This window comes from Halichoeres trimaculatus, unplaced genomic scaffold (assembly GCF_033239565.1).
Source record: "Halichoeres trimaculatus isolate MK-OKI-2021-1 unplaced genomic scaffold, fHalTri1.1 fHalTri1_scaffold_18, whole genome shotgun sequence".
Lineage (NCBI taxonomy): Eukaryota > Metazoa > Chordata > Actinopteri > Labriformes > Labridae > Halichoeres > Halichoeres trimaculatus.
Genome location: NW_027437196.1, coordinates 7,083,975 through 7,147,500, shown reverse-complemented (window position 1 = coordinate 7,147,500; position 63,526 = coordinate 7,083,975). Strand labels below are relative to the sequence as shown.

Here is a 63,526-nt window from a genome sequence, read left to right as displayed (position 1 = left end):
GTGTTTAATGGCTGAGAGTCACCAGTTAACAGGGTCACACTTTACACTGGTACACCAGTGACGTCTGGGTGTGTAATTAAATGTGCCGTCTTTATCCAACCTCAGTTGACCAGGTTTGACTGCAAACAAGCAGCACTCTTGTGGGGCTGAGGTTCTGACCAAACATGGACTCAATATGGACAGTAAATAATGAGTGAGCCCATGAGCATCGAGTGAGAGTTGTGTTTCCTCTCTGGGTATACGCTAGGTTTCTCTGCAAAAAACATCTGCCCACCTAATATCTGTCCACTTGCTGATCTCTTCTGTCCACTCACTGCCATTTCACAAACCTGGGAGCATTTTGCCGTCTGTCAAAGTGACGACACTAAGTTAAAAAATGTGTTTTTTGGTGGTTAACTCCTCCACATCAGTTGACAAACCATTATACTCCGCAGCGCTCCTGCACCTAAGTTGCGTGCGCATCCGCCGTTGTTGATAAACAAATAATCCCTCTATAGAATCAGAGCTTGTTACAGCCCCCTGTTGGACATCAGAGGTATTACAGATGAAAGACAATCCTTGTTTTAATTGTTTAATGAAAGAATGGAAGAGGCTGGATCCACTTCTTACACAGACAGTGGGAGACGGATATTAAAGTGTGTGGGAACATTTCTCTGTGTGCTATAACATCGATCAATGATGTCACTGGAGAGTCGAAACATGGAGCGTCTTCCAGCCCAACACATATGGTGGAACATTGTGTGTGTGTTTGTGTGTGTGTGTGTGTGTGTGTGTGTGTGTGCTTCCCACTCCTGTCTCTGTGTTTCTGGATGTGTATGTTTGATCCAGAGCCAAGAATAACACAGCTGTCTGGTTCATGTCTGCGTTTTGTCTGAACTTATGTAACATCAGCTGAAAGCTCCACACAGAGCGGGGAACATGTAGACCAACAGACTGCGTTCCTTCAATGCACAAACTCAAGACTCCTGTGATTCATCCGTTGGTTTCCTCAAACTCAAAAACCTCGATTTCAGATGTCTGGCTGCAGTCATGTTGGTTTTTCTGGAGCTGGAAGTGACCATGTTTGGAGGAGAAGGTGGAGTCAGCAAACACTTAGTGACAAAAACCAAACAGTAGGATCAAAAAACACAACAAAGAGAGGTTTTATCATCTGATTCTCAAAATTTGGGGTTTTTTAAATGATGTAGTTTAATATCAGACAAACTACATCAGGTGGTTTAATCAGGCCTTTATTTTTTAATTCAGCTTCTTTGTTGTGTTTTATTAATATTTCTCTCACCAGCCCCTACACAAAGATCAATGTGTTGATTACCCATAATGCCTCAGTGTGAGCCAAGTCGTACCGGTGGAGGCTATAATATCCATATTATTCAATTTACACAGTAATTATGATGCTGGAGGTCTCTCTCTCTCCTCCTCTCTCTCTAGGAGCCATTTTGGACTCGGTTCAGCTCGGGTGCATCAAACATAGTCAAATAGGTGAAAGTTAGAGGCACTACTTCCGGTCAAGACTTTCAAAATAAAAGCAGTTCGCCTAGATTTGTATGCCACTGTAAACTGAGAATTAGGGGAGAAATTTGTGATGAAGACTAAGATATTAAACATGAGGAGGAAGGAAAAAAGCTGCAGAAATGTCACATATGGCCAACTTTATACTCCAAATATTACCTTACCACATTAGAAAAAAATATTTGGTAGATTTTTTTTTGTTATATCAATAGCCAATGAATCTTTTATGGTTCAAAAGTGAGTTTGTTTTCCTTTAAACCCACCTCTCTTATCTATCTGTCTATCTATCTATCTATCTATCTATCTATCTATCTATCTATCTATCTATCTATCTATCTATCTATCTATCTATCTATCTATCAACATGGGTGCAACCTCCATACTCAGCTATGTTCCTCATGAATCTAGTTCAAAGAATAAATAAACAAACTTTCCAACAGAATAGGATTTATTTCCAAGAAGCATTAACACACTAAGAATAAAATCTACCAAACACAAATTGGCTTACTTTCTTTGTTGAGTTTAAATTCAAAGTGCAAAGTACAACCAGAGTGTAGTCACACTATCTACTTTTTATTTTATTCATTCAAGAATGTTTAATAAACGTCTGCCGCCAGATATGGAAAGTCTTAGCTCTAGTTTTTACAGTCTGTCAATTTCCAATATGTTTGTGTTCATAAATAGAATCGTATGGGTGCTGCATGGGGTCAAAAAGGGTCAACTTGCATCTAAATATGTGACTGTCCAAGTTATTTGCAAATTGACAGATTAAGCACTAAAAGTATGGGGCGCCGTTTGCAAAGCAGCACATGTTAAAAAAAAACAGCAACATTTAGCATTCGTATTTATATATAGCATTTACGTGTGACATTTAATATTTACATTTAACTATTTAAGATATTTCTAAGATGACAAATATTGCTCTTAATGTCATTAAAGGTCAATGGAAAAAATCAAACCAGTTTTTTTGCACATGGTTTGAAGCTAAATGTGACAAAATGTTGCTGTTTTTTTAGCATGCTGCTTTACACAGAGCCCCATATTAAAGGCTCGTGTCTTAACAGACAACCCTTAACAGTCTGTTTCTCTTGCACAGTCATGTTTATTTATTTATTTATTTATTTTTTTGCAAATTGCACAGTTCTTTGACATTCTTTTCAGTGCACTATTTAAATTTTTTAAATTATATTTTAACTTATGTGTATATTTTTTTTCTCTGTACAAAGCTCTTATGATAACAATAATAATAATAATAATAATAATAATAATAATAATAATAATAATAATAATAATTAGTATTATCATTATTAAATAATAATAATCTTATCATTACTATCATTATCATTATTGTTATCATCATCATTATTATTATTATTATTATTATTATTAATAAATATTATTAACATTATTGTTATATTATTATTAGTTTTATTAGTGTGTTTTTCTTACAACTCAAGCTCTATCTTTCTATTTTTGTAATATTTAATGTGCATTTATAATAATTGTGCAGAGAGAGTATGGCTAACGGTGGTCACATTCCTTGTTGTCTTGAAATACTTGGCGATTAAAGGTGATTATGATTATGAAAATATATTAGTATTAAAAAGTTAAGGAATAGAGATTAATGCTAGAAAATATTTTGTTACTGACAGAATTTCCCAGTGAATTTCCTAAATTTGAACCTTTTTAAATATTATCGTCAGTTATCTTAAACGCTGCAAAAAGTGGAATAATAAATTAAAACAGAAAAAAATCAGAATGCACAAATCCCCTCTGCGTTTTATTTTGAAGGGTCAAACAGGTGCCACCGAGCCGATCCACGCAGCTCGACGCCTCCTCCTGTCTGCTTGTCCCCAGCAGCCCCGACCAGAGAGAGAGAGGAGAGAGGGAGAGCTAGGGAGGTCTGCATTGAGAGAGGGGGAGACAGAGAGAGGGGGAGAGACGGTTGGAGGAGAGCTGCTCTGCGGGCTGTTTTCACGCCTCCTGCTGCCTTTTTGTGAGAGTTTAGCGGGCTGCTCTGGGGCCCTCAGCCGGCTGAGAGTGTGAGTGACCCCGGGCTGAGACGCCGCTGCTGTCCGCCCTGCATGGCTCCGGATCGGCTGGGAACTTCTCCGTAGAGCCGTGCGGGTCTGGTGCGTTTTGGAGGAGCAGGAGGAGAAGGAGGAGGAGGAGGGGGCTGCTGCCTGGATTATTACACACTACACACACACACACAGCACACACACACACAAAAGCCCAGTGGACTAACCCCGGGCCTGGCTGCGGGTCGCGCTTGTACGCAGCGTCTTTTTCTGCGCTTCTTGAACTCGTCTTTTAAATGCTGGAGGAGGATCCGGGGGACAGCAGGAGGACACCCGGCGGCGCGGCAGCGACCGTCTCCGACTGAAAAGGGAATATGTGGCTCTCCTGGCTGACTTGTGCACTTCTGCTGGGAACTTTGTGTGCAGGTAAGAAGAGGGAGCGAAGGGAGCGCTGGCCTGGTGGTGTGTGCTGTGTGTGCTGTTTGTTTTGTGGGTGAAAGAACTGAGGGTTGCAACACTGCAGCTTGCAAATATGAGGGAAACAGCCGGGGACACGAGCCCCCCTGTGCAGCATGCTACAAACATTTCTGCTGGTTTGCATTGAATCTATTTTTGTTGCGTTTCTTTGTGCGTGCAGAGGAGCACGGAGAACACAGCTGATGAGTGTTTGAACTGTTATCTCTGACTCATTTGCTAGATATTCCTTAACGCCTGAGGTCTGCCGTGCTGTAGTGGTTCTCCTGCAGCAGCACATGGCGATAAAAGAGAGCAGCTTGTGCAGGCTGATGGAGGAATCTGATGCAGCTTTCAAAGAGAATCCAATGTGATTTATCATCTTCACACATCCTCTTAATGATAGCTGATGTGTGCATGTTATGCATGTGTGTGTGTGTTACCCCGAGCTGCAGATTAAAGGTGGACTGAGGATAGAGAACGTGTCAGTGTCCTCATTTTGCTCCTTATGCAGGGAAAGGTGTGTGCAGGTCAGACTCAGGGTGTGCAGAGGAGCTCTCCGGCTCTGTGTTGTGATCGGGAGTCACGTCAGTGCAGCCTGCATTTGTGCCCACTGTCAGTGTGTTTGGCTGCATGTCGGGGGGCTTGGCTGCATCCGTGTGTGTGTACCTCTGCGCGTGTGTATCTGTGTGTGTAGTTGCAGGCTGCTGCTCCATTGTCTGCTCAGGCATGCAGGCGGATCGATACTCGATCAGCAGAGCGGTGGCGGAGGGCTCGAGCCTCAGAAATCACCGATAACCGGACGGATTTACGTCAATTTGTCCCCGTTTCCTCCGGTCCACGCGCGGTTTTTTTTTTACTACAACCACACGGCGGCGGGTGGATGAATGGAGGGGGCTCGCGGAGCTCGGATCATGTGGCCTCGTAGTAGTGGAGAGGAGGCGTGTGCGCGTGTGGGCTGGAAAAATACTACAGACAGACACATGTGCAACAGGAAACATCCCATAATAGTCAGATAGATCAGAGAAGGTTTATCGGACTGCACAGGTGTCACTATCAGGACGCCATATTTAAATATTGAACCATAAACAAACACGTCATCACCTCCAGGTTCATTTAAAAATAGTCCATTTTAAACATTTCTCTGAAATTTTCTGTAATTTTAGTGTAGCCTCAACAGCAAACTGTTTGTATCTGCATGTGTGAACCAAAAGGTCTTGTTTGTGCTCCTCACGGGCTCAGATTACTCCTCTTACTGTGACACCACCGCTGAAAAGATCCCTACAGAGATAAGGCTTTTCTTACACAGGAAGAGGAATTTTAACCACAAACAAACATCACTTGCTAAACACACACAGCCCCCAGGACACTGACACTGACGGGAGGTTAAACCCACAGAGCACAGGGAGTTGTTGGTCTACCTTTTGCAGAATTTAGTGACTTTGTTTGTGTTTTCATGTGACTTTGAGGTCTCAAACATCTGTATTTTGTATCAAACATGGATGTAGTCTGTTGGTTTTCATATGGATGCTATGAAACACCGAAACTGGTATCCTGGATCAGTGGTTCCCAACGTGGGGGTTGCAAAACTCTGATATGGCTTCGTAAATAGCCTTTCATAGTCAAAAACTGTTTGCAATCGCATATTTCATCCATCATCATGAAACAGAAATGGGGTATTACTGACCCCCTAAAATAACAGCTCCAACACATCCACCTGTCAGTCAACTCAGCTGTGCTTTCAGTTAAACAAACCCAAGTAAAACTCTACCATCTTTATCAAGGATGCACTGATACTGATCCTGGTATTGGTGTTTCGTTGCCCCTTAAAGTCGGACGGTATTGTGGGAAAGGGACCAATCCAGGCAACCAGCTCTATGCCTTTATGTTTTAACGGCGCTCTTGGCTACTTGATTTGAAATGTTATCTCAATGCACTTTCTTTGTTTTTGCCGCATTACCAGTCTACAGCGTATAAAAGTTTACAATTAAACAACATTTCAGTACATTGTGAAGCTTTGTTTTTACCGAACTGCTGCTAAACATTTAAACATTTCATAGTTTGAATAAATGTTAACTTTAATACTGGTATCAGATCAGTATTGATTGATACCCAAAGCTTAGATATTGATACCAGAACCAGAAAATCTTTATGTAAAGCATAATTCAACCTCCATTCAACCCCATGTGTAAAAATAAATACCAAAGCCTCACAAATGTGAACCTGCCGGAGAATGTCGCTAACATTTGTACCACAGTGTCAACAGGCAGAGGGGACTACTTTCTGTGGATTGATTTGACACAATGTGTTCCTTTTGCAATCTAGAACCAAGAGCCGATTGTGATGAGGTTTCAACCAAATAGAAGCATTCCAGGATGGGTTCCGTTCTTTTCAGTTCTAGAATTTTTTTTTTTTACCATAGTGTCAACAAGCACAGAGGAAATGTGGGAAACCCCCACTAATGGACTATTGTGACATGACTTGTGTTACCAGGTTATTGCTTCTGTTGTTATCAGTATGTTTTTTAACTTATCGCTTGATTTTTGTAACACCTGATGAAAACTCAGGACAAATTTTTCTCTTGATTTGATTGGTCTTAGAGTTTAAAGAGGGGGTAGTCTGCTTTCCTTTACTTGAAACATTAATAGACCGTAAAAATGCAGGATGTTTATTTGATGTGATGCTATTACAAATTTTGGGGTGCTGATTCAATTTGATTGTGATTCTTCAATATTTACAATTTTTTGCCATTTTTAGTTTGCTTTTCTAACGTGCAAAAGTAAATGATAATGTCTATATTAGACTATATCAGGAGCCATATTTTCCCGTAAAATGCACATCACAGGAGTCAGAGAGAAACATTTCACCCTCTGCTGGAGAAAAGTGGTAACTTTTTTTCAATCCAGTTTATAAACAAAGACTGAAATGACGAATTTGAATTTGGAAAAAAGAGGATTTTTTGACAAAGAATCCCAATTTCGATATTGTCAAACAAAAATACCTATAACGATATTTTCTCCCCCCCCCACTGCTTTAATATGATGTAGTAATCCCTGTCCATTAATTGCTCCAAATGGTTTGTTCTAAAAGAATAACGCGAGATCTTCATGAGACTGGTTGAATTGATGACATCATTGCATCAGGATTTCCTAACTAGTTCATGTCACGTTGGACGTTTTTTTTTTTTTTTTTGTTACTATAAATCATGTAGCGCTACTATGCGGGGACCAGGAAGACAGAATGAGGCTTAAAGGTTGGCACAATACCCCTCTTTACAGCCTTGAGTCACATTTTAGGTTACCAGAAGAAACTCTTAGATATAACATCAATAATGATTATATAAGTATATTCATATGTGACAGTCTGACATCCTCAACCGTGCTAACTGCAGCTCATACTTGAACATTATTCTCATGGTTTAACTTTAGGAACTGAGACTACGATGTTATTTTGACCCGTCAGACTCTCCTGAGTTTAAATCGTATGTTTTTCAATGGTTGAGTTTATTTATCGTTTTAAAGATTTGTAGTTTGTTTGTGGTGCCCACTGTTAGGAGGAAGTGTTTTATGAGAACACTACACACACAGGTTGTGTGTTTGTGTGTGTGTGTGTGTGTGTGTGTGTGTGTGTGTGTGTGTGTGTTTGTGTTTTACAGTAGGAGCCCTGAAGAGCTGCAGCAGCAGGTTTGAACAAAGGGAATGTTTATCGCCTGCTGTGGATAAAAAAAAAAAAAAAAGCTCCTCTTCTCCTGCTCACAGCTTTACCTCTCGATCGATACACACACACACACACACACACACACACACACACACACACACACACTCACACACACACACACACACACATACATACAGCAGCACGGCCGTCTGATGATGAATTGAACACGGATGCTGAACTAGTCTGGCATTTGTGATCAATATCAACATTTCAGAATTTAAATCCCTGATCATCTGCACGTCGCCCTCTCTGGCGGCCTCACCAGGTGGCGCTTTCACCCGAGTTTCTCCATTCCAACAACATAGAAGAAATAGTGGTCGCTGTATTGGATTGGGTTATTGTATCAGCTGATTAATAAAAGTGACGTAAACGTTTGGCTGAGATAAAAACTCTTCAAGTATTTTCATGTAAGAGTAATAAGAATGTGTACAGTTATTTCCCATGATGGCAGTGTGTGTGTGTGTGTGTGTGTGTGTGTGTGTGTGTGTGTGTGTGTGTATGTGTGTGCGTGTATTGACCACAAAGCATTAACTGGTGTCATTGGACCTCGTATTGCCTGTGACAGCACATGGTCAGCTCTGAGGAGCGCTGTGTTAGCTAAAACCAGCCTTGTGTGTGTGTGTGTGTTTTGCGCTCACTTTTTAACCCTGTACTTGTCCGGAAACAATTTGGAACAAGTTTTTCTCTTAAGTTTGACTCCTCTGTAGTGTCAAGAGGGGGTATTTTGTTTCTCATATTTAAAAAATGGAGACAAAATAAGAATGTTGACAGTCCATACCTAACTTACCTAACTTGGGCAGATTTTGAATTGATTAAAAGGGCCTGTTCTAAAAATAGCAAGATGTCTTTTCAAGATCTTGACGAGACTTGCTGAAATTATGACATCATCACATACGGTCCTCCAAACTGGTTCATGAAACGTTGGGGAGCAGACCTCAAACACCAAATCTGGCCATAGCTCAGCTCTCGACAGGCCTCCCAGGGGTTGGCCAATCAGAGGGAAGGGGGTTTGTGGAGAAAAAAGCCTTAAAGAGACAGTAGCTGAAGGGAAGTGTTTCAGGGGCTGAAATTGGGTTTCTTTAAAACACCTGTGTGAGGAAAAATAGAGATTCATTTGAGCTGTAAATCATGTAAAGCTCCTATGGGGGCACCAGAGGGACAGAATAAAACCTGAAAAAAGCACAATACCCCCTCTTTAATGTTTCAACCTGTGAGAGGCTTAGAAGTCACTGACTGAAACAGTGTAAAATGCGATTTTGCATATTTATTATTTTGGCATGTCATTCTATGTCAATGTGACAATTAATGAACTGAAGTTGTTGTGGTAACTCTTGGTAGTAAGTTGGCATCGTCTCATCTACAAAATATTTTTAACTTGAAAATCTATGTCCATATAAATCAGAAATGCATGTCGACTGGACAATGAAGGAATTCAGGTGGATGTTGGATTAAAAATGATTACGTCATCACGTTTCTACGACTGTTACCAAGGTGCATTGTATTAATGAGTGACTTCAAGAAAACTTGCAATGTTTGCTCTTGAAGCAGAGTTTCATTGGTAGTTAACTCTTTTTTTTTTAAAATAAAGTTGTCCTATTAACACTTGGTCATAATGGTAAAACACTACAGCAGAGAATCACCTCCAGAGGTCTGCTGCGGCACTTTGTTTCCAAATTTTCCAAACATTTTAGTCCCTCCAAGCTGTTAAGTAAAGCTACAGCTTTCAGGTTATTACCCAGAATGCACCTGTGAGTCATAATTTTTGCCACCACATGTAAGTAGGGTATGCCACAGATATGACACCCTACTACACAATGGAAAGTTGAGTGGGTGATTTCAGACTGTCTGAGCCACATGGCGTAGGTGTGCTGTCTAACTCCCACGATATGGACCACGGGTCTGTACCTCATGGCTTTAACCTAACTTTGAAGTTCCATGACACAAACTGTTTGTCTCTGGAGCAGATTTAAAAAGGTCAAACTAGAAAATCCCTCAGAGAGAGCAGACCTCCACAAAGCATATTGTGATTGTCACCAACACTTTAGTCCTACTTTAATGTTATACTCCCTTTCAGCAGACTGTCTGCTACAATTTGGTGTTAGTTGCAGGTTTGTACAATAATTTGTTACCTGGCAGTGTTAAAAATTTTGATGACCCAGTACATATTTCATGTTCTGGATCTTGGTATCCAGAATATTGCCAGGATCTGGATCGTACTTTTACGTCTGTCAGAAATTATGGTGACCTTGTCTTGTATTGTTTTGCAAAGCAATCCGACCATTTATGGTGGAGTTATATACACATATGGTGAAAACGGCCCTATCTCACAATGATAATGAATCCTTTGAAAAAGTCCAGGATCCAGACGGTGATCCAGATCGCCTCCAAAATTTAATCACTTCTTCCTTATCCCATTTTGAACATTTCCTGAAAATTTCATCAAGATCTGTTTGTTACTTTTTGACAGACAGCCAAACTCTCAGGGACCCCCTCGTTATCATAATATTGATTAGCATAGTATTAAAACCATTTGACAATGTATTTCAGCTTTCAAGATATTGGAATTAAGCTACATTTATTCCTTCCAAGTAATTATTTTGTAAACTTTGAGGAAATGTTGACTCAGAGGCAGTGGTGTGCACAGAGAGGGGGCCCAGTTGTTTGAAAACATGAGCTGAAGTCCCCTGAAGGTGCCAAAACGTGTCCCCCTGTTTGGCAAAACCTACTTAACTTCCATCTTTGGTGGTTAAAATATGGTAAACTGCTCTCTTGGATGACAAAAAAACATGTTTGTTTTCATTTTTTCCCCATCTTTTCACCCCTTCCCTTTAAAAAGTCTGTGCACGCCACTGCACCAAGATGGTTTTTTTTTTCTAGTGTTGCGAACAATAAACGGATCAACCTGTCAGGATAACATAAGAATTGAACTCATGGCACAAAACTAAATTGGGCGAGAGTAATGGAAAGAAATAGCCGGTTTAGCAAATGTCTGAAAATTATTCTGCGGACCCCCAAGCTATGGTGTGTGGACCCCTGGGGGTCCTGTGACCCCACTTTAAAAAACACTGATCTAAATCACCCAAACTAAGACAAGGGTTGATTCAAGACAACTTGTTTAATAAAGATAACTTCTGATGGTGTTGGAACAAAAAATGTTTTTTTTTGACCAAACATAACATTTTGAGGCAGCCCTTTATGTCATATTTTTTTACGCTAAAACAACAAGCTACATGTAACAGGGAATGTGTGTGAATACAAATCTAATTGGTCCAATTAGCTGTCGATGTGATGGAAGAGGAGAATCTTAAATTCCTGTGAATCTATAATCCTAGACACCTTTACTACCTGGATAAGAGAAAGCCCCGCCCCTCGTGGTCAGAGTGTTAGATAAACAGAAGGATCATCTCTCAGTGGTTGTGTTTGATGTAAATCTAAAATTAGACGTCTATCTGGACTCGTCCTGTTGTTGTTGAGGCCTGATCGCTGCCCACTCTCCACTACGACTCCCTGCAGGACTGAACACCAGCAGCGGAGGAGGGTCGGGGGGGCACAATGGGGGAGGGGCTGCTTCATAGCCACAGGCAAGATTTAAAGGGCCAGTGCCTGTTTTTCCCCCCCTTAAGATTGATGGCATGGAGGTCAAGAGGGGGAGGAGGAGGGGGAGAGGGAGGAGGAGGGGGAGGTGCAGGGTCAAGATCAGACCCAGAGGGAGAAACTAGATCCAGGTTCAGCGAGGAGAGCTGGAGGAGCGTTAGATTTCCAGTCCTGGAACGACAGGTTTCAGAGAACAGAGCACAGACAACAGGAGGAGCTTTACAACAAAAAACAACAAAATGAAGAGTTTATGTTTTAAGGTTTTTCTTCCTTCTAGTCATTCGTCCTGTGCTGATTTTAGCCTTGTTTATTTTGGGCGTTCAATGATCTTTTTGTTTGATTAGAATAGACACCTTTCAGGCTCATTCTGCTGTAATGTTTTTACCTGAGTCAACAGGAAGAATGAAGAGTATTTGATTCAGAGAGCATTGAGTCCTTGATTTTACACCCCCCTGTGCACTGATACCGCCACAGAAACTGAATGCAGTAAACTTTAACCTCTAATCCTGTCTCCCTGCAGCGGTGTTGCTCCTATATTTGAGTATTGGTCTGTGTTTAAATGGATGTTTCCCTCCGCTGCAGCTCAGCCGTCGGGTGCTGTGTTTACAGTAGCTGAGCTGCAGAGTGGACGTTTCATTACACTCATTGCTCTCTGTAATATACGGCCGTAGCTCCCCTGACCTGCTTTCTCAGCGATCAATACTGTTAGTGGAGGAGGAGACCCTGTTTTTATTTCACACACACACACACACACACACACACACACACACACACACACACACACACACACGCACACACACACACACACACACACACACACACACGCGCATACATCATTAGCTCTGGGAGAGGCCTGCAGAGGTTTTTATAGAAGCTCTTTTATCAAACACGCTCGGTACAGTGCTCCTGAAACCTTTACCAAGGACCTAAACCGAACCTGAACGCACCACAGGTTACAAAACACCAGCTGTTTGTTGATAACTGAACATGACGGACTGGATTTAAAATCCATGCTCTGAATGTTCAGAGTCAGTGCTGAGGGGAAACATTCACCCCTCACAGAAATAACCCACCCAAAGGTTCGGACCTCCTCGGGACTCAAGTCAGAACGGACTTTCTGATTCCTGAAGTTTGTATAAGTTAACATCACTTCTTTGAAGGAGTTCCTCAGGGAATACTGCCGGGTCCTCTGTGGTGAGGACTCAGATCCTGTTAGATTTTGTGAATTTAAGACCGAAATTTGGTTGGGGCTGGAGTGTTCAGATGAATTTTGTAGAAAGAGAACTCGGTTGGATCTTTGGGGTTTAGTACTTGGGCTGCGTTAGACCTGGTTTTAGATGTCAGAGTTCTTGGTTTTCAGGTGTAAGTTCTTGTTAGAGTTTGTGGTTTCTGGATTTGGGTCTTGATATTTCTTATTTCAGAACTTCGATTGTGCGAGATGTTGTGATTTTAGGACGAGTAGATCTTGTGATGTCAGGACTAGGGTTCAGTTGGGTCTTTTGTAAACTGACTATGGGTCGGTATTTGATCTGATTATCCAATTCAGACACAGCGTTGTAATTTGTGGTCTGTAATTAGTGGATCTTGTTCTGTCAGGACTTAAGTCCACTTGGATTGTGAAAGAAGGGGACTTTGTCAGTTGGATCTTGTGATTTGGGTTGTGTCAGATCTAAGGAGATGGACTTTTTTGGTTCCATGAATGGGTTTCTGAATTTCGGCCCTGGAGGCTCTCGTTTGAGGGCTTGGATCTTGTTATGTGTTGGGATCCAATTGTGCCAGGACTAGGGTCAAAGTTGGATCTTTTTCTTGTTTTTTTTTAAACAGGACTCAGGTCTGTATTGGATCTTATGCTGTCAGGCCTCAGTGTTGGATTTTGTGGTCTTGGACTTAGGTGCACCTGGATCCTATCACTAACAGACCCTGTTGGATGGATCTTATGGTTTTTGAAGGCTGAAAAGGAGATGTTTTTTTGTTTCCAAGTATCAGTTCCTGTTGGATCCTGTGATTTCTGGATTCAGATCCTGATAGTTCTTGTGTCAGGACTAGGATCTGGTTGGATGTTGTGATTTTGGGACAAGGGTTGTGCCAGATCTTGCAAACCCGGGTGTAGGTTTCATTGGATCTGTTTGTCTCAGTTAGTTTTTGTGGTCTTGGACTTGAGTCTTGTTGGATCCTGTGGTTTGAGGACTTGAATTGTCTTAGATCTTATGGTTTTAGGACTAAAATCAAGTTGTTTGTTAGTTAATTGTTCGTATTTGATCTGGTGGTTTGTGAATTTGGGTTGAGGTTGATGTGCTGGTCTACACAGGAGACTGTACTTTCAGGACTCAGATGGAGTTGGGTTTCGTGGTCGAAGACTTGGTCCTTTTGAATTTGACTTGGTGTCCTTGGACCTCTAGCGCTGTCAGAACCTGGTCGTAGATCTTTTAGTGACCTGCTTAAACCAGAATCCGTTGCCTGAGCTGGTTTATCTTTCACACTGCAGCTTCACATACCTGCAGTGGGACGAGGCAAGCCGTCTCCGCAGCTTTAACATCAGAGCGGGGGATGGAGGGGTCGTAAAGACAGGGAGGGAGAAGGAGGGAACAGTTTGTTCTTCATCAGTTTCAGATCTCAGTTTGAGGTTCATACCTTTGATTCCAGTGATTCTGTGAAAATACACCAATTATTTCTCTACTCATCAGGTGAATCAGATGATGGATGGTTACATGTGGCCGCTGTATGAATATTGTACCCTCTGATTTGCTGTCATGTCTGCAGTTTGACGGACAGAGGGACTTTTCATAAACCAGCCTACTGAGCTGTGAGCGGTCTACCAATGAGTATAAAACTAATTTAATGGCTGGGACTGTGATCATAACTCTCTGTAAGACACACACATACACACGCAGTGACACACACAGTTTGGCAAACATGCAAAACACACACAGAGAAACACATCGAGCCATTAGCAGAGAGCTGTAGCTGGTGTTTATTCTGGCTGGCTGCAGAAGACTGAGAGCCGCACGAAGCTGCTCCCTGAATCAGACACTCACTTTATCAGCTGTTTAATCATTTTATTACCTCCAGATTAACACGACAAACTGGTAAGCACTGTAAAAATATCTCCTTTGGCTTTTTCAAGAGGCCAAACACTTATTTTAAAGTGATTTAACTGTCCTGAGCTCCAAAGCGAGGATGAAATCAGTCCAAAAGAAGAGAGGCTGGGCCGGATTTAAGAAGGAGGGATGAAAAACCAAACTCTGAGTCGACACAATTTAAAGTCTTTAAAAAAGAAAAAGAAATCTTTTAGATTTAGAAATGAAAATTACCTGAGACAACATGATCAATCACTTCCTATCAGATCAATCAACAGGAAGTAGGCCCTCACACAGCCTCCTGAGACTGTTGACACTGTGATAAATATGCAGCAATAGAACAGATAGTGAAATAGAATGCAACATAACTTCAAAGAATAGAATGTAACATATCATCAAAGGATAGAATGTAACAGAATGTTACAGAATGTAACAGAACATCAAAGAATAGAATGTAACATATCATCAAAGGATAGAATGTAACAGAATGTTACAGAATGTAACAGAACATCAAAGAATAGAATGTAACATATCATCAAAGGATAGAATGTAACAGAATGTTACAGAATGTAACAGAACATCAAAGAATAGAATGTAACATATCATCAAAGGATAGAATGTAACAGAATGTTACAGAATGTAACAGAACATCAAAGAATAGAATGTAACATATCATCAAAGGATAGGATGTAACAGAACATCAAAGGGAAGAATGTAACAGAAAGTTAAAGGGAAGAATGTAACAGAACATCAAAGGGAAGAATGTAACAGAACATCAAAGAATATAATAAAATGGAATATCAAAGAATAAAATGTAACAGAACATCATAGGATAGAATGTAACAGAAGATCAAAGAATAGAACGTAGCATCACATCTAAGGATATAATGTAACATATCATCTAAGAATAGAATGTAACAGAACATCAAAAAATAGAATGTAACAGAACATCAAAGAATGGAATGTAACAGAACATCAAAGAATAGAATTTAGAAGAACATCTAAGAATAGAATGTAACGGAACATAAAAGAATAGAATGTAACGGAACATAAAAGAATAGAATGTAACGGAACATAAAAGAATAGAATGTAACGGAACATAAAAAAATAGAATTTAGAAGAACATCTAAGAATAGAATGTAACAGAACATCAAAGAATAGAATGTAACGGAACATAAAAGGATAGAATGCTTTTGTCATATCAGGATCAAGGGGTCAGACATGTTGTCCATCAGAGATGACAGCTTTGCTATCATTCTGGTGTTAGCTCAGTTAGCTCTGCCCTCTGGTTTTCCCTCTGGTGCTGGGTTAGCATGGCTAGCTCGTCTTTTCTATCGGAGATAGATGTTCCACATGATGTTGCTGTCTCTTCTTAGCCCACACACCATCACCAGCATGTTGTCCTCACCTTTTTCTCTTTAGCTAGTGGGAACATCCGGCTTAGCGCAGGTTGGCAGCTGATCTTGTGTGTAAACAATGCAACCATGGTAACACAGGGACAAAAATGGTTCAAACAATGATTCAGATTCTGACATCTTTATTAATTAGGCAACGAAGATGAGTTGACATAAATGCAACAGTATAAAAAGCTACACAAGGAGTTAAAAGTTAAGAACAGAAATAATACTAAAGGAGATGATGACACTGGGTAAGGTTAAAAGTCAGTCTGACTAAATAAATACAAAGTTTTAATCAATGAATAAGGTAAAAAGGTAGATAAAAGATAAGGAGCTCCAGGATGAAAGATCACATCTCTGCAAATGTGACCAGTTTGGTGTCCATACCCGACAAATGAGCCGTAAAATTAACTACAGGCTCTAAATTAAAAGATAACTACAACTCTTTTGATAAAGTCGAAAATGTTAAATTAGACAATTATCTTTGAAATATTGGTGATGGTTGGATCAGTTATGTGATGCTAGTTAAGCTAGATTGTAAGGCACCTGTTGCTAGGTGACAGAAATAGGCTACATTGATGCTCGAATGAGCAGTTACGCTAACCTTGTTAGCGCTACATGTTTCTCAGCTGTTGTCCTTATCCAGCTTTTATAAATCGAGGAATTTAAAGTGACATATTGAGGCAACTGTTTGTCGTCGTTTTCAGTTATTTGACCAAAACAGAGATCCTGCAGGTTGTCGTTGAGTTGCAGTAATGCGTTTATCATCTTCTGCTTTCTGTTTTTAAACCCTCTGACGTTAAAGACGGAGCAGTGAGGAGTGAAGCACGTCTTTTTGAAGTCTCTATCTGCCACAGATGCTCTCAGCGTCACACGGTCAGAGATCAGCCTGAAACGTGCTGAAGGAGTCAGGAACCAGTCGGTCTGTGTTCAGTCAGTCATGTGGAGCAGTCCTCTGTTGGTTTTTACCTGATAAGCTGTGCAGGCATGTGTGTGTGTGTGTATGTTTCAGTGTGTGTGTGTGTGTGTGTGTACCTGGACAGATAAAGTGTTATCTTGCTATTCAGGCCCAAACACAAAGATAACAATGGAGTACAGGACACTTTATCAAAACACACAAACACACTCTGCAGGGATGTGTCCTGCTCAGCTGAGACCGTCCAATCAGAGCGCAGGATCTGAGCAGTAAAAGGCCGAGTGTTGGTCTGCATTGTGTTTGCTCGGCTGTAAAGTTTGGTGCCTGGCTGTGACAGATGGGGGGCTCTTTTTCATTGACAAACTGACGGCTCCCAGGGGCCCAGACTGCCCTCTCCCTCCTCCTGCTCCTCTTATTTGTTCCTTTCTCACCCCCCTCTTTCCCTCGAGGTCTACAGGAATGACTCGGCCTCTCTCTGTGCTGCCATTTGTGCAGGGACGGGGGGCCCAGTCTGGGAGTGAGTGTGTCCTGTCTGGTCTTTGGGGGGGCAGATGTTGTCTGGACAACAACAAGCAAACACACACTCTTACGCCGGCTCTCTTATCTGGTGGTTCCTCTCATGCAGCTGTGATTTTGTTTGGATTGCATCAGAGTGAAAATCTCAGTTATCAGCTGTTAAAACCAGAACAGTCACATGTGCTCTTTGCTCTGTGGACTTTCATGTGGCGGTTAAGGTCAGCTTCTGTCTAATGCAGCAACACAGGAGTTGTGGTACAATGTAGGGTACACCAAAAGGTGCGAGGATTCCAGGAATTCACTTTTAGCCCCGTTTACACCAAGTGGTTTAGTTCGGTTCCTCTCGGTACTCCTCTTTTGAGACCATTCTGTTGGGATGCCAGACATACAGATACAACCCCAAAAGGTGGAGCTACAACACTGCAGTCCATTGATTGGTCAAAAGAATTGTCAAAGCTTGATTGGGCTTTGTAACAAAGAGACACATGCCAATCACAAAGAAGACAAATCACTGGATGTCTTCTACTGTTGCTCTTTGTTTACTGTGTCGCCTTTTTCCTTTTTAGTTGGTACTGATCCGTATCGGACTGCTTTTGGGTTGAGGGTGCCTTTAAGGGCTCTTGAATTAGACCCAGGTCCCTCAGGTAGACACTCAAAGAGTTCAGGTGGGTGATGAGTCCATGAGGGAACCTCCACATCTCTTAGGATGTTCAGGGATCTCTAAAAGTGCTCTACCACAATCTATCATCACTCCTCCCAATGCCATGGTCCTAAAGAGCAGCTCGCTGTCTTTACGGTTTAACTTTGATCTGGAGTTTCCCAGAGGTACCCCTTGACATCGTTGGGTAATTCAGTAGAGCCTGTTTTTGAAAAGGACTTGTGTTTGGAATTTAACCATGGAATTCTTGAGCCTCTTAGCCCCTGAGTTTTGGGAAAATCTTGAAAACAGTTAAGAAAAAAATTGGCACTTATTGATAGAATTAAGTTAAAATGCTTCTTGAGATACTAGAACATGTAAAAGTGAAATTTTAGTTGAGTAAGGGACACTTGTCAATGAAAATTAATGATTAACAGGCAGTAAGTTAGATTTGGTTAGGTTTGGGAACTCCCCACCCTCCAGGTGTTTACCTGGAATGCCAAAGCCTGGGGCAGGGAGAGCACACCCCCTTTCTTTTCCATGCACACCCATTAGAAACAAAGGCATATAAGCACACTTCTGCTCTCTTTCACACATCAATCAATCAATCAAACTTTATTTATAAAGCACTTTTCATACAAAGAATGCAACTCAGCCAAGCCAAGGCAGGGTGAGCACACCTCCTCTGTCTTTGATGTGCATACAATGAAAGAATGTGCATGCACATTTCCCTCTCTTCCATCAGCACACATCAGAAGCCAAAGCACAAAGAGAATTCTTACCGTTTCTTTTGTAACCTGAAAAGCCAATGTAGGGAGAGCACACTTCTGCTGTCTTTCATGTATGTAAATTAAAAGCCAATGCAGGATGAGCACATGTCCCCTCTCCATAAGGTACATACTTTAAAAGCTGAGACAAGGAGAACACACTCCTTCTCTTATTTTGTGCATGCATTAAAAGCCAATGCAGTGAGAGCACACCTTCTCTCTTTGACCCTAAATTATCACACTTATCATATTTTATACATGAGTTTCAAGTACCTCATTCTCATCAACATGTTGCGATAAAAATGACATCTAATTTGTTAATCATATCATAATCATGTATCATAAACAAAATTATATGGCAATTTTTTTTCTGGATTTTGTTTAAAGGGTTGATAAACATCTAGGTTCCAAAAATTGAAAATTTCTTGCTGTTTTTTGATGAGTCAGTCTTTAAGGGCTAATGTACATCCAAAGCTAAGGCAGGAAGTACGCACTTACCCTCTGCTTTACGTGCATGCAATTGAAGCTAATGCAAGAAGAGCACACCTCCTTCTCTTTCATGTTCATACATGAAAATCTAAGGAAGGTAGAGCACACATCCCCTCTCCTTAATATACAAACATAAAAAGGAAAGGCAGGGAGAACACACTTCCCTTCATGTTTATGTGCATGCATTCACACCTTATGTAGGGTGAGCACATTTCCCCTATTCTTCTATGTACACGCATGAAAAGCTAAGGCAGGTAGAGCAGCAAGACAGACCTTGGGGTGTAGAACAGAGCAAGTATCAGTGATAAAATGTGACTCTGGAAACATCAGCATAAATAGAGGAGCTAAGGTTGGGCTGTAAAGTAGTTTATGTTTTTGTTAGCTGATGCTCTGTACGCCAAGCCTGTCTGAACTTATGCTGCACTTCATTTTTTGCCAGAAGATTCTTTGTGAATCTGCAGGAAGGACTTATTAATCTGAGTCATAAATCTTTGCCGTCTCGTCATTCGTCACTTTCTGCTTTGGTGGAGGGCTGCAGCTGTTTGCGGCTCTCGGGTTTACAAACATACAGATGTCGGCCATGTTTCAGATTCTTGCACCGTGAGCATATGTGCTGACTGTTCCCGAGAGACCGGGCGAACAGATGGCAGGTGGTTTGAGGAAGAATCTACAGAAAGAGCTGGACGGAGATAGAAACACTAAGTTTGTGAGGAGCGACTGTTACCCTCCAGTCTTCTGTAGTCCGTTTTCAGGAGGGAGTCAGGGCCCTGGGTTTGAAGTGATCAGAGTAACTCTGTAAGGTCAGGTTTTCTGAAACTTTAAGATCTGAATCTTTTAGAGTGTAAAAAGCTGGCTGGTCAGAAAAAAAGCTGTGTGTTGAGTTTCTCTCTTTGCAGCGGGGAGGCCCACGGTCTCCGAGGTCAGCTCTATTGTCTGCAGCTCTGCGTGCTGTCAGGGCCGACCAGACTGTGATTGATGGCACTTAAAGCTGGTGTGTGTGCGTGCGTGTATGTGTGTGCATTAAATTGTTTGAATGACAAAGATCTGGTTAATGAGGAAGTCTAGTACTCTCCTCCTCCTCCTGCTGCTGCTGCAGCTCTTATCATAGAGAAAGGTTCAGCAGTGCTCAGGCTGACTTGTGAGTGGCTATAAATAGAGAGAAAGAGTGTGTGTGTGCGTGTGTGTGTTGGTGTGTGAGTTTTGGGAGGGGAAGCCCATTCTGGGATCCAGCTGGATGAGAGCCAGGACTTGGCTGAGAGGAGGAAGAGAGTAAAAGTGAAAGAGGAGGGAGGAGAGTGTGTGAACTCGGTCAGATTTAGGAAGTTAAAAATGTAAACTCGGTGAAATGATGTGATGCTGTGATCAGGGAAATCAGACACAACGCCCTCATACAAGGGAGGCTAGAGCTATGACATCACTTCCTGTGATGGCATCACCTTTGGTTTCGCAGCCTAGTCTTTCGAAACATCAAACTGTGATCACACCTTTTTCTTTGGTTCAAGTTTTGTCGTCTTCTTCTGATCTGGCTCTGGGGACTACACGAGAACCCTTTACAGCTGATTTGTGATGTTGGGATCAGTACAAACACTTTTTAGAGCTTTACTGACATTATTGTGGACCAGAAAGACTCAGGATACTGTTCCAAAAACATTGCCGTAATCCTCTGTCAGCTACCTGGAAAATGTGGATCATCGAGACGGTGGACAGTCTGCTTTAGCTTTGGATCGTCTATGATGAACTTTGTGCAGCTCTAAAACACCTGCAGAATCAGCACTCACTGCTATTTTGGTGCTAATGCTAGCTGCGGCTTCTGCTGTGTCTTATTTTTACAAAACATTCTCAAAGTGATGACAACTTTTCAAGTGACTTCTAGGGGTGTGCAATAAGGGCAAATAAATATATCTCTATTATTTTTTCAAAATTTTCAATAAAAATATCTGACAAAATTGAACTAAAAAATACTGTAAAACTACTTTCCTACCAAGAGGACAACTATAGATAGACAAAGCATTTCAGAAGAAAAGTTCTTATTTAATTTTAAAGGGCTTCACACATCTGTAAAACATTTCCCAAAAATATTCTATGGCAACTTAAACAATGTTTTTCCTACCATTGTACAGGGGGTCAATTTAATTTTATTTTCCATACAGCACCAGATCACATCAGAGGTGATTTAGAGTTACTGCTTTCATAAATCAGGTCTTTTTTTTTTTCTTTTTTTTTTTTAAAATTCAACAGACTAAATAGTCTTATGTTAATAAGCTAATTTATAAATAGGGGTGTCATTTGTACATCGCTGTGTTCCCATTTCTCCTCATGCAGTTTCACCCATGGTGGAGTTCTACAAACACGTGCCCGCATTAACAAAGACAAGCTATTTCTGTATAGCGGACAGAGAGCTGGAAAAACACCACAAGAAACATCTCCCAACGCCTTGTCCGGGAAGATGCAACACTTACTCCAAACCATTTCCAGGCGAGGGACCCACGTCTCGCTATTAAATCATCAGCTGAACTGGGAGACTCCTGCATGTTTCCTCTGTGTGCGAAATTTCACTTCGCGCTCGACTCTGAAGTTTTTACGTTGACAGGGATCATCAGAAACATTCAGATTACATTGTTCAGATCGCAGCCAGCTACCCTGCAGAGTCCTGTCTCTGTGTGTGTGATTATCTGTGTGTGTGTGTGTGTGTGTGTGTGTGTGTGTGTGCATTTATATGTGTGAAAGAGACCATGACATTTTGTATGTGCATCTTATCATAAGGACAATTAATGATTCAGATCTGTGTGTGTCTCTGTGAGGAGTTCCCATGGCTTTGCATCTTATATGTTGCCCTATGAGCTTAGCCAGATGCTTATTAATATAAATGTGTGTGTGTGTTTGGTGTGTGTGTGTGTGTGACCCCTGACCCTCTTGTCTTGGGCGCACAAAGGCCCTTAATAATTGGTATGTGGTCATTTTGCATGATAAAGTCGCTCACACACACACTTGGAGCCATTTGCATTTCACACACGTCTATATCCATATCATCAAGGAAACCCGAGAGGTCAGAGGTCTCTCCTTCACACACACACACAGGCACACTGACACACACACGCACACATGGGTGTATGTAGTTTAGACATGTAAATGTGTGTGATGTGATTATGTGTCTGGGTAGTTGCAGCTGGAGGATGTGAGCGAGCGTCTGTCAGTCTGAACCTTCAGCTCCGCTCTCACACTCACACACACTCACACACACTCACACCGCTCTTCATAACAAAACTGCAGCTGTCTCCGTCCATAACCTGCGAGGGGAGAATCCCAGCTTTGCATGAAAACATTTGTATCGGTGTCAGGGGTCATGAGAAATTTCTGATAGAAGAGATCTCTGTATCTTTCATCAGATTTATAAGATACGGAGAACTTTATCAAACCTGAAAGAAGCTGCCGACTGAAATCGTTCCAAAATCACAACAAAGCTTTCGATACAGGTCAAATGTAAAGACCAAAAAAGACAAATATGAGAAATGATAATTATCATTCCGAAGAAAGACGAAATCCAAAAATGAAACACTTCTTAACAGCAGAGGTTGCTACCCCCTTTGTTGTTTTTCATTACAAGTTTCTACAGGGGGCGCTGATACATCAAATGTTTGCTGTTGGTCTGTCTTTTAGCATTTTTGTGCGTATGTTGTGTTTTTGGGCTTTTCACACCTTTGCTTTGGCATTCTTTCTTTATTAAATCAAAGTAACACTACAGCGACTGTAACCAAAATACAAGTTTATTGTTGGTCTAAAAAAAGGAGTAAAAATACAAAATTTAAAATAACATATTAAGGGGCTTTTTATGAACTAATCCCTTTTCCACACAGCAAAAAGTTGGATCTAAGCAAGTTTATGTCCTATTTTTAGTAAAAATCTCTTTATTTAGACTAAATTTAAGCCACATTCCCCTGAACAGTCCAGAAAAAAATGTCTGTTTTACGTGATAAAAAGACAAAAAAGAGGTCCAAATTGTAACAATTTAAAAAAAATCTGCCACTATCAAGAAACTTGACCACAATTATTCTTTTCGCTTTTTCTTTACAATTGTTTTCCTTCAATATCCAGAAATGAGATATGTTTGTGGATTTTTTTATTTCAATTGGGCTTATACCAGGTATATTACGACATTTTTTTTTCTAAAAGTAAGACATAAACACATATAACAGCTTTTGCCATGGGAAGCTTAGACAGATCAGATAATAGGGGTGTGCATATTCAGTCAACTTGATGTTTAATTGTTGCCACTCTTTCTATTTGGCATCAAAATGACTCACAGATGAAACTTTTTATTAATATTTCTGTACAACTTTTGGCCTGAGTTATCATCATATGTTATGTCTTATCTGTAGTGCAGCCTCCCTCCACTAGCTGGGGCTGTAGCTTAACTAAATACCTATAAAGCTCTACTACCTGGATGTACGCCAAGTAGAAGTGAAGCCGATGTGAAAGTCTTGAAAACTGCAGTTCCTCATGTGTCAGCTTGAGGCCTGGAAGGTTAAACTAACGTATAACTACTCAACTAGACCAATAAGGAGCTGTTTACACGACAACAGTTTTAGGGTGAAAGGCTTAAGTTTTGCTTGGTTTCGGCCTTGACTTTACATAGAGACGGTATTTTAGTCAACAGTTTTGTTTAGTCAACAAAATGTGCATCTGTTGCTCTACTTCTGCACTTAGCATTCACCAATACACCAGATGATCGCCCCAGCTCTGCTTCAGTGGAGAGCTCCCAAAAGCTGCTTCTGGACAAACGCAGATTTTTTTCACTGTGTTTTAGCGTTTTCAGATGAAATGTTATGGTGTAAAAGGGGCCTAAGTAACCAGCACAGACATGAGGATGTTAATCTGCAAGGAAGACTGGAGGCTGGTGGTGGTACAAAACCTCTCTGAGCATGTGCAGTACATGTCCTGGCCCTGCAGCAGGTTAATTGTCTGTAAAGTCTGCGAGCTGATCCTTAATGGATTAAAGTTTGCCCACTTGAAGTTCCTGCTTCAGTACCTGTGTTTAGTGAGGTTAACGTCCTGTTATCTGTGTGTGAGTGACTGCGCGTTTAGAGTGAACTATCCCTTTAACCTTCTTTGACTGGAGAGCAGAAGCCAAGCTCAGGCTGACAGATGTGTGTGTGTCTGTCTGTATCTGCTCGAATGTGTATCCATCCATGCGTTGGTTTACAAACACAAAGAAGAGTGTGTGTGTGTGTGTGTGTGTGTGTGTGTGTGTGTGTGTGTGTAGGTTTCGGTTCATTCGTCTCTTGTTGAACTTTGTGCAACTCGCTGCTCAACTTTTTAATTGAAAAAGAAGTCGTACTAAATGTCAACTGACACTCACACACACACATACACTCTCCTTCTCTCTCTCTCTTACACACACACACACACACACCCACACACACACACACACACACTGACAGCTGCCTGGCCCATTAGCTCACACATCTCCATGGTGACCAGAGTCGACCTCCAGCATACTGATGAGGGTTCAGACGAGGTTCTGCTGAACTCCACTTTATGCTACAGCAAACACACGGAGCACACATTTCTACGACGGGACGGAGGAATCCTCGCTTTGATCCCAGAGTTCATAAAAAAAAGAGGAAATTCTGAAGTGAGACCAAATCTTCGTCAGTTCACCAGAAAAGTTATCATCCAGGGTGTATTTCAGTAATTTCACACTCATACAGAACAGTGAGTGTTGTTTTCCCAGCATGCATCAGACGCTGATTCACCATAAATGTTGAGCACACACCCTAAACTTCTTGTTTTACCTCCTCAGCCTGACCCTCCTCTGACTCTGAGTGTTGTCACAAACAGGAAGTAGTATTATCACTGTGACATCACCCAGCGTGTCGTCCTACTGCAGCTGTGCTCTCACTGTCAGCTCACAGCTGCACACACAGTGTCCGTGTGTGTGTGTGTGTGTTTGTGTGTGAGTGTGTTCAAGAGGGTGGGTAGTGTTGAAGCGTGGTGGTGGTGGTGGTGGGAGGGGGCTGAGGGAGGGTTGTTGAATACTCCCACATTTCCGGTTGCCTAGCAACAATTAATGCACAGATTGGCGGTAACATCTGTCACAGTGAACGCTGCCAAAACCTGCTCGCTCTGTTTCTCCTCCCCGCCGCTCTCTGCTCGCCTGCAGCCAACTTTATCAAACTTTATCCCCCTCCTCTTCCTCCTCCTCTCTGTGCTCTGCTGCTGGGACTCAGTGACTTCATGAACGTATATAAACTCTCTTCAACACTGCACAGGAAGGCTTTTCTGTCTGATGGATTTCTACCCCTCAATAACTCAGAGAAAACGCTGTTTCACTTTCACCTGGTGGCTGAAAACTTTCCTAAAGTTAAGACTGAAAGGTTTGGGGATTTATATTTTAAATTCAATTTCACACAGTGTGGATAACTTACTCCTGAAATAATACTGTACGACAGAGGATCAAAGCTACAAAAAGAACAAAAAAATAAACCATTTTGAAGTTACAGTTGAAATTCAGTTGTAATGTTTAGTGCGTAAAGTCAAAAGAAAGTTCACATATTACAAGATTAATCTTGAAACTCAACATTACAAAACTACTGTTGGATTAGAATGAAGATGATCCAAAATTAATGTTGACTGAAACTTGTAATGTTACTAGACAATACTTGCGAGGTGATCATTGTCACATTAAAGTCGGATTGTTAAAATAAAGTCACAATGTTACCGGATTAATGTTGAAGTACTGTTAAGATTTTGGAATCAAAAATGGAATGATTTCTTAATGTCACAAGAAAAATATTAGATTTAAAGTTGTAACGGTAAAAGATTAAAGTTTGAACAAAATTTAATGTTTCTATACCAAAGTCAATAAACCATAACAAAATACGAGTAAAAAGAAAATCGTAATATTACGAGAGAAGATTTGCAAGGTGACTGGATTAATGTTAAAATAGGTTTACGACGGAAGGAGATCAAAGTCAAAATAAAGTTATGATGTTACTGGATAAATCTGGAAATAATGTCTCAAAAGTCTTGAGATAAAAGGTAAGAGAAAGCCATTATGTTACAGGATTTGAGAGATAAAATTTACAAGATTATGGGATTTATATTGAGATTAAGTACCAAGGTTATCAGATTAAAGTTGAAGCAATGTTGTGTTGTTTTGAAATCAAAGACCAAATAAAGGTTTAATGTCCTGGGGTACAAATCAAAATAAAGTTGTTGTGTTGAGAGATGAACAAAAGTTGTAATCTTGGGATGTCAAAGTCGAAACAAAACGGTAATTTTACAGGATTAATGTCCAAATAATGAACTTTAAATGGTATGATGTTCTTAAAACAGAAATACTTAATTACAAGTTCTGGCTTATCGTTATGAACGAGGATAATGACTTCACTTTTCGAACATTACGACTAAATTTCGACTATCATCTCATAACAATTCAGTTTAATTCTGGAAATCTTGATTTCATTTCTTTCTTTTTTTTATATCCTCTGTTGTATACTTGTCCACTTAGATTTAAAAGTACTTCATAAAGAAATCAATTTTGAAAATAATTAATCCTTCAAAAATTCAAACATTGGAGTTATGCTCTTAAACATGAGGCTATGAGGGGGTTTACTAGGGGTGGGTACTGGATTAGGTACTTTTATAGGTACCGACCGAATTCTGTCAGCAGTACTAGGTACCGATTCACATAAAACCAAAAGGTACCATGTTTAGGTACCTAAATGCATCCTTGTGACTGTGAGGGAGAGGAAGAGAAGGTGATTTTCCATGCTGGACATGGACACAGCATTACAGGGTTATATACTGAAGAATAAATATGTTAAATTGAAAAATGTAATATTTTATTATTAAACAAATTGATATTTTTTACCACATAGACACAAAAAAGTGCCAAAAATTGGTACCATTGAGTCCTGGTACCGATTACCTGGTACGGGGCATCAGCACCGTATCATTTTAAATGTGAAAGGTACCCATCCCTAGAGTTCACTCACTCTGTGAGACAGCCTCTAGAGGACACTTGAGGAACTGCAGCGTTTCAACAGAAATACCTCTCTCTGTGTGAAAGCAGGAATGGCATTTAACCAGTCTAGTATGTGTGTGTGTGTGTGTGTGTGTGTGTGTGTGTGTGTGTGTGTGTGTGTGTGTGTGTGTGTGTGTGTGTGTGTGTGTCCCTGCCTTGCTTCTTTAATGATGACCTCATTTTCGTATGACCTCAGAAGTCAGAGGTCACATATGGTGCCTATAACTTCCCGAATCTGAAGCTCTTTGATGACGGATGATCTGTGGCTGCTGTGTAAGTGTGTGTGTGAGTGTGTGTGTGTGTGTCTAAAGTCTCCGGTTACCTGAGAGGACCTCCACCTCTCCCCCTCTGAAGCTCGCCCTCCTCGGGTGTGTGAGTGGAGTGATATCACAGAGGTCAAAACGACCTGTTTGGCGTTAACAGTGCTTTCTGTCTGTCTGTCTGCAGGGCTGAGCGATGGAGAGGCCGACACTGCCGAATGTTTGTACTACAACGTCAACTATGAGATTGAGAAGACGAATCAGAGCGGGGTGGAGCGCTGCGAGGGTGAGAAGGACAAACGCTCGCACTGCTACGCCTCCTGGAGGAACAACTCAGGCTCCATCGAGCTTGTGAAGAAAGGATGCTGGCTGGACGACTTCAACTGCTACGACAGGTATAAACACACAAGCACACGCATTTGGATGGAAGTCAACATCTTTGTAGCTCCCCCTGCTGGCTGGTAGCAATATGGACCATTTCTCAGTAACAGGCTGACTTCTAATGCAGCACAACTGGCAGAAATTATCCCTCGTAAGTGCACTGAACTCCTCATGAGCCTTTAACCACACATTTCCCATCATCCTCAGCACCCCCTGCTCCCTTCCTCTTCCCAGTTTGACTGACAGGTGCTGTGACTGGGAGCTGTGTAAACGCTCGGGGCTGTTTTGGCAGCAGCAGTGTTCGCTGTGACGCAACCGTGTAGAGACAGCAGGAGGACACACACTGTGTCCATGTGTTACAACAGAGTTTAAACAGTTTACACTCAAACAACAGGTAACTGTGTCCAACAGGGCTTTACCAGATGAAAGTGAAGCTTGAGGTGTTCAGAAAAGTTTCATAAATCATCCCTGATTATGTTGAACCTCTGCCCAAATAGGAAGCTCTATTTTCTGGTCTGGTTGTCTGTTTTTTAATTCTCATATTCAGAATAAGTTTCAGTAATCATGACGCCAGAACCAGCTCCTCTCCATAAACCAACAGCCTTCAAAGCGACCTGCAGCGTCGAGGAGAGCAGCTCTTTAAGTGATGCAACAGCTTCTGTTCTCCACCATAATCATGTGTGAAAGATCAGACGGAGGCAAAGCAGAAAAAAAGAGCAGCAGAAAATAGTAAAACGTCTCTTTTATAACACATTTATGCTCGCAGCTTTTCCCCCGACACGTCTGATCTGCTGCAAATTTCACATTTTCCCCGAGGCGTTAAAATGAAAAAAAAAGGAAAAAAACACTGCTATTTGGGTCAAGTACAACTGCTGCCAGACTACTGCAGTAATACTCAGCATTCCCCAGACGCTGGTTGATTGACAGGTCTGCTGTTTGGCTCCCTCGGCTATTTAGACTACACAGATGACTGACAGAGTGGAGCATCGCTCAACATAACGGATCTCTGCAGCCGAGCAGGGACGCCTACAGAGAGACTTGATTTTGTCAGAGTACAGGAGAACAAAGTAGGACATGTCAGAGTTACTTTAGCAGCAGTGTGTAACAGTAAAGGTGGTTGGAGTAACAGTGGAGGCTGGAAGAGTGTGGTTGAGCTGCTGGGGGTGGAGGTGATGCTTAGAGCTCAAGTAAACAGCTACCATATGTAGCTGTAGTTTGACTCATTATTGTTGTAGTTCAGCCAACAAGTCTCTAGCCCAAGTTAGGTCAAGTCCCTAATTTTTAGGCCCTGCCAAGTCAAGTAGAGAAACTGTTATGCAAGTCCAAGATGGGTCATTATCTTTGTCCAAGTCAGACCCCCAATTATTTTAGTCCAAGTGTGAGTTCCAAATTGCTATAGTTAAAATGTCCCCAAAAGTCCCCAATTACCATTGTCCAAGCTGAGTTCCTCATTATCTCGGTCCAAGTCAGGTCCCCAAATATTTCCGTCCCAAGTCGAGTCTCTCCAATTCAGGTCATTATTATTAACATTTTTATCAAAACATTTTTTCAGGAATCCCAAAAAGTCAACATGAGCTGATGGGAGCAGGAACCATTTAGGAAGATTAATATGATATGTGACATGTGCCGCCACTTTGGAGTTTATTTCCAATAAGCCTCCACTTTAACGCAAATGAAAAGAACTACATTTCCCAGAAGCCAACAATAATCTTAAGAAAGAATGGAGAGAATCAAATTCAATGTATTGCCAAAAAACTAAAAGAAGGGGAACATGGGAGCGGTACAGGAGTGGGAGTCATTTTACCAGGAATAGGATGGGACAGGGTTTTTTTCTGTGGGAGTGGGATAGGACGGGAGTGAAAATCCACTTCTGTGTCGCTCTCTGATCCCTGGTTATCTTAGTCCAAGACTGAGTCCCCATCATCAAAGTTCAAGTTGAGTCCTTTACTGTCTTAGTCTGACTCCAAGGCAAGTTCCCATTGCTTACCTGAATTCAAGTCCCCATTGTCTGAGTTTGAGTTGAAACCCTGTTACAGTCCAAGTCAATTCTCCATCATCTGAATAAGAGCACAAGTCAAGTCCCCATTACTTTAGCTGAAGTCCAGTCCACTTGTCTGAGTGCAAGTCCCCATTGTCTAGGTTGAAATTCGAGTCAAGACCCCATTATCTATGTCAAAGTCCAGACTCTATTGTCTAAGTTCAAGGTGAGTCCCAAATTATTTTAGTTGAAGTATGAGTCTCCATTGTCATAGATCAATTGAGTCTTTTCTGACTTCAAGGCAAGTCCCCAATACTTCAGCTTAATTTAAGGCCCCATAGTCTGTGTTCGAGTTGAACTCCTGTTACTAATGTTGGAGTCCAAGTCAAGTTCCTATTTCTCAAGTAGCTTCGTGCGGGCCACCAAGTTATCCTCGGTGGTGATTGAAGTCAGTGTATTGCATTGTGTTTTGGTCACTTTTGTTGACATTTTCAGGGTATTTTCAGCAGGGAACAGTGAAGGATCAATAAGTTGTCCGGTTGGGACCCAGAAGTCCTTGCCAAGTTTCTATTTTCTGAGTCCAAGTTAAGCCCCTATTGTCTGAATAAGAGCACAAGTCAAGTCCCCATTACTTTAGCTAAAGTCAAGTCCCCATTGTCTGAAGCCAAGTCTCCATTATCTATGTCAAAGTCCAGACCCCTTTGTCTTAGTTCAAGTTGAGTCTCCTTTATTTGAGTTACAGGTTGGACCCCCTTTGTCAGAGACATGGAATAAGTTGAGTCCCCGTTATCTGAGTCCCCCAATGTGGACTTGGCAGCAGTTGTAGAATTATTGTTAGTTGAGTGGACACTCCTCAGACCACGTCATTCTTATCGATACATTACAGAACACTGTGGGTTCATATGAGGGTATGACAGCTGTGGTTTCCCATAAGGCTTTGCTCTATAGTCTCTAGGATTAGTGTGAACCCTTTGTTCTGTTCCTGGAAGAAGTGACAGGAGGAGAGGATGATGAGAAGGAGGAGGATGAGGGTGTGAGCCAGATGAAGACGGATGAACAGGAAGATGAGTTATCAGCTGAACAACCACAGACAACCCCCAGTAACACAACACATGGACGCTGCTGTAGCTCAGTGGTTCGACTCTTTGATGCACGTCTGTCTTGCTCTTTCTTCCAATAAAGACAAAGTGACCTCTGAGGCTAAATCTGAGGCTTTCGGTGTGATCTCTGGTCTGATGAAGCAGTCAGATGATTTCAGACTGAGCCTCGAGGTGTGGACTCTGGAGGAGTTTGTTTCATGTGTTGTCTTGATGAATGAGAGTGTGTGCTGCTGTGAAGCCTCTGGTCTGATATGATGAACAGTCTGACAGAATCCAATTAGAAAGTCCTGTCGATCTAACTCTCACCATTTCTCGTTCAAGCATCTTGAGCTGATGTTTTGTTTTGTGTCTGTGTCTTTCAGGCAGGAGTGTGTCGCCACAGAGGAGAGTCCTCAGGTCTTCTTCTGCTGCTGTGAAGGAAACTTCTGCAACGAGAGGTTCACACACCTGCCGGATGTCACCGGACCTTGTGAGTCTGCTTTTTGATTTCAGTGATTTGAGCGTGTGTCTATATAGTGTATTCTTATCACTTCTTTTCTTTTGGGTGTTTCAGTGATCAAAGCCCCGCCCTCCAGCGTTGGCGTGTTGAATGTGACGGTTTACTGTCTGCTGCCTGTCACCATGCTGTTAGTGGCTTTACTCACTGCAGTGTGGATGTACCGGCACCGGAAACCTCCGTACGGACATGTGGACATCGCCGAGGTACACACACACATTCATACACACATATTGGAGTTGTAAAGACTAACTTCATGTCTCATCCAAGCCTAAGACTGTTGTTGGACAAAAGAGTAAGGAGACAAGGCTGAAAAAGGAAGGATGAGAGGATGTGAATGAAAGTAGGAGGGAAGCACTGTCCTCACGTTGAATATAAAAAAACAATTTCAACAGAAAAGATGATTTATCAAAAGAAATATACCCACAAACAAATCCTCTCCTTACCTCTAAAAAGCTGTGATGTTATAGCTCCCTCTAGTGGCAATCTGGTGGTACTGCAGCCGTATGGACTAAAAGCAATATCAGCCCCATTGCCCTTTTTGAGGGAACGCTTACACTTTTGACTAGAGTAGACATTGAGTTAAAACCCTCTCTCTTCTCTTGTGACCTCCAGGATCCTGGTCCTCCTCCAGCCTCCCCTCTGCTGAGTCTAAAGCCCCTGCAGTTGCTGGAGGTGAGAGCCAGGGGGCGCTTCGGTTGTGTCTGGAAGGCGCAGATGATGAACGAATACGTGGCTGTCAAGATCTTCCCTATTCAGGTTGGAATGCCAATGTTTTCTTACATTCAGCTCCTTTAATTTGTTGTTTCTTTAGTGTTCAAAGACTTGTCTAACACTCCTCCTCCTCTTCTTCCTCCCCCCTGGGACAGAATAAGGACTCGTGGCAGAATGAGAGAGACATTTTCCTCACCCCGGGCATGAGGCACGAGAACATCCTGAGATACATCGGCGCAGAGAAGCGGGGGAGTCACCTGGAGGCTGAACTTTGGCTCATCTCCGAGTTCCATGAAAGGGTGAGGATGAGGAGTGAGGGAAGTTTTGAATACAACACTTTATCATCAGCATAAAGATGAATTTGGGGATTCTCAGATTTTGTGGTAGATCCATGTTTTTGATGGTAGAAACACCAACCAAACTTCTTCTGGTAGCTATTTCCTGTTTTTACTGCTCCAGCTGTAAGCGGTTAAGGGCTTCTTTTTTCACGTATCATATTCAGACTGATACAAGGAGGATGATTGTGATAAAACACACATCTGACAGCAGATTGTCCCGTACTAAACTTGCAGATGTCTACTTAAAGAAGCTCAGTTTTGTTAGATTAGCCATGATGAAGTCCAGGATTTCTTCATGTCGTCTCTTGCACACACTCAAAGCCTGTAAAAATGCTAGTTTAGCATGCTACTTGTACTGCAGTTAAAATAGAAGAGGTCTAAGAATGGATCCCTGAGGTACTCCGATAATGACTGTGATGAAGAAGGCGTTGTGTATTTTTACCACTCGTTACAATGGACTCTTGTCTCTCTGCAGGGCTCTCTCTCAGACTTCCTAAAAGGAAACATCGTCAGCTGGTCCGAGCTGTGTCACATAGCCGAATCGATGGCGTGCGGCCTGGCTTACCTTCACGAAGACATACCAAGACAGAAGGGGGAGGGACCCAAACCGGCCATCGCTCACAGGTGGGAATGCTAAAGAATACATCCACTGTTTTCTCCCTGGAGTAACATCTATCAGTCTGTAATTATCAACCCTTTCTATGTATTTCAGGGATTTTAAGAGTAAGAACATTATGCTGCGTACAGACCTCACAGCTGTTATCGGGGACTTTGGCCTTGCTGTACGCTTCGAGTCGGGGCAACCACCTGGAGAGACGCACGGACAGGTGAGCAGCTCTGACTGAAAGACGACAGTGTGTGGTGAACACTGAGCGTTTCTCACTTTACCTGTTTTTTTGTGTGTTTGCAGGTGGGTACAAGGCGTTACATGGCTCCAGAGGTTTTAGAAGGAGCCATCAACTTCCAAAGGGACGCCTTCCTCCGCATCGACATGTACGCTGTCGGTCTGGTCCTGTGGGAGCTGGTGTCGCGCTGCAAGGCTGTTGATGGTAAAACACACTCATCCACACTTCAATCTAGAGACAGAGACCTTAAACTCGTTTATGGCCAAGAACAAGGACCATTTTCTCATAAGCTTCTGTCACGCGCTGCCCCTTATTGGATGTTAAAAGAATTGCAGATTTGTGCATGCATATGTCAGATTTGATTTCAGAGGTCAGGGAATCAGGGATCAGGGAAAAATGATAACAGAAACTCAGTCTGTGTGTATGTATGTGTTGATTTTTATATATTTATGAAGACCAACTATTGATGGACAACCTTTCTTGTGAGGACATTCTTGTTTGGTGCAGATTTTGACAAAATCCAGTGTGCTACTTTGTGTTGTCCTTACAAAACATTTAAGACATAAATGTGTTTGTGCGTTGCAGGTCCGGTAGATGAGTACATGCTGCCGTTTGAGGAAGAGGTTGGTCAGCATCCGTCACTGGAGGACCTGCAAGAAGTTGTTGTCCACAAGAAATTGAGACCGGCCTTCAAAGAGCTGTGGCTCAAACACAGCGTGAGTTTTTACACACGATAAACATGTACAAACACTTTTACCATGAAACTTCCTTCACACTCTTTTGATTGTCTCTACAGGGTCTGGCTCAGATCTGTGAGACAGTGGAGGAGTGCTGGGACCACGACGCCGAGGCTCGTTTGTCGGCCGGCTGCGTCGAGGAAAGGATCTCTCAGGTCCGCCGGCTCAACGCCACCATCGCCCCACCTACCTCCGACCACCACGCTCTGCTGGTCTCCACTCTGGCACCTCTTCCCATGGTAACCAACGTAGACCTACCGCCCAAAGAGTCCAGTATATGAGGAGCGAGTCGAAAACACAACAAACAAACTTTATTTGCAGGCCTGACGTTACCAGAGATTCTCCTCAAGTTCGGTTCTTCTTCCTGTGAAAACGACCGAATTCACACACATTCATACACACACACACACAGACACACAGACACTCACACACACATACACACACATCATCTTTTCTCAGTGGATTTAAAAAACCTGAACCAGAAATACGGCGTGAAAGCAGCTGCTATTTGACCTCTCTGGACTTGTGTTTTTGAACTCTTCTTTGATTCTTCTTCTTCGTCCTCCGGGACAGATATTACCAGCACACGTCTTTGTTTTCTCAAGTTTTCCTCAGTCATTCGTGTGTTTTTTTTTAACCAAGTGTTTGTATGTGTTTTTATGAGGAAACCAAGCAAACACACAGGAAAACCCAACACTGAAACGCATTCAGGTCCCGACTCAGTGAATGCTTTTATCTCCAGGTACCTCAGCGATGACTTTCATTACTTGCGCAATTTTTTTTTTTTTACCATTTTTGTGCATTTTTCATCTGCTGTCTTCTTCTACTCCTCCAAATCTGGACTTTTCTACCTACCTGGTAACTTTGCAACTGCATCAACTAGCAACCACCTACCATCAGCCTACGGTTGGGATGTTTTTTTAACTACAATGCTGCAAAACCCGTGTAGGATCACGATGACTGTTACAAAGCCGACAGAAAACCTTCAGACTTTTGTTTTTTACCTTCTCTTGGACTCTTTTCTTTTGATTATCCTCCTGAGACCACACGCTACTATCACACACATCAAACCTTCGGATCCAACGGGTTGCATCCAAACAGAAACAGGAAGTGAGGTCAGAGGGAAGGACGTGAAAGATATAAAGAGACAGGACGGTGTGAAGGTTTCTCACTCTGTCTTCTTGAAAAAAGACAGACTGAGTTCAGCGTAAGACTGAGAGAGGTCTGACGGTTGTTCATGAACCAGCAAGCAAACATTGTGCATGCAGAGATTTGATTGGCCGACTGCGCTCAACCACAGCATTTTGGTTGGCTCGGGAATAAAACTTCTCAGGTAACCAGGTCTACAGGGGTTGGAAGGGTCGGGGAAGGGATTCGATGTGACCCGAGGTCGGCCACAGGTTTCCACATGTATGAGTTGGAAAGGGGTGGAGCCAATAGAATATAGGAGGGGCTTCTCTGAGGGTGCTCAAAGCCTATTGGCTATCCTGAACATGTAAATTTGCAAGGTGCCCAAGAAAGAGGAGGGTCCTCTCAAAGGTGCAAGACCTCGATGCATAGAGTGGTTTATGCTTTCAGGTCGGTGTGAGAGAGTGAGTGAATGTGTGTGAGATGAGAGTGTGTGTGTGTGTGAGATGAATGTGTGTGTAAGAGATACAATGTGAACACAACAGTCACATGATGTGCCGCATTGTTCCTTTTTTAAATTTAGTTTGTACAGGTTGTTGCTGATTGTTCACGGTTTTCAGTCTGGTTGTTTCTTAACAGGAGGTAAGCGATGGACCCATGACCTTTGACCTTTACCATTCTGTTACCTTTGAACATCGCCACTTTATGGCTAAAATCTTGAATATTTATCTAAAGTTGTGACTCTGCACTTCTGCCCCCCCCTTTTAATTTCTTTTGTCTTCAAATAAATGAGGTTGGTTTTCATTTTGAACTTTTTGAAGTTACATTTTTGGGCATTTTCGTCTTTATTGATTGGACAGCTGAATAGACAAGGTGCACACTTAAACCACTATGTCAATTGTACCCCAAATTTGGCAAGTTTGTTTTTTTAAATGTAATTTCTGTGCTTTATAAAACTCCAACCTGTTGACAGAAAAAGTCAGCTGCCGCTAAAAATAGTCATTACCTGATGGCTCAAATTCCTCCTGCTGGCTGTAAACATGTCATACTGCTGCCTTCCAGATTATACGTCTTTTGAATTAAACATCCTGTCACTTATCCAGAATTATTAGTAACTAAAAAGAAAACAATAAACAGAACAGTTCAAAGTTAAATTTGGCCTTTTTCTAAGTCAAAAACTTTCCGATCACTCCTATAGTGATGTGTTTAGCATAAGCAATTCCTAGCTTGTACCATAAGGTAGAACCAAGAACTGTTAAAAGCAAAACAAAACGTGACCTCCTATGATTCTTCATCTGCTGTAAACGTGTGAGTTGTTATAAAATCATCATTTTGTTCTGTTCCGTTAACCTTTGGAGGAACATTCCGGAATGTTAGGTTTTGAAATGCTGAGTGCTTTGAAGTTTCTTAAAGAGACAGTACCTGAAATGTAGCATGAGGGGCCAACTAGCAGCTCTCAATCATCACTCAAAGAGGCCACGCCCCTTAGTCTCCCTACTTTTATCCTAAATCTATATGAATTTAGCTTGTTTAGCTATTATGAAGAGTAAAATGTTGACATGAGGCTCTATGGGGACTGAGCCAGTTTTAGACACAGCCTCTCGTGGACACTGGATGACTTGCAGTTTTTGACACTTCACCAGAAATTTGCTCTTAAACATTTTGTCTGGTTTGAACTCTTCGGACATTTTTTTTACTGTTTAATTCTGAAAGATGCTGCAGAGTTGCAAACTAATCCCCCATGCTAAATTTAAAGCCAGCAGAGGTTATAGGTCATCAACCCGCTCCTCATTTACCTCTCGTATTGTCTCTCTTTCATTTTTCTATCAACCAGGACCAAAACCACGAGTCCAGTTCAGAAACTCACTTCATACTTTTCAAACATTGTGCTGTTCCGAATTATAGGACGAGAAAATATGGAGCGATGTGGATTTTAGTTTTTCAACTTTTGTATGTCTGTCGCTTTGTTCCTCTGTGATGCCATAAGTGTTAACAGTGAATGTCTCTGATGCTGCTGCTGCCGATTGTGATGATGATGATGATGATGATGATGATGATTTAAAGTCAAAGATTTCTGTATTTTCCTTTTTTTAAATGTTCATTTGACTTCCGGTGCATTGAACACATGCAACTCTCTGTCTTTGTACGAAGTCAGTGAAGCGAGGCGAGGCGAGGCGAGACGTTCGAGGGGCGTAGGGCGTTTGAAAAGAAAAAGGATGAGAAAAAAAGTAAGGAAAGCTGGAAGAAAAAAAAAGAAAAACAATACTGCTCATAAACCACAGATCACCTCAATACACCAGAAATACCTCAGAAGACTTTTCTACGTGTTCTGTTTCTATGTTATTAGTTTCATTGGCAATTTGTAGTCACATGATATTTTTTATTCTGTTTTTATTTCATGCTTTGATTTTTTTCTTTTTTTGTTTTTTACATGAAATCTACAAACTGATTGAAGATAAATGCTACCAGGTTACAGCGAGACTCAAACCTCCGTGTTGTAAATAGTTAATAAAGTGTTTTTTTTAGACTGAATTTGAACTGCCGTTTTCATAAAAGCACCTGGACTGAGCTGGACTACTTCTACCATGCTTCTCTCATCTCCTTTCCACATTGTGTCTCCTTCTTTCCTTTGCTCTGCTACCTCTCCTCTTTCATTTCCTTTTCTTGCCTTAATCTCCCAACTTGTCTGTTTTCGTCTCTCCTTCTTGCTCTTTCTGGTCTTCCAGTTCCACTCTCACCTCCTTTCCTTTCCTTGCCTCCTCCTTCCTCACCTTGTTTTGTTTTCTCACTTTTCCTACTCTTCTTCTCTCTTCAATGTTTGTGTGATTGAAGATTTCAGATGTTGTCGGTGTTGTGCCTTTATTTGACTTCATCTCTGGAGCTTCCGTCTTCACTTCCCTCCTCTCCTTCCAGCGAATGTAAAACTCCCTCTAGTCACACTGCAGTGTATTTGGATCGAAACACTTTTAGAATATCTGATCCAGGTAAAAGAAAATATCAAATTAACCAATCCTTACCTTGGCTCTTATTTGAGAACAATTTACATAACTGGATCGGTATTCTAAATGTGTTTTGTCCCTTTAACCAGTTGTGATCGAATACTCTTCTCAGATGTTGCTGAGCTGCCGTTTTCTGTCAGGATGCAGACTCACTCAGATCCAGGTGTTTCCAGGTGTTTTCAGGAACATATTACCTCATTTAAGCCACATGGGCAGAAACAGTGTGTTAGGAACACGACAGCGACAGCAGGAAAACTCGGGCAATATTTTCAGTCAGGTCTGGGGACGAGAAACACCGGCTCATTTTCATGTGCATGGGTTAAAAACCAAAATCTTCAAAAAGAAAAAAAAAACTGTTGGGGAGAAATGCCTCTACATCCAGCATTTAGAGATCAGAACTACTGTTAGCATTGTTAGCATCCCAGAAACTAGTGGAGCGAGGAGAATGCTAACAATGCTAAAGTGCTTGTTTTTAGCCAACCCAAGTGCCAAAACAGCAGAAACTCCGCCTCATCGTTTTAAATTTAACATTTGATGTCTAAACTCAAGCTGGAATCACTCTTTCATTCATGTATTTTCAAAATAAAACCGCTCAAACCAGGTCATCTTTTACCCTGCAGTAACTACAGTACGTGTACAAGTTAGCGTGTATGGAATCTCAAATGCTGTTTGAGTGTTTTTCTGCAGTGGTCAAGGTTTTTTATCCTCTGAAAGTACAAAATCAAGCAAAACTCTATCGATGTAACGCTTCTTGAGTGATCAGATCATTAGAAAGATAACTGAAAGCGATGCTTCCATTGTTTTGGCCAAACAAGTGCCTGTCAGGAGAAATCAGGAAGTGTCCACTTGGTGATTTTTCCTGAAGAAATCTTTGTTGTTGTAGTTAAAGACAGAGCAACAGCTGAACAGAAACCTGTGTAACACATTTAAAGGACATGTAAGATGACATGCTGGAGGTTTCATGGCTGCTGTGTCTATTTAAGGAGCAAGCAGGTGTGTAAAGATGGCCGCCTCCCTTTGCCAGGGGCTTAGAAGTGTTAAAGATTCCAGTGCTCTTATTACCGTAATGCACTGTGTAGCTGCTAAAATCTGTAGCTTTTCTGTATTTGTAATAGTGATATCTTTCCAAACTTAAGCTAAAATCCCATATTTATAAAATCCACGATTGTGAAAATTACAAAACCTGATTGGCGTCATCCTCTGTTACTACATAAATTTCACAATTCAGGAAAGAGTTATGGAAATGTTGAAATCATCAATATCATTTTTTCAAATGACCAAAATTATAATAACATTAAGTACAGCAACACGAATTAAACCTTGAAACGGAGTGCTACTTTTGTTAAAGCTCCTGTGAGGGACTTTTGGTTTGTGTTGATTTTGGCGTCTCCTATGTGCAAAGAGGTATTTCTTAGCTTTTTAAAAGTGTAATTACTGTTCTTAACAGAAAATCTTATCTTGCTCTCTTTAACAGACAGAACATCATTTGGTCTGACACCTACCCCACTGTTAGTTGTCTTATCATTAAAAATTACAGAAATATAAATAGGTGCTCATCTCAATTATGGTTCTGTTTTCTTTTGTAGGTCATATACAAATGGTAACACTACTTTAAGTCTGTTTCATACCCAGATAAAAACTTCCCACAGGAGCTTTAAACACCAATGAGCTACTGTTGACAAATGGTAAACTGAGGCAGCCATCTTTACAGATCTTCATCCTTTCCTGATGTTTGTGTAAAATGTAAATCTTGTACCTTATATTTCACCGCTATAACTCAGAGACCACTGATTGGACAAATGTGCTCTGAAAAAAGAAGATGAGCGTTGACTGACTGTAAAAATGTGGGCGGAGCTGTTTTTCATTCAGCCTGTTCACATATATAAATAACCTATATGTACGTAAAGCAAGCAGGAAGTTGTAAAATTTAAGAAAACAAGTACCCCCCTTTTGCCCCAGGTGCTGTCCATCCCGTCGTGATGCTGTTCAAAGGTTCCAGTGGGTTATTTTTTTATTTTTATTTTGAAAAAGCAATGATCACTGTAACATAGATGTTTAATTTGCTGTCCAGATAAAACCCTTACTTGTTTTTTGTTTGTTTTTAAAGTTTGGTGGTTTGTAGAGAAAAAAAAACTGCTAGTTGTGTGTATGTGTGTGTGAGTGTGTGTGTGTCTTGTGTCTCTTTCTATCTCTTATCTTCCTCTCCACCCAGTGCCAGGATCATTACTGTCTGAATGAATGTAGTTCCAGTTCTAATACACACACACACACACACACACACACACACACACACACACACACGCACACACATACACACGCACACACACACACATAAACAGCAAGTTGTTACTGAGAAAATAAAATGAAATCACTGTAGAAAAAGAAGGGTTATTACAATTGTATCTTTTTGTATATGGAAATAAACAATAAATACTGTCAAATCATTTTACACCGTCTTCCTCCATTTCCTTTGAAACCCTGTTTTATTTTCTCTCTTGACACAGAGGTCTCATTTTCTCTTCAGTTTGGAACACCTAGTATCAGAGTAATAATATATATAATTATTACAATTAATTAGATAAATTACAAAACTTAAAAAAAAAATCTTTCAATGATAAAATTGTATGTTAACATATGAAGAAAAGAAAATGTGTGGGAATTAAACAGAATAAATCGAAAAAAAGAAAGAAAAAAAGAAAGAAAGAAAAATACCGAGAGCCTAAAGTGACTGTCTACGCTCGATCTCACTCTTAGTTTGAAAGCGCCACCCGGAAGTTGTGCAGAGGCGGGGGCAGCCTGGTGCTAACAGGTGGAAAGATGTCTGCTTCTGTCAGAGTCGTGAAAAGCAGTTTTTCTGCTCTCCGTCCGTTCAGACTAACCTCACCGACACAGAGGAATACTCCGGTGAAATGTTTGGGGAGCAGACGATGGCTGTCACACTCAGGTACCACCCAGAAGTCAAAGCTAGCAGGCTAATGTTAACCTAACCGTCAATTTACTGTGTTCGCTGTGATTACGATGCGTTCAGGTGCTACTCGGATGTTAAACCACCCAAGTCGTTTACGTGTTGTCTAGTCATGCAGTGCTTATAAGTCATGGTTTGGAAAGTGAAGTATTTTTCATCTAATTGCACAAAACTGATATAGGTCACTCTATTTACTACAACAACAACAAAAACGACAACAAAAACATAATAATAATAATAATAATCATAATCACGAGTTATCTTCTGTAAAATTACAATTAGATAAATAAAAGTAAATGCTTAAGAATGGTCCTTTCTTATATTTTCCGTATTGTTGACAAAGTCTACAAAAATTGAGTATCTTGTTTCTTACACAACGAGCAGTTTTTCTGAGCCGTTTTATGTGAAAAATTATTTTTTCCGATTATCCTGACAGTACCTGAACTCAGAATTACTGCCGTAAATGTTGATACGTTTGCCTTGGGTAGTCAAAAGTAACTAAGTTTCATATAAAGAATAAAAAAACGTATTACCAAAACAAAATAAAAACAAAAACGTTTCTTCAGCATTGAGTCAAAAGGGACAACTTTCTTGAAGTCAGTAGTTTATAGTCAATCATTTATACCATAGAGTTTCATAATTAACCAGTTTTACAATTTACCTAAGAGGTGAAAGGCTGATTTTCAGGGTCCAGTTGTTTTTTATTTTATTTTATTTTATTGTATTTTATTTTTATTTATTTATTTATTTTTGAAAGGATGTGTTTTTTTCAATTTTAGATTTTGTATGGGGTTCTTTGAAACCAATCAATAGTGAGACTTTCATTCATTTCAACTGAATGTCCGCAGGAGACCAACTTCGACCACTGGAGGGCGTCAGAGTGCTAGACCTGACAAGGTAGAGTCAGTCTGAGTGTTGCAGTTATGCTTTTATATCTTGCATTTTAATTGTTAACTTTTGTTGGCATTAAGTAACAGTGAGTGTGTTTGCAGAGTTCTGGCTGGCCCCTTTGCCACCATGATCCTGGGAGATCTGGGAGCTGAAGTCATCAAAGTGGAGAAGCCAGGTGAGTGGTTCTTCCTACGTTTATAGTTCACTTCAGCATAAAAGATGATAAGATAAGATACTCCTTTATTCGTCCCGCAACAAGGACATTAACAGAGTTGCAGTAGCAAACAAGAAAGTGCAAAGATTACAATAAGAATATATCAAAAAGAATGATAAAACAAGTGAAACCCAGAAAAAATATGTACAGGACTAATTAACCTAAAAAATATGTGTACAAGTATAAAATGTGCTGACTTGTCCTCTGAAAGGAGTTGGGACATGTTGTCATCAGAGACGTCAGCTAATACCAGAGTCAGAATAAAGAATTGTGGGAGTTTCTTTTGTGAAACAGGCGCAGGTGATGACACAAGAGGCTGGGGGCCTCCCTTTGTCGGAGCAGAGAGCGTCTATTTCCTCAGCGTCAACAGAAACAAAAAGGTAAGTGTGTCCCAGAAAGTAACGTTTCTCGCAGTTGAGTATAAACTGAGGCCGTGCTGTTCGTCTGTTTTCAGAGCATTGCTGTGGATCTGAAGCATCCTAAAGGAGCGAGCATCATCCAGAAGGTACGAGCCATTTCCAACTGCAATCTTTTTCAGTTGAATTAAATTAGGAGATGTTTTAAATCAGGATAAATATCAGTATGTGGTCATGAAATCTTGAGAGAATGATTTTGAGCCACCCGAAGGACCTCCTGTCTCTCATTTTCATAGATACACCAGTCAAGGCAGGTAGAGCACACTTTCCATCTCTGTAATTTTTCACATATTAAAAAGCAAGGCAGGTGGAGAACACCTACACTCTCTTTAATTTTCATACATCCCAAAGCAAAGGCAGGGAGAGCACACCTACACTCTCTTTAATTTTCATACATCAAAAAGCAGAGGCAGGGAGAGCACACTTTGCCTCTCTTTCATTTTTCATACATCACAAAGCAAAGGCAGGGAGAGCACACTTTGCCTCTCTTTCATTTTTCATACATCACAAAGCAAAGGCAGGGAAAGCACATTCACCCTGTCTTTGATGTGCATACATCAAAAGCCAAGACAGACAGAGCAGCAGCAAAGACCCTGGATCAGCAGTGAATTTAGACAGTATACAAGGAGGAGCTGTGGAAGAGATAGGTTTGTACACAAAAATACAATACTGCTTCAGTTTTGTTATTTATATTGTGTGTGTGTGTTTTTCTAGCTGACAGGAGTGTGTGACGTGTTGGTGGAGAACTACCTTCCAGGGAAGCTTGGTGAGATGGGTTTTGGGTACGATCAGCTGAGCAGAGTGAACCCACAGCTCATCTACTGCTCCATCTCAGGTATGACATCCAACCATTAAATGCTTAATAAATAAAAAACAGATTTTATATGAAAAAATTTAAGGAGCTGTGCAAAAACGTAAAAAAAATCTACTTAGAGGCACCAAAAAGACTTTTGGTCTTATCCTGTATGTGCAGTTTGTCCTGTGAGCCACTAGATGTCACTCTACTCCACAGCAAAGACAAACTGCACTGTGATGCTGTTTCTTCTTTGCAGGCCAATCAGTCCATAATAATATATGATACTAATAATAATACTTTGTAAACCTTTTAATGTATGCATGGGTTTGAATTTGATTTGTTTATTGCTGTTTTTTTATTTAAAAAGGGGGACTGGGGGAGGATTTCAGAATCAGATTCAGGTTTAATGCTTGGTAAGTTTTCATGTACATAGAGTCTTTCTGTGAGTTGCTGGTGCATTAAAATCAAGAGGCTCTTTATGTACACACATACAAGAGAAGTGAAGTGTTCTCTCCCCACTTCAGGCTTCTGTCAGCAGCTGGTTATTATTTAAACTCAGAGATTGATTCATTCTTTGTTGAACTGAACAGTTTGGAGTCTTTAGGAAATCAATCTGTGACCCACAGACTCAACACACAGCTGGAGGAGGACGAAGGTTTGATCCCTGCTGGGTTTCCTCTCAGGTCAAAGAGAAACTGCTGATCTCTGTTTGTGTGTGTGTGTGTGTCCAGGCTATGGGCAGACCGGTCCCCAGTCTCAGAGTCCAGGCTACGACTCCATTGCCTCTGCAGTGTCGGGGATGATGCACATCACGGGTCCAGAGGTCAGACTCTTCTTCTTGTTGTGTTTAAGTCATTTAAGTCAACAGAGCAGAGAGATCAGTGTGTTTGCTGACCTCACGTTCACCGCTCATCCATCCAAAATGTTATGAATCCTCAGGGCCCAGTTCTTCTAAAGTTCAGTGAGGATCAGAGAATTTTTGAACACTCTTGCCCTGGACCTGGGTTAGATAAATATTCCAACGTGTCAAAACAGACTACAGAGAGCTTCTAACATTTGATTTCACAACATCAAAACAGACGATCGACGACCTTTATATGGTTTTTGTTTGAAGTATTTTCCACATCATGTTTCAGTCAGCAGTTCTGCGCTGCACAGCTCTCCATCCACCCATTCCCAGCCTCCCATAATGCATTGCTCTGTCCTACAGGATGGTGATCCAGTGCGTCCAGGTGTGGCTATGACGGATCTGGCCACAGGTTTGTACGCACATGGGGCCATCATGGCCGCCCTGCTGCAGCGACACAAGACTGGAAAAGGAGTTCACATCGACTGCAACCTGCTGTCCTCACAGGTAACAGCTGAGTGTGTGTGTGTGTGTGTGTGTGTGTGTTCCAAGTAGTTCTTCAAACAAGATGAGATTTATCTTCAAAAATCTGAATAATTTAAACAAATCCTGGCTGAACATTCAGTCAGGCTGGAGACACCCAGAGTGCGTTTGATTCATGCTATCAGGACAAGCTGTTTGTGTGACAGTGTCGCTTTTAGCGACATGTTTTATCATTTCCTCTTTTTCACCCCTGTGGAGGGGAAATACTTCTTCTTAAAAGCTTCATCATCTATCAGAGAGAAACAGCCTGTGAAACTGGGTTTGGATGTTTTTGTTTGTTAATCAGAACAAGACGGAGAATGATATTTGCGCAACTTTAAGTTTTCTTGGTGTGAGTTGAATTAATGAGCCCAAAAGATCTGCCCAATGGATCCTTCCAATTTTGCCAATATCTTTATTTATCATCTTCTACTGCTTAGCTGTGGCGACACACAGAAACAGACAGCCTCACACACACACACACACTCACTCCTACAGGAAATTGAGAATCACCTGTTAACCTGATGAGCATGCTTTTGGACTGTGGGAGAAAGCCGAAGTACCCAGGGAGAACCCATGCATGTGGATTCCCCACAGAAAGACCCACCTTGTCCGAACCAGGATTCGATTTGGTGACCTTCTTGCTGTGAGACAGCAGTGCTAACCAGTGTGCCCCATTGCCAGTATTGAGTCTATACCAGACCGATTCACTGTAACAATATTGGATCATCTCTAATAAAGAATTTTTTTTAAAACAGACACATAAAAATGGAGCGAAAGTTTAGCTAAATGGATGATGAAGGTGCCCTGGGGCTGTAACCGTTGTCTTACTTATCCTCATTTTTTGTTTCTCACTGCTTCTCAAATGTCTTAACTGTAAACACCATCTTCATCAGTTTGGAGATGCTCCCATCAGGTCTGCTGCCAGTGCCTGGATTGCAGGACAGGGTGGTGTTCCACTTAGTTATAGATATTTATAAATATTTATGAGTAGATAAAGAGACTGTAAGTTTTGGTAGAGTTGTATAGTGATGATCAAATATATAAAGAGATAAAGAGACAGAGATAATACTATAGTATAGAATAGAATAGAAAATACTTTATTTATCCCCAAGGGGAAATCCAGGAAAAGTCACAGCAGCAATCAAAAAACAAAAGTAAGAAAGTGAATAGAAAGTGCAAAAAGCTCCATAAGAAAATAGATGATGACAGCTTGTCCATCATTGTCCAGTCAGCCAGCCTCCACCTTCACAGGGTCCAGGACTGAGCTTCTTCAGCAGTCTGTTCAGTCTCTGTCTCCTGGATCCTGTCTGCTCACAGCAGGTGAAGCTCTTCCAACATGGCGTTCATGACCAATGTTAGCTCCGTTAGCCATGTGCGTGAATAGCATGATGCTACTCCGCCTTCTGGTATTCCCTCTGTTGCTGGGTTAGCACAGCTAGCTCGTCCATCTTATTAGAGATAGATCTTACAGTCCCAATAACGATGGATGGAAGGACAGGTCGATGTCTTCACTTCTTAGCTCACATCTGAGAACCAGCACGTCGTCCTCACCTCCTTCTCCTCACCTTGTGGGGAAACATCAGGCCTTGCACCAGTTAGCATTGACATGCTACAGACTGCTAACAGCTGATTTCACATGTAAACAATGCAGCCATGGTTACATGTAGGATCTCCAGACAAACACAGGAGAAAAAATAGTAAAAATATCACTGAAGACAAAACCAGTTTGGTGTCCATGACCAACTAATGACAAATAATGATCCGCTCTAAATGCAAAAATGATGAAAAAAAGATGAAAAATTACAAGAAACGGACTAGGAAGAGAGAGCTACTACAACAGGCAGCCACAACCAACAGGGCAGCACCTAGCAACTTAACAAGTGCATCAATATATAACAAAATCAAAATATATAACAATATATAGATATAAATACTGTAGATATAGATTAACAGATATAGAAGTGAAAAGTGAAATCAGGCTCTAATTGGTTTGAAGGCTGTGAGGTCTCCCTTTCTGTGGTTAACTCCCACTGCTGCTACACATAAAATACCCACAATCCACCCCCCCACTATCTGTATCCCATGGTGCATTCCTGTACGGAGTGCTACAACCACAGGCACGTCGACCACAGAGCGGTTGGACCGGAGCTGAACAATGAGAGCACACAGCCGCGGTGGATGTGGATCCATGTGGAGCGGGTTTAGGCCGACTTTGGTTTGGTTGTCGGGGGAAATTTAATCATTACAAACCAATCAGAGAGCACGGCAGGCTCTCTGCACGCCGCCTGCAGGTCCTGAAACAGCTGTAAACATCAGGAGAAGCTCCACACCAAAGGCTGAGCAGCCATAAGTCTTAAGTTCAGGCTGAGACGTCTGAAATTGTTGTGGTTGTTTGAGGAAATGGCTCAGTCATGCAGAAAATACCGACGTTTGAAGATGGGGAGCAGTTTCAGAGAGATGATGCTGGGAAAGTTTTACTTGACAAGGTAGTAGTCATCCATGTAGCTGTTCTGTTCAATAACTGTTCAAACAAATACAACTTAATTTTAGAATAACCTCTGATTAGGAAAGTTAGGATACACTCAACAGCTTGCCTCTCTTGCCTTCAGGGCCTCCTAACTTTTCCCGTTTAACGTAGGAACCTGAAATCCAGCTCCAGCCAACAGCAGCTCCTCCGAGGTGTGAAACACAAGAGAGAAGCTGCTGAAATTATGGATGATCATGTTATTTCAGAGAGGCCCTGCTTGCTTCTTTATCTTCTCAACACCTTCCTCCACTGAACACACACCATCAGAATGGAGCAGAAGACGTGTGCTTAGGAAGGTTTCAGGTTTAAACTGAGCAGAATGAGGTGTCCCTGACGGCCGGTGAAAGCATAGCTCAAATGAAAACAAAAAGGACTCAAGGCCGGGCCCACCAGAAGCTGTGGAAACACCATCTGCAGGTTTTCAGCAGACTGTAAATTCAGCGAAGGAGTGAAAAGGAGCCGCTGGTTTGTTGAGGAGGGACTGAGCGCCGACCTCCTCCAGCGACGTGAAGGAACAAGACTGATGACATCTCTGATTTAACAACCGTCTCTTTCTCTCTATCAGGTGTCGTGTCTCAGCCACATTGCTGCTAACTATCTGAACGCAGGGAAGGAGGCAAGACGATGGGGGACGGCTCACGAGAGTATCGTACCTTACCAGGTGACTCTTTTGGATTTAAGACACATAAACAAACAAATTGTTGCAAACAGGATTTACTAAACCTGTGAAATCTACGGTGACACTCTAGGATACTGATTATTTGATTATCGGACCACGGGAATAGTTTCTCTTAAGTTTTAGGTCTTGGCAGAACATTAAACTGTGCATCCATAGTGCAGGCTGTTGAGTCTGAGTTTCATTGTAAATGGTAAATTAGATATCAAGAGCCAGCGCCGTCATCTATTCACACCAAGTCACAGTTTCATTCTGAATTGTGAATCTTACCTCAAGAGCCATCCTTCTCATATGCTAAGTCTCAGTTTTACTGTAAGTCAAGCAATTAGAGCCACTCACGTCATCTGTCCATGCTGAGTTTTAGTTTCATTGTAAGTTGGGAGTCACACTGCAAATGGCAGACATGACTTCGGTATACACTGAAAATGAGTTTTAATGTTAATAGTAGATAGTCCTAAAAATGCCAGCCCTATTGTCTGTGCTGAGTCTCAGTTTCACAGTAAATAGTAGGTTACTGCAACAAGCCAGGCTGGCCTTTCTGTGTTGACTCTCAGTTTCAATGTCAATTATTAGTCACACTTTTAAAGCTAGCCCTGTCATCTATCTTTAGAAAGTCTCAGTTTCACTGTTAGTAGTAAGTCAAGCTAGAGACACATTTGTTATCTGGCAATGCTAAGTCTCGGTTTCATTTTCAGAAATAGGTCACACTGCAAGAGACAACTCTGTCATATACTTTGTTGAGTCTTAGTTTCAATGTTAAAATTAAGTCACCTTGCAAAAAAAGTTCAGACTTTCACTGTTCACAGCCATTTTTGTTGTGTATCTATGCTGAGTCTCAGTTTCATTGTAATTTAAAGTCACACTGTGGTAGCCAACACTTTCTTTTGTCTGCTCCAAGTCTCAGTTTCACTTTGAACCATGAGCCTGTCATTTCCTTCTGTTGAGTCTTGGTTTCACTGTAAATAGTGAATCCCATTGCAAAGGCCAGCAATGTAATCTATTGCAGTCCCAGTTTTACTGTGGGTTGTAAGTCGAGCTGTTAAAACCACCTTTGTCATCCATCCGTGCAGTCTTAGTTTCATTGTAAATAGTGAGTCTCTCTACAAAAGTCATCTCAAAAGCCAGTCTTAGTTTTACTGTTAACAGTGAGTCACACTTGAAAAGCCAGTACTTTCATCTGCACAAAGCCAGTTTCACTATAAATAGTGTGTTCAAATACATAAACCAACTCTGCCATTTGTCTATGCTGAGTCTCAGTTTCGCTGCCAAAGGGGAGTTGGAAAGGTCTTTGCTGGAGCTTGCGGTATTAACTCAGAACAAATTGTTTTTTCTATGATTTATTTCAGTAAATGGTAGGAAACTGCTGAAATAACAGCATAACTTAAAAATCCAAGCTTTGTCAGGTCTGTCCTCAAGAGGGGAAGAAAATTACTTTTCAAATTTTTGGATGTGAATGGAGCTAAGATTGATAATCTCTCCTGTGTGAAAAATTGAAATGCCAATCTTGTTTTCTTGATTATTAGAATTAAAGCTCTCAGTCACTGAACGATTAAACACATTTTAAGAGCATTAACAGCATAAGATTAAGGTGTTTTTCTTTCTTCTTGCTTTCTATTTTCTTAATAGTTAAACATCATTTCAGTTCTCAAACTGTGTCAGAAAACAGAGCTGTGGTTTTTAAACCTACTGTTCATGGAGTCTTTGGGAACAGGCTCAGCTGTTTGACAGTTGGGGAACATTTTGGAAAAGTCCTGACAGTTGACGTAAGTGTTGAGGGAAATAAAATACATTCAAGGGGACAATTATAAAACAATTAGAGAGCATTAGTGTCAGTCACTCTGGATGTTTTAATGTCGGTGTGTGCTGGAAGTCATTTCCTCTTCTGTTCGCTCTCATTATCTTCTCACATATCATGATGATCAACACAGCTTTCACCAGAACCTTTTTTTTATATCTTTGTTTTTGTGTAAAACTCTTTAATAAGTAACACAGAGTTGAGAGAGCTTGCTCGAGGGGAAGTAGGTTTGGATCGTTAGACATGTTACTGTAGAGTCAGAAGTATAATTCAGGTTTAAGTTTTCTGATATACACCAAGGTTTAGAAAACTGCTGATTTAGCTCTGAACAATCTCTGGATCTGTGAAGACGACTCACCAAGATTTCAGACACAGGAGTTTCATTCTCTCCAAATAGTTCATATTTAATTCCCCAGTTAACGGACTCTATAGTGATAATTAAACAGCTTTTAAACAACAGAATCAAAGAGGCCTTAACACGCTGAGCTGTGTTTGGTATCAATCTGGATCCGACCTGCTTCACATTACTGTGAGCCTGAGGGGACTAAGATGTTACTGTGTTACTATGGAGGTTCATGACTCACATTAAACCATCTCTCACGCACACTCTCACACACACTGTCAGATGTTGCTCTCCATCTGCTTGGCGTGAACACAGGGCGGCAGCGGCGGCTCGACTCTTGTGGTCGTCATCTCTCACCAGCCGGAGCGTCATTGTCCAACACTTGGATCTAATCCTCGTGTGAACCGCCTTACCCACAATGCCGCACTCTCTCCCCCGAGCTCTGAAGATAAAAGCTGGGGAGGGGGGGACGGGTTCCTCGGAGATCATGACAGTTGAAACAACAGAATTATTGGTGTTTGGCGGTTTGGCGGTTTTGAGAGGGAGATATTAGAGAAGAAGAAGTCATCTGTCCTCCGTGACGCTTTAAAAGTTCACATATGATTTTGGAGACGGTTCAATTTAAAGCTTTACTAACTGAGACGTACAGCGTGTCAAAGAGGAGACACACGAGAGCGTATAGCCTGAATGAACTTGGCTATGAGAATGAACTGCTGAACACTGGATAATGTATGTTCACTTTAGATATCTCTCTCAGTCTGCAGTCAAAAATGTCACTGACCTTCAAGCTAAATGTAGCGTTAGCATAGTCAGGCTGTGAGCTCCAGTTACGCTGATCAGTCTGCTGGAGCATCAATCATTTTGACCCCAAATCTGCACATCAACTCACTTTAAATGGCAGCTAGTTAGTTGATTTGATTTGGTCGACCATGTCCGTAATGGCTTCTGGGGTTCCTCAGGGTTCCGTTCTGGGTCCTGTGTATTTTCATTTTAGAGACTTGCAAGTCCACCAATCTTTTGGACACAGCTCTGGTTTTGGTCTCCACCTCTTTAGACGCAGCATGCTTCATTTCATTCACCCGATTTCTGGATCTGTCTGCTTTTCGCTGCTGGAAACATGACGCTGGACCAGATGGGGAACTTAAAAAGCAGAGGCTGAAAATTGAGGTTTCTGTGACAGTTTTGTTTGGGGTCGATGTGGTTTTGATTTCACCTGCAGCCAGCAGGGGGCAGAAGTCACCCTGCTGCGACCTGACTTTGCCGCCTAACATCTCTAAGGACCGTTTGAGGTTTTGTGGTTGAATGTCCCGTCGTAGTCCCTTGGTGTGGACTCCGTTACCCACAACTCCCTGGGGCTGGGGATGAAAGCGAGGCGGCGGTTGGAGCAGAGCGCTAAGGGCAGTGTGACTAAAGGGTTAGTGGTCTGAATACACACACAGACATGCTCAGCAGTGGGATGTGGTCACTGCTTTGTGTGTGTATGTGTGTATGTGTGTATGTGTTTGTGTTGGTTATATGAGACAGCAGTTTTCACCCTCCTTTCATGTGGCGACCAGTTTTTTATTACAACCAATTGTGAGAGAAGGACGAAGAAGAGGAAAGTGTAGAAAGAGGAAGTAGAGGAAGAGAAAACAGATGACTCGGGGGTAGGAAAGATTCAGCGGAGGAAAGATAAAGAGGAGATGTGTTCCTCCAACAGCTGGTCTTTAAACCCGTGTCTTCAGGGGGCTGCAGCTCATGAAACATATTTTAAAATCTTTTTGGCTGTATTGAAAATAGGATGTTTTTGGTATTGTGAAATTACCCTGTGAAATCCAGCGACAGAAACTTCATATCAGAGAGCTGAATTTGTTACTTGTGCTATAAAAGTCCTAAGTTTGTCTGACAGCTGTTGTCTGCATCTTTTTTCTGTTTCAGGGCTTCAAAACCAAAGACGGACACATCGTGGTGGCTGCAGGAAACGACAAGCAGTTTGTCAGAGTCTGTCAGGTGAGACGCTTCACCTGCAACAATGCTATAAAACACTTTGCTCATCCTCCTATGGATGGCTGTTGAACTGCTTGGTGTTGTTGTCATTTAAAAACCACATCAGGTATCAGATCACACTTCTATGGCAAGCCCTTTTAACATTTAATAGCTACATTTGACTCTCTGGAATTAACATTATATATATCAACAACATAACTGTGACTAGTCAAAAATCATTTTTGATGACACTAGTCATCAGTGTGTCTTTTGATGACTAGTCAAAAATGCAGTTGGGGATATCTATAATTCAATTTTAACTAGTCACAATGACAGTTAGAGATATCTGTAACTCAGTTTCCACTAGTCAAAACTGAGTTACAGATATCTGCAATGACTCCCCAAAAGCTGCCCTTCGCCTCGTCACGCATCCTAAATGTCACTTGCAGATATCTCAAATTCAGTTTTGACGATCCAGAACTACCGTTAAAGATATCTTAAATGTGATTTTGACTGTCAGAAATGTGTTCATGACGCTGGACATGTGAGGCTTCCCATTAGATACTGACCCAAATAAACTGGAGGAGAGGAGAGTTATCTTAGCAGAAGAAATGGCGATTGCGGTCATCGACAAGATATTTAGAAAATGCCATGAAACAGAACAAATTAATAATCAGGGACTTTGTGGGGAACAAGAGCTACGTTCACTAGAGAGTTGTGAAAGAAATCTACAACGCATTGAACCTTTTTACAGATATCTGCAACATCAATTCGCCTAGTCGAAACTCTGTCTCAAGATATCTGTAATTACATTTTGACTAGTCAAAATAAAAGTTTAAGATATCTCGAATTTGAGATATCTCTAACCACAATTAATTTATAGATATCTGTAACTTGATTATAGATATCTGCAACTAAATTATGGCTATCCATAAATCTAGTTGCAGATATCTACAATTTTATTCTGACTATAGGCGTAATTCCAGTTCAAGATATCTTTAATTACATTTTGACTGGTCAAAATGTAATTAAAGATATCTATAAATGCTATTATAGATATTTTTGATGGAAGGGGGTTGAAGACATCTTGATTTGGAATTGTGACTTGCCAGAATGAAATTGTAGATATCTGCAACTAGATTTATGGATAGTCATAATTTAGTTGCAGATATCCACATCTCACATTGTGGCTATCCATAATTGAATTTAAGTTTCCTGTAATGAGAAACCCCACACACATGAATGGAGAAAGGGGCGTGATTTGTCCTAGGAGGAATTAAGTTGTGGATGTCTGAAATTACAATTGTGGATAGGAATAATGTCATTGTGGATATCTGAAATGTTCAATTTGACTAGGAAGAATTAAATTGCGGATATCTGTATTACATATCCAGACTAGCTATTAAATGTTAAAAGGGCTTGCCACACACTTCTCATCTCGACATCACAGGACCTACATGAGTTTTATACCCCCCCAGACAAGCTATATTTATCACTGACCAAATTTTACAGGCGTATTTCTTTAGAGTAATACTCTTGAATATTTTAGGTATGTTTCTTATTGAGTTTGTATTTGGTCATATTTCTACGGCAGCCCAAAGCAGACAAACAACACCATGGCTGCAGGGTGGGCCATTAAGAAAGAGGTCACTTAGAGAGGTGGGTGTCAGGTGGATGCAATCTGCAGCCTCACCACTAGATGTCAATAACTCTTGAAGTCTTCTCCTCTGAAGTCTTTTTTGTCCAACATTTGTGGTTCAATTCATGAAAAATCAAGTCTTTTTTGTGCATGTTTGTGTGCAGGTTCTGGAGCTGACGGAGCTCACACAGGTGGAGAAATATAAAACAAACAAGCTGAGAGTCCAGAATCGCAAACAACTGCTGGATATACTGTCACAGAGGTACACACACACATACACACACACACTCTGTCACACACAAACACTATAGGACTTAATGTGTCATCAGTGTGTCTTTTGATGATTTCTCAGGTTTCTTCAGGAGACAACGTCTGATTTGCTGAGGAGGTTTGAGGGTTCAGGTGTTCCTGTTGGACCAATCAACAACATGAAACAAGTTTGCGCTGATCCACAGGTCAGTTACTCTTCACACACTCACACACCTAAAAAAACCATCAGTCATTTCTGGTGCACTCCAGGAAGTCAGGAGGAGCTGGTTGTCTTTAGTGACCCAGCATCAAGCAGATTTGCGGGTCAGTGTAAATGTTGAAGGACTCCAAGAAGGCGCCGCTAAACGAGAGGCTAAAGTGCCTCCATGTGCTGGGATGTCCTGTACAAGTTTTATCATCCGTCATGTGACCAGTTTAGGACTTAACGAGTAGATGAGGAATCACTCGAACGCATCATTAAACAGCTGAGCAGCGATCAGCAGAACTGTGTAGTGTTAAACGAGACACAGCTGTGGGGTGCTGGTTAATGGACACACCTGCTGTGTGTGCGTGTGTGTGTGTGTGTGTGTGTGTGTGTGTGTGCGTGTGTGTGTGTGTGTGTGTGTGTGTCATGGCTGCTCATCAAACTGTCCCTCCATATGGATTAAAAACACATTAGTCACCGCTCACACGTTACACAACTCAGCGTGTTACAATAACACACACTGCTCCAGGCTTCTTTGCTGTGTGTGTGTGTGTTTGTGTGTGCTGAGAACAAAGCAACAGGACATATGGCCTGTGTGTGTGTGTGTGTGTGTGTGTGTGTGTGTGTGTGTGTGTGTGTGTGTGTGTGTGTGTGTGTGTGTGTAGACTTAAGATGAATCACTTAGCCGTTCTCTCTTCCTTCTCTCTTTCTCTCTAAAATAAAAACAAACACCCTGATTAGCCGCAAGTTAGCAAGCATGCTATCTTCCCCTCATCCAATCAAATGCAAGAATGAGTTGGCTGTCACAGGCTCACTTCTTAGCCCCGCCTCCATCCGAGATACTCTTGTTAGCTGTAATTGCTATTACGGATGTGTCTGTTTGTGTTTCATGAGGTTTAACCAACTTGTTTTATGTGAATGTTTGATTTATTGAGTTTTCTCTCATATGAGAGACGTAAAGCACCAATATGAAAATTTTGGCTGATGCCGATATCCGATTTTATTATTGCTGTTAAGACCAATAACTGATATTTACTGACATCAATATTGGTAAAAAAACAATCTGAGACGATGTGTCAAGGTAGCTCAGAGAGAAAGAGCGGCGCAATCTCCAGAAAAGACGACCATGGAGAGGATCGAAGGATGCAGTGCCCAAGATGAACGTGATTAAAACAGTATGTTTGTTTTATTTTGGATTAAAAACAGGAGAGACATAAAAGAAGAGAGTCTATTCTTCTCAGGTAGTTTTGGTGTTTACATACTCATAGAAAACAATATTATTTGGGTCTTGAAAGATCATTCAAGATGCTCTGAAAATGGCCGAGAGCTTATGAGTATATATCAGCCGATACCGAAATTGATACCGATATATTGTGCATCCCTAAGAGACTTTCAGGTCTTACTGGGCACAGCGAGCTGTGTTCATCCTAATTTTTGAGCTGGGAACAAAGAACTTCCACCGTATCCATGTCCGGTACATCTCTTCTTTGTCAGAGCAACCAAACTGGTTTCGTTTTTCGTCAATACTTCTGCTGACTCTGGTAGTAAAATTTGACAAAGTATGGGGCTCAAAGAAGGTTGATTTTTTAATTTTATTTATTTTTTGGTGCCAGCCTCCAGTGGCCACTCAAAGAACTGCAGTGTTTTGGACTAAGTGTGGGCTGAGTTGTACAAGCTACGTAAAATAATTTGTTGTCTTTTGGATGATCCACGTGTGACTCCTTGATCCTCATCCTGTGCTTTAGTTGTACATTGCTGCTTCAGCAAAAAGTTATATGGGTTAGCTGTTAGCATGGTTCTATTTTCAGTTGAAAACCTTCTACTTTCACTTTCACTTTGCTGATAAGCCATCAGACTTGTCTCTGCTCACAGAGCTGTGAAGTGACTCAGCGTAGCTAAGCTTTGTTTCCACAACGTAATGACTGAATTTTTAAGGACAGGATATACAAGGTGATGTGTCTGTTAGCATAAACATCATGTAGACAAACATGTGACTCTGGTCCATCCTCTCTGTCTGCTCTCTCTGTGGCTTCAAACTAGTTTTCTTTGAATGTTGCGGACAACAGCTCCCATCACCACCTGGCACGGCACTGTCATATAAAAGCTATGACTCAGTGTGTGTGTGTGTGTATGTGTGTATTTGTGTCTGTGTGTGTGTCAGACCAGCCCATCTGCCTCTAAAATCGTGCTGCACCAACTTGTTTTCAACTAAGTTTGGACACACTCTCAACTCTGCTTTAACACACCTGACTGATGACACGCTTGTGTTCACATCTGGCTCTGAAAGAGGACAGACACAGCCCCCCAACACTCCCCCCCAGCATGAGCAGAATCATCAGGTGAGTCAAACCTCAAGGTGTCAGACACAACATTAGAGTCAGCTGAACTTACTAAGAACCAGATCAGACTGTGCAGCTCCTCCTGGGATCTCTGGGGTGAGGTGTCAATTTATTCCTAAGTATAGGACACTCACGAAAAGGTTTAGATAACCATGCCAGACATCAGTAGGATGTGTCAGCAATAGGATTGGAACAGAAATAACCCATGGTGTAACTGCTTCTTAAGTAAAGAGATCATACAAGTTGTCAGTGAATGGGGACCAGCCTTGGCTTGAAAACCACCAGCTTTACCACCACCACTTTAAGGATGCATTAGAGGAATGCAAAGCATCAAACTACAAGTGCTATTATCAAACTACAACCCATGATCTTTACTGCTTTTCTCTAGAGAAAAGGCTTGACTCAGGTTCAGCTAAGAAACCAGCACTGTGGTCCCTGATTGATTGGTTCTTTTATGTGTCTCAGAACTAACAAATCCAAAAAAATTTCACAGTTTCATCAGCATATACTCTCACCAGCCACTTAATTAGGTAGGCCTTGCTAGTACCAGGTTGGACCCCCTTTTGCCTTCAGAACTGCCTTAATCCTTGGTGGCATAGATTCAACAACGTACTGGAAACATTCCTCAGAGAGTTTGGTCCATATTGACATGATAGCATCACACAGTTACTGCTGATTTGTCGGCTGAACATCCATGATGAGAATCTCCCGTTCCACCACATCCCAAAGGTGCTCTATTGGATTGAGATCTGGGGACTGTGGAGGACATTTGAGTACAGGGAACTCATTGTCATGTTGAAGAAAGCAGTCTGAGATGATTCCAGCTTTATGACATGGAGCGTTATCCTGCTGGAAGTAGCCATCAGAAGATGGGTACACTGTGCTCATAAAGGGATGGACATGGTCAGCAACAATACTCAGGTAGGCTGTGGACTTTAAACCATGCTTATTTGGTACTAAGGGGCCCAAAGTGAGCCAAGAAAATATCCCCCACACCATCACACCAGCAGCAGCAGCCTGAACCGTTGATACAAGGCAGGATGGATCCATGCTTTCATGTTGCTGACACCAAATTCTGACCCTACCATCCGAATGTGGAGCAGAAATCCAGACTCATCAGACCAGGCAACGTTTCTCCAATCTTCTATTGTCCAGTTTTGGTGTTGCTGTGTGAATTGTAGCCTCAGTTTCCTGTTCTTAGCTGACAGGAGGGTCACCCGGTGTGGTCTTCTGCTGCTGTAGCCCATCTGCCTCAAGGTTGGACGTGTTGTGTGTTCAGAGATGCTCTTCTGCAGACCTCGGTTGTAACCAGTGGTTATTTGAGTTACTGTTGCCTTTCTATCAGCTCCAACCAGTCTGTCCATTCTCCTCTGACCTCTGGCATCAACAAGGCATTTTGTCCCACAGAACTGCTGCTCACTGGGTATTTTCTCTTTTTGGGACCATTCTCTGTAAACCCTAGAGATGGTTGTGGGTTAAAATCCCAGTAGATCAGCAGTTTCTGAAATACTCAGACCAGCCCGTCTGGCACCAACGACCATGCCACGTTCAAAGTCCCTTAAATCACCTTTCTTCCCCATTCTTTCTTCTTGAACCTTAAAGCATGAAAACATAATGTGGTGTGTAGATTTTACACCGTTTTACTGTCTTTAGGCTGAAACATGTCAAAGCAGCTGTATGTTCCTTTAATGTCGTGCTGCCAGCCGTGTGTCTTTGCATATGAGTGTGCGTGTGTGTGAAGCTCAGCTTCCTTCACACAGCAGCTCTGCAGAGAAGCTGCTGCTAATCAGGACGGTAGGAGGTCACGACTCAAAACTGAAATCTGGAAGTCATTTGGAGAGAAGCCAAACACTCTTTCTCTCTTTTGCCTTTTCTTCTCCTCTTCCCTGACTTGGTGTCTCTTTCCTCAGTCTGAAAGTTCCAACATCTCTTTGGCTTTTGTGTCTGTAAATTGCAAAGTCTTCCTTAAACATAGCAGTAGTTACAGTAGTTTGTTTTCAAAGTTGGTCTGCTTTGTTTTCACACCTCAAATGATTAACATCAGGGTTCGCTTGGACCATAAGACCCCTGTTTCAAGCAGAAAGAGAATTTCTGTGGTCGTACTAGAGTTTGTTCAAAGTGGACCAAACAGTGCCGGTGTGAATGCACCTCCGTGTCCAATAACCCTTTTTATTAAGAGCTGGCTCTACAAACTACAGTACCCATAAGTCTCAGTTTCTGCAGCTTCAGAGAGGAAGCCTGTCAGACTTTATAAATGTAAATCATAATAAGCTTTGCCCTTGTGTTTGTCAGTATCTTATCTCTCTTTGGAGTTCAGCAGTTATCAGCCTTGTTTTTACGACTACAATTCGTCCGGCCGTGTACTCGTCACGTCACCTGGGCGGCAGCCAGGACCTTCTGAAAGTATCCTGCTAAATATGGCTTTGATATTCTGACTACTGGTGGTCTTGATTTATCCCAGATGAAACCTGAATAGCCTCTGAAGTGGATACTGAGTGTGTTGACCAGATAAATCGGCCTCCTGAGGCAGCGCTGATACCTTGATGTGTAGTCAGGTACCCTGTTCAGCACTTTAAAGACACACATTGGTTCAGTTTTTGCACCACTGGTCTAAACCAGCTCTCAGAGACAACCAAAACCTTTACAGGCTGATTAACTACCTTCTCCGTCTTTCTCAGGAGACTAAAGTTCCTCACCTTGGCTCTATCAATGCCTCGATAGATGAATCAGTAAATGTTCGACGTGTTTACTGCCCTGTCTTGGAAATCCAACACCAAACTCAGTTACAGACAGTTTTATTGCTTTTACTGATCTATGAGATAGACTGGGCTTTTACTTCAACCACTGGCTCATATTTCTGTTGAAGGATCGTCTTTTTGTTACCATTAGAGCACTTTGTATCTTTGTTTGGACAGAAACTCAACAAATGACTTTTATTACTGTGTGGAAATCTGTCAAATTAAACAGAAACAGCATAAAAATTATTGATGATGACCATCGTTGGAGAACTCCCATGCCCTGATCAGACCTCACACTGAGGACTGGTGAGCAAAGCCAGCCACCAGTCCAGCTTTAGGAGCACTCCTTACGTGCTGGTTTAGGATGTCTGAGAGCTGACAGAATGAATCCTCAGAGATATCCGGACATCCAAAGTCATCTTTGAGCTGTCACACATCCAAAAAGAGATGAGGGGAAATAAAATCCTGCACTTCAGGGTTTAGATTTATCAAGCTTAACAGTGTTTCTGTCACTGCGAGAGAGACTTATCAGGCCGTGGAGAATTTTAACCAGACTGGAGCTGTCTTGTAAAATCCTGGATTCTTGATTCATTGAACATAAACACGTTTTCCTTCAGAGACCGGTAATCAAAAAGATTTAAAGGAACAATCTGTCTGTACTGGGTTGATGGATGCTTGGGTGTGTGGTATGGAAAACTGTGAAAAACCTTTGAATCAAGACTTTTAGTGGAGCTTGTAAAAACTCAGTTTTTTAGTTGTTACAATAAATTTTCAGGCCAGGTGCACATTTTCTGCACTGAGAGGTCCCTCCAGATTACGTACTTTAGAGGCAGTGATGCATCATAGAGGGTGAAAGGTCAAGGTACGTTGCATTTTGGCATATGGGTGAAGTCATGGCCCAGGAACTCATAACAGCCAGCTCCTGTGAAGTTCAAGACCTGTTACATCATGCCAAGTCTTACTAGTTTATCACAAGACACAAAATTTACTGGTTGATTGTTTCACCTTGGAAAATTATCTCAGGTCATCTTTGGTCAAGGCACGTCTTGGCATGCCAGATCACCCAACATTATTTAGTGTCCCTTTAGTCCAGGGGTGTCTTGTCATGTCAGATCATGACCAAGCTGTAACCTCTGGTCTGAGAATATGATACGGAAGTGCTAAAATCTGCTGTTTCTTGAGTGTCCACTTGTCTCTGACAACACAGTGCTGTTATCCCTTCGCCGAGGCTCAGAGTCTGACCATGCTGGTAGTGCCCTTCCGGCTTTTATAGACTGGTATGACAACAATTTCCTTGACTTAAATGTGTCAAAAACAAAAGAGCTCATTGTTGATTTTAGAAGGAACTGTCTTGAACCTAAAGCCAGTTCCATTCATGGTAAGGATGTGGAGATTGTTGAATCTTACAAGTATTTAGGCACTGTGTTTGACTCTCAGCTGAGGCTTACAATTAACACTGAGAGCATTGCTTGACGATATCACCAAAGAATCCACTTACTGAGGAAGTCCAAGTCTTTTTTTTTTTCCAACATTATATTTATTGTTTTAACAAGCTTAATACAAACACATCAATGCACATAACAAAACTGTGTGCATAAAAACCGAACATCACTCAGGTACACAAACAAGGGTCTTAAAGCATAATAATAGTGATTTTGTGTGTAAAAACAAACAAGCAATAAAATAAATAAATAAATAAACAAATAAAAAAAAATCCATATATATACATACATACACGTACACATACACACATACATACATATACACATACATACATATACATACATATAGATAGATGGATCCATGCACATACACTTACACACACATAGAAATCTGCATAAATACCAACATACGCATACGCACACACATATTAGAGAACATACACATGTATCACATGTAATTATAAGATGGGAAGTTAAGTTAGAACTCAAATTGTTGTAGGTGTTTTAAATCAAGATAGAGACAGTAATTATAATGATAGTTATGCCTATATAAATACATGTATAAATATATATATATATATACATATATTCAGAAATTAAGCAAACATATGTAATAAAATTTATAAACTGATAAAATAGAAGAGAAAAAAAAAAAGGAGAAAAAAATAATTCAAATAAATGAATATGGATAGGATAAAAAGATAGTTTCTGTATTTATCAGATGTTTAAGCTGGGGAGTGATCAAACTGATACGAAACAGACCAGTAAACAAATATCTATAGTGGTAATCACAGAGGGCTAACTATTCTTCCTCAAATGCCTTCAACAGATGTGACATGTTTATGCTCTCTAGATATATTATGAAGGGGCTCCAGATGTTATTAAAGAGTGACTCCTTCCCCCTCAAAGTGTACGTAATCTTTTCTAAGGGTAGAGTTGTGGACAATTCAGAAAGCCATTTTTTCAAGGTCCAAGTCTTTTAATGTCTGTAACAAAATGCTGAGTATTTTCTACGGGTCCTTTTTTGAAAGTCTTTTGACATTTTCTTTTATTTGTTGGTTTGATGGTCTGTCTGTCAAAGACAGAAACAGCCTATACAGCATTGTTAAAATCTGCTCCAAAATAAAAGAGTCCAGTAGAGAGATCTCTGTTTTTAAGGAAGAGACAAGTGGTCAGAAAGGCATTAGGAATTATTTCCCAACACGACCACATCCTGCATTCAGAGTTTACCTTAATGCCCTCAGGCCGCCACTTTATCGTCCCCAGTTGGAGAACAAACCGGTACTCAAAGTCTTTCATTCCTTCTGCCATCAGGCTGCTTAGCATCATGCTGATAGCAGTCTGTTAGACTGACATATTGGTACATTTTTGTTTTTCGCTGTTGTAACTATATGGGATATTTAATGCACTGTCGGGTATCACCATGTTCTCTTTGACCTGCCCCTGATTGTTGATGAGTAATGTAATTTGCTTGACCCTGGCTACGGGAAGGGTCTGTTGGAGGCTGCTGTGTATCGATGTGCTCTCTGTCATGTACTGTCTTTTATTTTATTTATATTCTGCTCATTGTTGTCTCTTTTTGCTGTTTGTAGATATATGTGTAGCCTAGGTGGACTGCAAAATCAGAATTGCCCATTAGGATAAATAAAGTTGTCTAAACTAAACTAAACTAGTTCCAACATAACTTTGCCCATTTACAGATCATCTGACATCGTTCTGAGAACAAGTCATGACACACAATCGGAAGGTAAACACTGGCGTCGTTTCACACAATGTTCAGTCTATCTTTATGCTAATGTTGTCAGAAGTCTTGGTGGTGTTTGAAAGCCTTCAAAGGGTTGTATATCCATGAGAGTCAGCGTCAAAGCTGCTTGAGCCTCCATTTTTCGATGTACACAAGTTGATCAATTCATCAGAAAATAAGGAGGACAGTATGAAATATACACCCTGACACTGACACAGACACTGAGACATTGGGTGCTATCATTCATAAAAGGAGGAAACCTTCTGGACACCTTGACACTCCGGATTCTTCCTGAACAGATGTTGAGAAATGTGAATTAAAAGTTCTGTTGACAGCCTCGATGCTTCCTCCAGGTCACATTGACCTGACCTCGACTATTCCCAGATCACCAGAGAGGCCACAGGCTGACAGCTTAACCGAGCTCTGGGGAAATATACTGCTCGTCTGGATGAGTGGTGGACTGGATGGATGAATGTGGAGTGATGGGAAATAACTGATTTATTCTGGCGTTTAACAAAAGAAACATTTTTTATGAGATGAGTGAAGGTTTTATTTTAGTTTCTAAGTAAAACCAGTAACTCAAACAACTTTGTGATGAAAGGACACATTTACTGGCTCAATGTTTTTCATTTTAGAGTCAATAAAGAGTTAGTATTTTAGTTTTATTGAGTTATAAGACAGATTTTTAGATCAAGTAGTTGTAGATCTACATTGGAAACAGATATCAGTGAACCATTTAGTTCCTAGTACATTTGATTGGAAACCAAAGCATTATGTTCCTTCAATGGTTCAGGTCCAGAGTCCAGAGAAGAGTGAAACTGAAAAATGCCAATCAAGTCAAACTATGAGGTAGTATCCTGTTGGTGAGTCTCTGGTTTTCGCCAACGGCAGCAGCTCAGTAAAGAGTGAAGTCAACAGAGTTTCGTCCATCGTCTCAGGAGTCTAGGTGGGCTGGAAGACTCCCATCGATCTTCTCCTATAAAACATTTATTTTTACTTCTTACCCAGATAAATAGTCTTCATCCGTCAAACAGTGACTCGTTATGTTTTTGTAAGTGTGCTGAATCAGCAGGGAGCGCTTCTTGTAACTCTACTGCATGTATAGTTTGGACGCC

General features: G+C 41.3%; 2 protein-coding genes across 2 annotated transcripts in view; both read left to right on the top strand.

Moving 5' to 3' along the window:
- Positions 1-3,401: 3,401 nt before the first annotated feature.
- acvr2ba (activin A receptor type 2Ba) lies at positions 3,402-35,882 on the top strand. Its single transcript, XM_074693204.1, has 11 exons — positions 3,402-3,956; positions 27,567-27,774; positions 31,201-31,307; positions 31,392-31,540; positions 31,950-32,093; positions 32,204-32,347; positions 32,862-33,010; positions 33,099-33,213; positions 33,297-33,435; positions 33,817-33,947; positions 34,028-35,882. The coding sequence occupies exons 1-11, from the start codon at positions 3,905-3,907 to the stop codon at positions 34,247-34,249; spliced, it is 1,560 nt and encodes a 519-aa protein (XP_074549305.1). The 5' UTR covers positions 3,402-3,904; the 3' UTR covers positions 34,250-35,882.
- Positions 35,883-40,885: 5,003 nt separating this feature from the next.
- sugct (succinyl-CoA:glutarate-CoA transferase) overlaps positions 40,886-63,526 on the top strand; it is a 63,531-nt gene continuing 40,890 nt past the window's right edge. Inside the window, exons 1-12 of the mRNA XM_074693574.1 lie at positions 40,886-41,039; positions 41,909-41,957; positions 42,053-42,126; positions 42,460-42,545; positions 42,620-42,670; positions 43,296-43,416; positions 44,109-44,200; positions 44,588-44,731; positions 47,842-47,937; positions 52,008-52,079; positions 53,859-53,956; positions 54,047-54,149. Of these exons, the coding sequence (XP_074549675.1) occupies positions 40,913-41,039; positions 41,909-41,957; positions 42,053-42,126; positions 42,460-42,545; positions 42,620-42,670; positions 43,296-43,416; positions 44,109-44,200; positions 44,588-44,731; positions 47,842-47,937; positions 52,008-52,079; positions 53,859-53,956; positions 54,047-54,149 (1,113 nt within the window). The 5' untranslated portion in view covers positions 40,886-40,912. The remainder of the gene's footprint in view (positions 41,040-41,908; positions 41,958-42,052; positions 42,127-42,459; positions 42,546-42,619; positions 42,671-43,295; positions 43,417-44,108; positions 44,201-44,587; positions 44,732-47,841; positions 47,938-52,007; positions 52,080-53,858; positions 53,957-54,046; positions 54,150-63,526) is intronic.

Bases quoted from the DNA above. Each gene is read 5' to 3' on its own strand.
- acvr2ba (XM_074693204.1), top strand. From the start codon at position 3,905: ATGTGGCTCTCCTGGCTGACTTGTGCACTTCTGCTGGGAACTTTGTGT. The intron at 33,011-33,098 runs GTGGGAATGCTA...TATGTATTTCAG, and splicing joins AAACCGGCCATCGCTCACAG to GGATTTTAAGAGTAAGAACA. The intron at 33,214-33,296 runs GTGAGCAGCTCT...GTGTGTTTGCAG, and splicing joins CTGGAGAGACGCACGGACAG to GTGGGTACAAGGCGTTACAT.